The 71,529-nt window shown below is 40.5% G+C and overlaps 1 protein-coding gene across 2 annotated transcripts; it reads right to left on the reverse strand.

The window, feature by feature from the left end:
• Nucleotides 1-55,741: 55,741 nt before the first annotated feature.
• Nucleotides 55,742-60,622, reverse strand: LOC133657399 (uncharacterized protein K02A2.6-like). 2 transcript variants are annotated; one of them, XM_062058687.1, is made up of 2 exons: nt 56,579-60,622; nt 56,327-56,540 (listed from the first exon to the last, which is right to left on the reverse strand). In XM_062058687.1, the coding sequence occupies exons 1-2, from the start codon at nt 60,136-60,138 to the stop codon at nt 56,486-56,488; spliced, it is 3,615 nt and encodes a 1,204-aa protein (XP_061914671.1). In that variant the 5' UTR covers nt 60,139-60,622; the 3' UTR covers nt 56,327-56,485. The 2 variants fall into 2 exon arrangements, with proteins under 2 accessions (XP_061914670.1, XP_061914671.1); XM_062058686.1 differs by having other exon boundaries at nt 55,742-60,622.
• Between the last annotated feature and the right edge of the window lie 10,907 nt (nt 60,623-71,529).

Below are 71,529 nucleotides of genomic sequence, written 5' to 3' on the forward strand. Positions count from 1 at the left end.
CACTTTTTTAAACATTAACATCGTGTGCTCTTATCAATGTTATTACAGGTTGCTCATTAAAACAATAACAAGAAAAACAAGGAAATAATTCACTATAGGTGAAAATGTTGTTTTCTCGTTTGTATTAAAAAGATAAATAATAAAAAAATAAAACTACAACAATTTGTCGTCTTACCTTTATTTATATAAGTCTTTAGTGCTGCCATTTTTAAAAAAGGATTGAAAATGGAAAAAGATGGGGAAAAAATATTTTTTTTTGTTTTAGTGTTTTTTGTTTGAGGACAAACATGACACAAACCTTCCTAATTGTTAGAAAGCCCACTGTTCAATATGTTCACCAAATACTCTGATGAGAGTATTTGGTGAACATCGTTTTGTCCTACTAATTTTGGCGGTTCTCGAACTCACCATAGTGTAGACCAGGGGTGGGCAAGGAATTTTTACCGGGGGCCGCATGAGCAACCCAAGCACTGCTGGAGGGCCACATCGACAATATTTCAATTAAATTTTGCTCAGTATTATTTTTGATATACCGTAAGATAAATAATAATAATAATAATAATAATAATTAATAATAATAATAATAATACTTTAATTTAACCTAACTTAACTTTATACAAAAGCATATTGCTTTTGATGGTTTTATTTTTAACACTGTCTTACAATACACTTCCTGATGTATAATACAATGCAAAAATGTCAATTTCTGCAAAGGGTTAATTTAAAGTTTATCCTGCATCCTCTTTAAAAGTCCAACATTTTTCCCCGTCAGATTTGGACAACCATCTGTTGTCACACCTGCCAGCTTGTCACATTTCAGTCTTAACATGTCCAAACACGCATTTACCTATGTGAACAAGTCATTACCTTTGGTTGTCCCTTTTAATTGACTGCATGGCTGCCAGTTACTCCGTGATTTGAAAGTCAGCAGTTTTCCCCACATAAGAAGATGAGCAGATGGGCGGTGTCACGTACATCACAGCTCTCATCCAAAGCCAGCCAAAGTCGGCCGTTCTGTTCTTCAGCTGAAGCTCCAAGTTTCCGGGCATATCAGCGCAACAGAGTCCAATAAGCACTCCTTAATAAACTTTCCGTCAGAAAATGCCGTACTTTTTCTGGCGATTTTGTGAGAAATTACGAAACTTGTCCTGACGGCTGCATTCTGGGGGTGTGAAATATGGCAAAAAGTCCTTGTTGGGTTTGCAGTTTTACCATCAACGCATCAGCCTCCCTTGCGTGCTCTTCATCGGACAGATTCCGGTATTTTTCCTCGTGCTTCGTCGTGTAGTGGCGATTCAAATTATATTTTTTAAACACAGCAAGCTGTGTACCACAAATTAAGCACACGGCTTTACCTTGGGGAGGCGGGGCCGGCGGACCGACGGCGCCCGCTCCAAGATGGCGGCGAGGAGGCGTGGACGAGGGAGCGGCAAGGCGGGGCGCGCTGGGAGCGACGCCGCAATGAGCATAAGGTGCGTGGAGCGCGCAGCTGTGGACAGTGCAATCACCCTCTCGGACCGCATAAGAGGGCAAGAGATGTGAACATCAAGAGAGAGACACGGAGAAAGACGGCGGACGGGAGGAAACCATCCTCTGCTACCACGCGAACGACGGCGACGTGCTGCTGAATAGCAGACGGCGGACGGAAGGAAACCATTCGTGTGCTCACGTAAGAAAAGGCAGCTGCTGAAAAGCACGCAAAAGACTCTGTTATTGAAATAATAAAGAAGTTTAAACCGTCGCACGACAATTTCTTCCCTGGATGGTCCTGAGAACCCGCACGGCAGTTAGGACTGTCACACCGGGCATCACTTGTCGCTGTGCACCTTCACTCACAGGTTACACACGGACATACGCCCATAAATAACACTTTTCAAAATAAAAGCAGCACAGTTGTATTGTACGCACGACATAGATGTTTTATAAACTTTATTTTGTAATTTGTGATTGCCGCTGTTCACATTCACTCACGCGCATACGTCCACACGGAAGTAATACAAATAACGCTTTTCAAAACAAAAGCAGCACCGTTGTATTGCACACTCGAAATAGATACTTTTTAAAATTTATTTTGTAATTTATGATTGGCCTCACGCGGGCCGGACAGGGACGCACAAAGTGCCGGATGTGGCCCGCGGGCCGCAGAATGCCCTGGTCTGGTGTAGACTGTGATGCAATAGTTTGTTTTACATGTAAAATCTTCCACTCCTTCTTTGTCTTGTTTTGTCCACCAAACGTTTCATGCTGTGCATGAATGCACAAAGGTGCGCTTTGTTAATATTATTGACTTGTTATGGAGTGCTAATCAGGCATATTTGGTCAGTGCATGACTGCAAGCTAATCAATGCTAACATGCGATTTAGCCTAGCTGTATGTACATATTGCATCATTATGCCTCATTTGTAGTTATATTTGAGCTAATTTAATTTCCTTTACTTTTATCCTCTTTGTATATGATTTAGTTTTGCATGTCTCATGACACATTATCTGTATGTAATATTAATAAATGATAAATGGGTTATACTTGTATAGCGCTTTTCTACCTTCAAGGTAATCAAAGCGCTTTGACAGTATTTCCACATTCACCCATTCACACAAACATTCACACACTGATGGCGGAAGCAGCCATGCAAGGCGCTAACCAGCAGCCATCAGGAGCAAGGGTGAAGTGTCTTGCCCAAGGACACAACGGACGTGACTAGGATGGTAGAAGGTGGGGATTGAACCCCAGTAACCAGCAACTCTCCGATTGCTGGCACGGCCACTCTATCAACTTCGCCACGCCGTTATTGGTTGCATTTCAAACAGGAAACATTACACGGCTTGCCAAAGATTGTAATAAATCTATTAAAAGAAGACAGCCTGCCGTTAAAAGCCAGTAATTTCCAGGAGTTATCTCACCTTCTGAGTAGCTTCTGATTTACTAATGGTTTCTAATGTTGTAAAAATGTGCAGAATAAATATTGAACGTCAACATTTCTGGCAACGAAGATTTGCTTCAGCCTGTGACACACAGTCATTTTTATAGTAGGCTATTATAACTAATATAGACACTTACATCACATGGTGCCTTCATCACCAATCAATCAATCAATCAATCAATGTTTATTTATATAGCCCTAAATCATAAGTGTCTCAAAGGGCTGTACAAGCCACAACGACATCCTCGGTACAGAGCCCACATACGGGCAAGGAAAACTCACCCCAGTGGGACGTCAATGTGAATGACTATGAGAAACCTTGGAGAGGACCACATATGTGGGTAACCCCCCCCCTCTAGGGGAGACCGAAAGCAATGGATGTCGAGTGGGTCTGACATAATATTGTGAAAGTCCAACACATCAGCGAAAGTCCAGTCCATAATGGGGCCAGCAGGAACCATCCCGAGCGGAGACGGGTCAGCAGCGTAGAGATGTCCCCATCTGATGGACAGGCTAGCGGTCCACCCTGGGTTGGGAGCAGAGTAGAAAAGAAAAGAAAAGAAACGGCAGATCAACTGGTCTAAAAAGGGAGTCTATTTAAAGGCTAGAGTATACAAATGAGTTTTAAGATGAGACTTAAATGCTTCTACTGAGGTAGCATCTCTAACTTTTACCGGGAGGGCATTCCATAGTATTGGAGCCCGAATAGAAAACGCTCTATAGCCCGCAGACTTTTTTTGGGCTCTGGGAATCACTAATAAGCCGGAGTTCTTTGAACGCAGATTTCTTGCCGGGACATATGGTACAATACAATCGGCAAGATAGGCAGGAGCTTGACCCTGTAGTATTTTATACGTAAGTAGTAAAACCTTAAAGTCGCATCTTAGGTGCACAGGAAGCCAGTGCAAGTGAGCCAGTATAGGCGTAATATGATCAAACTTTCTTGTTTTTGTCAAAAGTCTAGCAGCCGCATTTTGTACCATCTGTAATCTAGACATAGGGAGGCCCGAAAATAAAACGTTACAGTAATCGAGACGAGATGTAACGAACGCATGGATAATGATCTCAGCATCGCTTGTGGACAAAATGGAACGAATTTTAGCGATATTACGGAGATGAAAGAAGGCCGTTTTAGTAACACTCTTAATGTGTGACTCAAACGAGAGAGTTGGGTCGAAGATAATACCCAGATTCTTTACCTAGTCGCCTTGTTTAATTGTTTGGTTGTCAAATGTTAAGGTGGTATTATTAAATAGATGTTGGTGTCTAGCAGGACCGATAATCAGCATTTCCGTTTTCTTAGCGTTGAGTTGCAAAAAGTTAGCGGACATCCATTGTTTAATTTTATTAAGACACGCCTCCAGCTGACTACAATCCGGCGTGTTGGTCAGCTTTAGGGGCATGTAGAGTTGGGTGTCATCAGCATAACAGTGAAAGCTAACACCGTATTTGCGTATGATGTCACCTAGCGGCAGCATGTAAATACTAAAGAGTGCAGGGCCAAGAACCGAACCCTGGGGAACTCCGCACGTTACCTTAACATAGTCCGAGGTCACATTGTTATGGGAGACACACTGCATCCTGTCAGTAAGATAAGAGTTAAACCAAGACAAGGCTAAGTCTGTCATCCCAATACGCGTTTTGATACGCTCTAATAAAATATTATGATCAACAGTATCGAAAGCGGCGCTAAGATCAAGAAGCAGCAACATAGATGAAGCATCAGAATCCATCGTTAGCAATAGATCATTAGTCATTTTTGCGAGGACTGTCTCCGTAGAGTGATTTGCCCTGAAACCGGATTGAAAAGGTTCACAGAGATTGTTAGACGCTAAGTGTTCATTTAGCTGCTGTGCGACAATTTTTTCGAGGATTTTCGAGATAAACGGAAGGTGGGACACCGGCCGGTAGTTTACCAAGAGATCAGGATCGAGGTTAGGTCTTTTGAGTAGAGGATGAATAACCGCTTTTTTGAATGCTAGGGGAACAGTGCCAGAGGAAAGTGATACGTTTATAATATTTAACACTGATGGACCTAATAATACAAAAAGCTCCTTGATAAGTTTCCCAGGAATTGGGTCAAGTAAACATGTTGTTTGTTTTGTCCCATTTACACATTTTGACACTTCCTCCAATGTTATTTCATCAAAGAGAGAGAAACTATTTTGGAGGGCGGTATCCGTCGTATATACAGTCGTATTTGTGTTAATAGAACCCAGTTGTAGCTGAGATGCATTGTCTTTAATCTCTTTTCTAATGACTTCAATTTTCTTATTAAAGAAATTCATAAAGTCATCCGCTGAGTGGGTGGAGCTACTGGGAGGAGTCCCTTGTTGGGTCAGCGATGCTACTGTACTAAACAAAAATTTAGGATAATTTTTGTTGAGGTGGATGAGATTTGAGTAATATTTAGCTTTAGCTGAGGTAAGCATGCGTTTATAAGTTATTAAACTATTACACCATGCTTGATGGAAAACCTCAAGTTTAGTCGCACGCCATTTGCGTTCCAGCTTTCTACATGATAATTTCTGGGCTTTAGTTTCTTCTGTAAACCATTGGGTACGCCTTTTAGGGGCCCTTTTTAGCTTTAGCGGTGCTACACTATCAATGGTGTCGCGCAGGGCGTCGTTAAAGTTGTTAGTGAGGTTATCAACAGAGCCCACATAATTTGGGAATGGTGCCATTACCGAAGGCAGTAGGTCGGTAAGAGTCATCGTTGTGGCAGCATTAATGTTGCGGCTGCTATAGTAGTTATTATTATTATTATTAGTTTGTTGACAATGAGTCAGAACTTCGAATTTTATAAGGTAATGATCGGACATTACTTTAGTGTACGGGAGTATCGTAACTTTAGAGGTGGTGACACCCCTGACAAGCACTAGATCTATCGTATTACCGTTGCGATGCGTGGGTTCATTTATTATTTGTGTAAGACCACAGCTATCAATTATAGTCTGGAGCGCCACACATGGAGGGTCCGATGGGGTATTCATATGGATATTAAAGTCCCCCATTATGATTATATTGTCGGCGTGCGTCACTAGATCAGCAACAAACTCTGAGAATTCACTGATGAAGTCCGAATAGGGCCCAGGGGGGCGGTAGATAACAGCCAGGTGGAGAGGCAGCGGTGTGACAAACCTCAAAGTGAGCACCTCAAACGAGTTATATTTATTATTTAGATTAGGTGTAAAATTATAGTTTTCATTGTATATTAGTGCGACACCCCCTCCCCTTTTAAGAGGTCGGGCAACATGTGTATTGGTATAGTTAGGAGGAGATGCCTCATTTAGCGCAAAAAAATCGTCTGGTTTGAGCCAGGTCTCGGCGAGACCAACGACGTCAAGTTTGTTGTCTCTAATGACTTCATTAACTAATAACGTTTTGGAAGATAATGATCTTATGTTTAAAAAGCCCATATTATAGGCAGTGGGCTGTTTTGAGGATTGTTTGTTGAAATTATCCGAAGTAGCAATATTAATAATGTTGCGTTTATTATGCGTAGTGCACTTTAAATAGTTTCGACCATATCTAGGAATTGATACGACGGGAATATTCAGATTGTTTGCTTGATGTTGCGATAAACTGAACGCATCATAGTTAGCTACCTCAGTACAATGTATGTCTGCCTCTGACACGGTCACAAAAGAAAAAACATTATGTGAGTTGTGTTTTATTCTAAGAGAATTGCTATGTGTGCAGGGATTATCCAGCCTGGCGCCGGCTAGTTCTAGTTTAAATGGCTTCTTACCCGGAGACTCCACGCTTCTTTGGTTAGCTTTTCCCTTTGTTAGCCCCGCTCGGCATCCCCGCTTCTGCTTCCGCTCACACCGCTTACGTCGTCTCCATTGGCGGTCACCGCTAGCACTTGACTCCGCTGCTACAAAGGCCGCTCGATGTAGCCCGCGAAGTATTCCCATGCTAGCGAGGAGGTCCACCGTACATGCATCTTTCAGTCTACAACGACCCGATCCATCCACATCCAGAATTGTCTGTCGGTCGTATGTGATCACAGAGTGTTCACGCTTTGAGCCAGCCATGAAATTGACAGAAATGACGGGTGTTTTTTGCCAAATCGCTCTACACTCCCAAGAGCGTTAGCAAGCCGCTGCATAGCAATGCGCCGCCATCTTGTTAAAAACAATAAGACTTATATACGGCTTTTAATTTTTTGCGGCTCTAGACAGATTTTTTTTTTGTATTTTTGGTCCAATATGGCTCTTTCAACGTTTTAGGGTTGCAGACCCCTGATATAAGAGGTCAATGTGCCTATCAGGAAAATATTTGTATTTTGTTTGTAAAAGTCCTCCTTACTGTTTTAAAAAAAAAACAGTCCATCCATCCATCCATTTTCTACCGCTTGTCCCTCTTGAAGTTGCGGGGGACTGGAGCCTATCTCAGCTGCATTCGGGCGAAAGGCGGGGTACACCCTGGACAAGTCGCCACCTCATCACAGGGCCAACACAGATAGACACACAACATTCACACACTAGGGCCCATTTAGTGTTGCCAATCAACCTATCCCCAGGTGCATGTCTTTAAACGTGTCTGAGATATTGTTTTGCACTTCCCAGCCACCATAGGTGAGCCTCACTGCAGAAAGATGGCAGCGGCAAGCACCTGCTTGCTCACGTGCACCCCCCTTCACAGTGAGCCAGAATACATTTATCTGCAGTTTATGGTTCGACCTGCAAGAATAATGATGTCTATGGGTGGGCTTATCGATCTAAATATCTATATTTTTAGGGTGATTGGATCGATACTTTTGTTGCAGTTTCTCGTATGTACGTCTTGGAAATTACTCGCTTTTTATTTATGCAACTGCAGCGTCTCTTCTAATCTGTCAGTGAAAATGGCATCTCTCTGTCTGTCTGTCTGTCTGTCTTTCTTTACTGCTCACTCAGGCACGCTTTTCCCCTCCCCTTCCTGCTCCACTGACAACTGACTCTAGTTATCATTAATATCTGAATGCAATAGAAGTTATTTATAATGTTTTGTTGACATTTTTGCATCAAAACTTTTGTTGCATGGTTAAATTTTTGGTATTTTGCAGTAGTGAGTTTTTTCTAACATAATTGTGTGTAATTGAATGTAACGAGGAAGTGATTTTTACAACATTTTATATTATATTTAAAGGATTCAACAAACTTTGTCATAACAGCACAAATGGGACACATGAGATGCACAGAATTTAGTACCTGAGGTCCCAGATTCAGCCCACTAAGTACCACAAGAACAAAAGCAGGTACATAATAATTTCAATACAATAGGTTATAAATAGAGTAGGTTAATAGAATCGTATAAATATATATATATTGTGATCCTGTAGTGCAAACCGAATGCAACATGGTTCTGTTTAGTTGCATTTGTTATATAAAAAAAAATATTTGAATAAAATATTTTTTCTGTCTTGTCATAGTCATAATCAACTAACAATCAACTAATGATTATGCGATTTCAACCCTAGTGTGTGAATGTGAGTGTGAATGTTGTCTGTCTGCGATGAGTTGGCGACTTGTCCAGGGTGTACTTCCGCCTTCAGCTGAGTTAGGCTCCAGCACCCCCCGCGACCCAGAAAGGGACAAGCGGTAGAAAATGGATGGATGGAAGTCAAAGTGTCCTTGTCAGTATCGGCCATACCAGCCCTGCATTTACTTGGTAGAAGATCAATACCAAAAATCCCAGTCGCCCACCCCAAAAGATGTTACACTTACTTTAAAGATCTTACAGAAGCTGTAGAAAGACATGTTTTTTAATAAATGTGCGCTTCACGTCCTCACTTTCGCAAGCTGCGGCGGTGTTCCACCCGCCACCGACACCTGGCTCTTCCCTGCTGGCTGCGGGGGGACATGGCCTGGACTGTTGGCCGGCCCTTTGAGGCGGGGGTGCAGTTTAGGGAATCTCTGCCATTCCTCCCTCCACCCTCCCTTGGTTTTGGACTTTCTGTTGAACTTCAAACGTCTGGTATCCGTTGTAGGAAGGGGAGCTACTAGGCCTGATACTGACAGTTTCATCATGTTTGTGTTTTCCTGTGTTTTGAGCTTTTTCCTGTCCGGCGCTGTTTTTTTGGTTTCTGTTTACTGTCACTGCACCTCTGTCCTGAGAGGTGCCTGCCTCACATGTCTCTGATTGGCACTCTAAACATACCTGTTACCTGTTGCCAATCAGACTTCTTTATAAGCCAACCTGCCCAGCACACATGGCTGGATCATTCTAATTCCTGTGCACCTCCGTGTTGCCAATAAATATACTTTTCCCTGCACGCCATCTGCTATTTCCGCATTCTTGGGGTCACCTGACAATAAGAGAAAAAAATACAGTCTTATGCGGTTGCTGTGCAGAGTTCGTCACATACTGTACTGCATGCATCGAAGGGGAACGACGCATGATCACAGGTTTTTCGGAATTCAGATGATATCGAAAAGCGAGGTCTTATCAGCACCTTATCTATTGCTGCTAAACATGATTCACTTCAGTGCTTGGTGACAGGGAGAAGCTCAAAGATTTCTAGAAAATGTCACAGGAGGAGGCGGTGGAGCAGGTTGGTGAATGAAAAGCCAAGTTGTATTTATCTGATAGCAGGTCAACACGCACAGTGTAAAGTGCTTTCTCTCAGGATACGTTTACATAACTACTTCTAACAAAATGATTCTTCTTTGTGTTTTTGAAAGTTTGAAAAAGCAGAACACACGCTCACATAGAAAACACTGTAATAGTAATATCAGGCCATTAGTTGTTAAACTCTTTATTGAAACACTATGCACATGCGCACTTACGGCTCTTCTTCGGCATATACGGACTATGTTATGTGAATAAATGTTACTGTTCCACCATTACTGTATGACAGTGACAAGCTTGCTTATGGCCATACTGACCACTGGAGTCAGAGATTACATGGAAACACTGATAGTGTCATAGTCAAAAACATTTTGAAATGTTTGCATTTTCAGGTCCCAGAACTACGATGGCCATAAATAGCAAACAAGGAAATTGCCCAATAACAAAGAAACACAAACACAAACAGTATCCATCCATCCATCCGTTTTCTTCTGCTTATCCGAGGTCGGGTCGCGGGGGCAGCAGCCTAAGCAGAGAAGCCCAGACTTCCCTCTCCCCAGCCACTTCGTCCAGCTCCTCCCGGGGGATCCCGAGGCATTCCCAGGCCAGCCAAAAGTTTGGACACACCTTCTCATTCAATGTGTTTTCTTTATTTTCATGACTATTTACATTGTATATTGTCACTGAAGGCATCAAAACTATGAATGAACACATGTGGAGTTATGTACTTAACAAAAAAAGGTAAAATAACTGAAAACATGTTTTATATTCTAGTTTCTTAAAATTAGCCACCCTTTGCTCTGATTACTTTTTCGCACACTCTTGGCATTCTCTCGATGAGCTTCAAGAGGTAGTCACCTGAAATGGTTTTCACTTCACAGGTGTGCTTGAAGCTCATCGACAGAATGCCAAGAGTGTGCAAAGCAGTAATCAGAGCAAAGGGTGGCTATTTTGAAGAAACTAGATTAAAAAACATGTTTTCAGTTATTTCACCTTTTTTGTCAAGTACATAACTCCACATGTGTTCATTCATAGTTTTGATGCCTTCAGTGACAATCTGCAATGTAAATAGTCATTAAAATAAAGAAAACACATTGAATGAGGAGAAGGTGTGTCCAAACTTTTGGCCTGTACTGTACGTATGTATGTACGCATGTACGTTTGTACAGTGAATGTGCTTGTTAATGTATGTATAGTGTGTATGTGTGTGCGTGCGTATGTAAATATGCGTGTATGTGTGTATGTGCGTATATATGTATGTGTGTATGTTGTCAGTTTAGCAAATTCCAAACAGATCGTTTGGAGGAAGTATGAAGGAAGGCAAGATTAGGTTATAAATATCTTCGCCATGCCTCCATGGTTTGATTTCACATTTTCAGGACAGATGCAGATCCCAAATACACAAAATCAGCTACCAATAAGTGAGAAAACTTGGTGTTGCATAATAGGGCCTCTTTAAGTTGACAATGATGTATCTACATGATAATAAAGCATTAAATTATTTTTTTTTTTTACAGTGTAATGGTATAACGTCAGTGCAAGATGGTGTATGTGTTGCTTAGGCAGCACTAGCTTCTACGATCAACCTTCCTAAAATCCAGGCTCAAAACTTGCAGTGAAATAAACGCAAGTTAATATATGATTGGGTCATTACTGGAATCACAACAGGCAAGCAGTGTGGATAATGAGGGTTTAGAGGGGGAGGAGCGAGCCGGATGTCAAAAATTACTTCCAATTACTTACGTTTTTGTCGCCATTTGCAGGTGGTGTTTGAACATAAACCCCACTAATAACGGATCTACTGTATCGTGACCATCCACTTTGCTGTGCAGACACAACACTGTTGTTGTGCTGCGACACACATGCTAAAACCAGACACCTTAAGTTCCTTTACATTTTAACACATAAACAATATTAGTGTCAAAAGATTTGCATGTTCATGCTCCAAAACTGTCGCGTAAAAGAACATCCAAAACAAAATTTTTCATGTTCAGTTAAATCAGTGAACAGCAGTTTCCTGTGAGAGCACACTGACTGTTTCTCTGCACTCCTCTGAGATTGCTTTGGCTGCTGCACACTGGTCACCGCGCACCTTGTTAGAGAAAAACACTGCAATCAGCAGCCATTTACTCCTCCATGAGGTGACTCAACCCCGATTCCCTGCAAAACGTTAACCTCATTAAGCCCGTCCGCAACTGAGATACATAATTATCCCTGAGAGAATACCCACGGTTAATACAAATTAGAAAGCTAATTAAGCTGCTGAGACTGGCCATTGCAACTCCCACAGCAATGGACCCACGCAACCATTATGATGAATTAGAGCCCATGTTTACCATCACAAGGCATGCCTTTTACCAGTGCAGAAGCCAGTAGTGAAGCACCACGCTTCACTTACAGTTTTTTCCAATTGCTTACTAAATTTATTTTAAATGTTCACAGAGTTAACAAAGTCTACACACAGTAAACAAAACCACTGTGCAGATTTGCCTAATATTAGGCATAGACTCTGCTTCACAGTTTTTGCGAAATATTACACACAATGTTTTACACACACCTGTGATGTGGATGAGATATTATGGCCTGATCCAGCTAGACGGGCAGTACAGTAACTGAGGTTTTTGAGTACGTTCTTTCATAGAGTTTCTGTTGCCTAAGTCTGCACATGTAGCCTACACTCTATGCTGTCATTTTTATTTATCTCCAGATTTTTTTTCAAAACTTTTTATTTGTCTTAGATTTGAATTTGAACTGCATGCCATTGTCGACTACTGTGATATCTTACTTTACTGTGGTAAAAATACATATTTTCAGTTTGCAGCATCATTCTTGAGCAGTTCTTGAAAAGATTACAGGATATTTTTACTTTCTCTATAGGGCTTTACGTATAGGCCCACTTCAAAGTAAACAATGACGACTGCTATGGATTTGCCAATATATTTTGTCAAGTTACAGTAATCATTCATCACATATGCTAAAAAGGTCGGACAAAATGCCCGAAACATGTGATTTCTTATAGTAAAAAAGGTTTTTTTTGCAAATGTGTTTTGTATTTATCACTGTTCTGGGTAACTCACTCCATTAGTGTCTTATCGTTTGAAGTCTGTGTGAGTGAGATGAAAATAAAACTGTATTTTTACAAATGCTTGCTTTATTTTATTGCCATATATCAGCTACTGTGTGGAAGTGTGGGGGAACACAGTAACATAAAGGCATTGTATCAACTACAGAAAATAGCTATAAAGATTATTCATAAAGCAGATGATCTAGAACACACTAACATATTATTTATTAATTCTGGTTTATTGAAACTACAGGAGCTAGTAAAGTTACAGACATTATGTATTATGTTTAAGGCTAAAAGTAAAACATTACCAGCAAATTTAAAAAAAATGTTTGTCATCACTTCTGGGAATGAAGAGCATAGAAGAAAAGGTCATTTCAAACATCAGTGTTCAAGGACAACTTTAAAACAAATGTGCATATCAGTGGTGGGGGTTAAACTATGGACTTGTTTTTACAATGAGATAAAAGATTGTAGGAATATATTCCAATTGAAAAAAATATATAAAGACAGAACATGTGGACAGCTGTAAGTGTCTACATTTTGCTTTATATTTATTATTTTACTTCTAATTTTGTCTGTTTTTGTATTTGTTTTGTATCATCCAGTGAGGTGTATTTACGTTTTTTTGTTCGGTTTGTACTTCATGAAGTTTTGCACTTGTTTTTTTGTTGTTTTTTTGTGTTTTTTGTTTGTTTTTTGTTTGTTTTCATTATATTTGGATGTATTTGTTCGGTTTGTATGCTTGTGAATCTGGGCTATCCTTTAAGTAAGACTACTTATTATGTTGAAGGGGCAGGAAATATACAACTTTCTTCATCCTGTTTCTTCTCAAGCATAGGTGTGTAAATATGTGTTTAGTTGCTAAAGTTGAATTCTCTATTGATCAAAAATGCACATCAATGAAGGAGATAAATTAAAAATGAATGAATGAAAAAAATGAATATTTTGATGAATGGGCATATGTTTTGACCGAAGTGTGTCATTTTGCAATACCATCCATTCATTTTGTACCCCTTGTCCCTTTCGGGGTCGCAGGGGGTGCTGGAGCCTATCTCAGCTACATTCAGGCGGAAGGCGGGGTACACCCTGGACAAGTCGCCACCTCATCGCAGGGCATTTTGAAAATAATCTGGGAGTTAAAGGCCTACTGAAATTAATTTTTTTTTATTTAAACAGGAATAGCAGATCCATTCTATGTGTCATACTTGATCATTTCGCGATATTGACATATTTTTGCTGAAAGGATTTAGTATAGAACAACGACGATAAAGTTCGCAACTTTTGGTCGCTGATAAAAAAAAGCCTTACCTGTACCGGAAGTAGCGTGACGTCACAGGAGAAAGGATTCCTCACAATTCCCCGTTGTTTACAATGGAGCGAGAGAGATTCGGAGCGAGAGAGATTCGGAACGAGAAAGCGACGATTACCCCATTAATTTGAGCGAGGATGAAAGATTCGTGGATGAGGAACGTTAGAGTGAAGGACTGGAGTGCAGTGCAGGACGTATCTTTTTTCACTCTGACCGTAACTTAGGTACAAGGGTTCATTGGATTCCACACTTTCTCCTTTTTCTATTGTGGATCACGGATTTGTTTTTTAAACCACCTCGGATACTATATCCTCTAGAAAATGAGAGTCGAGAACGCGAAATGGACATTCACAGTGACTTTTATCTCCACGAAAATACATCGGTGAAGCTCTTTAGCTACAGAGCTAACGTGATAGCATCAGGCTCAAATGCAGATAGAAACAAAATTTAAAAAAACCCTGACTAGAAGGATAGACAGAAGATCAACAATACTATTAAACCATGAACATGTAAATACGCGGTTAATAATTTCCAGCTTGGCGAAGCTTAACAATTGAAGCTAACTTAGCTACGGAGCGGAGGCGGGCGTTGTAGCTTTCGATGACACCCCGGCCGCCATCAGAGTCGGCAAGAAACATATGTATCCCCAAAGTTACGTACGTGACATGCACATAGCGACACGCACGTACGGGCAAGCGATTAAATGTTTGGAAGCCAAAGTTGTACTCATGGTAGTGCGTCTGCTATCCAGCTCAAACACAACACAACCTCCTGGTTGTGTTACTGTAGTCCGCCGCTAATACACCGATCGCACCTACAACTTTCTTCTTTGCAGTCTCCATTGCCCATTAAACAAATTGCAAAAGATTCACCAACACAGATGTCCAGAATACTGTGGAATTTTTCGATGAAAACAGAGCAGTTTGTATGGTGACACATTGGGTCCGAATACTTCCGTTTCCGTCGTGACGTCACGCGCTTACGTCATCATACATAGACGTTTTCAAGCGGAAATTTCCTGGGAAATTTAAAATTGCACTTTATAAGTTAACCCGGCCGTATTGGCATGTGTTGCAATGTTAAGATTTCATCATTGATATATAAACTATCAGACTGCGTGGTCGGTAGTAGTGGGTTTCAGTAGGCCTTTAAGAACATTTAATGTGGTGTTTGGAAAAGTGTGTATATCTTTTGAAAAAAGACACACAGTTAGTAAAAAACGGGCGGTATAGCTCGGTTGGTAGCGTGGCCGTGCCAGCAACTTAAGGGTTCCAGGTTCGATCCCCGCTTCTGCCATCCTAGTCACTGCCGTTGTGTCCTTGGGCACGACACTTTACCCACCTTCTCCCAGTGCCACCCACACTGGTTTAAAAATGTAACTTAGGTATCGGGTTTCACATTGTATAGCGCTTTGAGTCACTAGAGAAAAGCGCTATATAAATATAATTCACGTTCACAATTCACAAAATTGTGTGTAAGCAAATGGAAAAAACTGTAAGTTAAAGTGAGTATACCTCACACAGGTGTTTGCGTTACAACCACTAAAGACACTCCAGATAACGTGAATTCCTTTCAGTGTGTGAATGTGTGTGTGTGAATGGGTGAATGTGGAAATAGTGTCAAAGCGCTTTGAGTTCCTTAAAAAAAAAGGTAGAAAAAGCGCTATACAAGTACAACCCATTTACCATTTACCTTTCTTTAGCAGGCTCCATGACTTCCTAGCGCCCAACTTGCTTTTGGCCGCTCATAAACCCTCAAACTGAATGACAATTCAATGCATCTGCTCGCCTGTGCAACAAGGCAGTTAAGTGGCTCAAAGTGGCTCAAAGCCTTTAAAGATGCCTTAAATGCCTCCTCAAGCTGGGGGGAAGCTTATTTTCTCTTTTCCTCTGCTCGCGCCGAGCCAAACAGGAACAATAAATCTGGCCGATTTCTGCATTCCTCTTTAGATCGTATGATACCTGAGCAGCACGAGTCGAGTGCTCCGGCAACGACTCCTCCAGCCCGTGTGCAAGGAGCATGCATGTGTGTCTCTGCAGCGTCACGTTTAGACCAGCACTGTCTCTTTGGAGCGGAGGGGGGGGATATGTCAAGAGAAGAAAAAAGATAAGTGCACACAGCTGGAAACATTTTAGAATGTAATTCCCCTTTGTCATAAGAAGAGTGCACTGGATGGAAATGCTGTTGCATCTGAGTGCTCTATAGCAATTGTAGTTAAATTGCAGCAAAGGCTTTAGAGATACGAGCATGCAGGCTGCAGGGTTGAACACGTTTCTGGCTTTCTTTCTTCTTTGCCTTCATGTCGAGGGGAGTACGCGGGAGAGCGGCACGCCGCTGGTTGTGTGCCAGCTCTGCCTCCCGCGGTTTCACGCATAACAACCTTGCATGTGCACAGCTCCGAGTAAAGCGCTGATTTAAGAGTGCACTTCTTCCTTCCACGGCTTTAGCAAAACAAGCCCCCATGTTTGGATAGACCTGGTAAGCAGCTCACTGACCTGAGCAACGGGTCAGATTAAGTTAGCCCACCACACCCCCGCGACCCGCCCCCCCCATCGTTCGCTCCCCTCATCCCGTGTGCAGAAACGAGGAAAGGGAAAGTGCTCTTCAGGGCAGGCGGGCCTGACAGCAAGGTCAGAGGACTCGCTCTGCAAAACAGGAAACTGACAAGAGAGACAAATGATAGGTCTCACCTAAGCAGCAGCTTTGAAGCTTTCTGCCACGAAGGTTGTTCAAACATAATTGCCGCAAAAGTTATACTGCTTCTAAATTGTCTTGTTTTTGTATTTGTTAGCAGGATTAAGTCGAAACTACTTTTTTTTCTTTTCAATTTCTTCATAAAATAAAGTTAAAGACACACATTTTTAATCAGGCTTTTCCCTAGTCATCTGTTTTTATTATTTTATTGTGTCATTCATGTTTAAATGTGTTTTGTCGGATGTTTTGTGCTGTATATATGTATATGTATATGTGTGTGTGCATATAGTATAAAACGTACACATTTTTAATCAGGCTTTTCACTAATAATCTCTTTTTATAATTGTATTGTGTTTTTCATATTTAAATGTTTACATGTGTTTTGTTGTATGTTTAGTGCTGTATATATGTATATATATATACTGTATATATATATTGGTGTGTATATATGTAGTATAAAACGTGATAAAAATATATGTACATGTACAACATTAATTTGAAGTATTCTACAGTGTGGATGCCTCAAAGGTATAGCCTTTTACCTCAAATCCTCATGTTTTGTTTTTGCCTTGTTATTGTCAATAGTGCTGTAGGTGTGTGTGTTTGTATGTGCGTGTGTATGTTTTCTTCTCTTCTTCTATTTTTGTCTTTTTGTTTTTGTTTTGTTTTGTACAGCACTTGGTGCTTGCCACTTACCTGTGTATGAAACGTGACATATAAATACAGTTTGAAGTGATTTGATTTAATTATGACTCAATATCAAAACATTAACAATTTTAACAGCTGTGTCAGCCAAACTTTTTTTCTCTCTTTGACTGGAAATCAGGTCGACCTGAAATCAGTGATGTGCACTGACTTATTTTGGAAACTTGAAATTGTTGTGCTCTATTAAATGTTAATACATTTAATTATTTCCAGGCAGATTCACACAGTGGAATAAACATAGTTAAATAAACACAGTTGGACTCACACAGTGTGTTCATAACACGGCAGTATCTTTCTCTAGGAAAAGCTTTGTTACTTTCTTTGTAAAAGTTGTTCTTATTTTCAATTGCGCTTCTCCTCTCTATAGAAAGATGGCTGCATGTGACAAGCCTCTTCCAGCTCACTTGTGTCCCTTTACAGCACAGTACACCTCATCCTATTCATTAATCTGCAGTTTACTGCCTGGTCAGCAGGAATATTGATATCATACTTACGTTACAGTTATTATACAGGCTTTGGAAAGTCATGGTGTATAATTAATATATATGCAAATATTATATTAATAAAATTAAGGAAGGTGTTTTCCAACCGAGTTTATAAAAGGTTATGCATCGCTACAGCCATATTTCAGGTTTATGTATTCTATTAGAAAATGTGCAAAAAACTGTAATAATGGTAAAAATGATTAGCAATTGTAAAAATGATCATGCAGAATATACCTATACAACGTGGTTTAATATACAAATATTTATTTTATGCTACCGTGAGTCTTTAAAAAAAAATATTAATGGCAAGTGCCATTATTATCCTGCCTCTTGTGTATCCCCTGACCACATCTTAGTTGAATAAATACAGTTAAATAAACAACATACAAAGATGAATCTGGTAAGCTCAAAAAAGTGCCATGAGCGCACATTAAATTTATTATTGGTTTTAGTTTCTTTCCAGCGCTCTTATTTTTGTTTTCGCTTCCTGTTTGTTTACATTTACCAAAACGTCTTTAATCTGAGCGATGGCTCCCTTACCAGTCCATGATTGGCAATCAGGACACACCCGTCCCTGGCTGCCAATCAGAAAGCTTATTATGCCAGCCTTGTCCTCTGGATGGGGCTGGATCATTTTTGCTTTGTTTCTTGATGTGCAATATAGCTTACCCTTTGTTTCCTGTGTCTGATTGTGTTTGGTGCCCTTCCCCGTTGCACTATTGTTGTTGTGTTTTCCCTAATAAAAGGGCTTTTACCTGCACTTTGCCTGCTGTCTCTGCATCCTGAGGTCCAGACCAACAAGACGTAACTAATGAATAGTCATTTTTGAATGTAAATATTTGAAAGCACAACTACCCTAGGTTGTATGAACACAACAACAAGCCTTGCTGCTAAATGAGCTGAAAGTAAACCTATTATGATACGGAGGCCATCATAGTTTGGTCAAAACAATTATAATACCCCCAACACATGAAAATCAACCTGATGTGATCAAGATGTGTAAAGACCAGTTATAGGATGAATTAACTAACACTCTGGAGGCCCTGAGTAGCTCCTTAAGTATTAGACTGTTACATCCACAGGGCAAGATGGAGCGCAGGTCCTTTCTATCCACAGCCATAAGATTTTACAATGCACTGATGTGATGTTTTCTTTTTATGGTGTGCAATACGAATTTTTGTGTTTTTTGTTGTATTTTATCTTCTATCTACATACATATTCTAGTGAGCAATATGCAGTATTTATTGACATTTTTTTGTTTTTCCATTACACTTAACTGCAACAACGTCATTTCCCCATTGTGGGATAAATAAAAGTCAATCTTATCCTAATTAACTGTGTTGTAAAAGTATTTTCTCTATGATTCTTGTCGCTAAATTTTCTTAAGTAAAAATTGCTGAATTTGCACATTTCCATCCATCCATTTACTACCACTAGTCCCTCTCGGGGTCACTGCAACCTATCCAGAGGTGGGTAGAGTAGCCAGAAATTGTACTCAAGTAAGAGTACTGTTACTTTAGAGATTTATTACTCAAGTAAAAGTAAGGAGTAGTCACCCAAATATTTACTTGAGTAAAAGTAAAAAGTATGTTGTGAAAAAACTACTCAAGTACTGAGTAACTGATGAGTAACATACTCACACATATCATATATATATATATATATATATATATATATATATATATATATATATATATATATATATATATATATATATATATATATATATATATATATATATATATATATATATATATATATATATATATATATATATATATATATATATATATATATATATATATATATATATATATATATATATATATATATTATATATATATATATATATATATATATATATATATATATATATATATATATATTTATGGCAGTCTCAACAAAGAGAATAAACAGCGCTCTGACTCTAACCAAGGACACTCGAATCCAAGCACTTTCTACCACACGAGACATTAGCTGATGTAAATATGACTATAGGAGTTTTTAGAAATATGGATATGATTCTGATCTGCTTCCAACAGTATATATATATATATATATATATATATATATATATATATATATATATATATATATATATATATATATATATATATATATATATATATATATATATATATATATATATATATATATATATATATATATATATATATATAAATATATATATATAGGAGTTTTTAGAAATATGGATATGATTCTGATCTGCTTCCAACAGTATATATATATATATATATATATATATATATATATATATATATATATATATATATATATATATATATATATATACTGTTGGAAGCAGATCAGAATCATATCTATATTTCTAAAAACTCCTATATATATATATTTATATATATATATATATATAAATATATATATATATATATATATATATATATATATATATATATATATATATATATATATATATATATATATATATATATATATATATATATATATATATATATATATATATATATATATATATATATATATATATATATACTGTTGGAAGCAGATCAGAATCATATCCATATTTCTAAAAACTCCTATAGTCATATTTACATCAGCTAATGTCTCGTGTGGTAGAAAGTGCTTGGATTCGAGTGTCCTTGGTTAGAGTCAGAGCGCTGTTTATTCTCTTTGTTGAGACTGCCATTACATTCCTAAGATAAGGAGCACAGCTAGACTGGGGAAACAGCAGGCGGGGGACAGAGGGAAGATCACAGGACTTCCGAGGGTTTGGGGGGAGACCGAGCTAGACCGATCTGGACCGGGCTGGGGAACGCTGGTGTGCTGGATTGGTCTCAGTTTGTCCTCTAAGCTTGGAGAATAAACCACAAAATACCATCTGCTGCCTGTTGATTGAATATAAACATCAGCTTATGTGCCATAAAAAGAATCTGGGAGAGACTAGCAATTTGAATTCCCCATTGGAGGAATGCTGGTTGACGCAACAATTTGGGTGCTTCGTCCGAGATGGCACGCTGTTGATTGATGACTTCTTGCAATCTTCTGGACAGACTCAAATGGCAAATACAAGGTGAACAGAGCCTTTTTATATAAAATCTGCTTTAGGAGTCTGTCCTGAAGTCTGTAAGTCAAACACTGTTTTGTAATCCCAGGCACAGATTGGTGATTTTGATAGATTGATTGCATTTTTGCCGAGCCTGCCATTGCATTAAAATTGTAAATAAGGGGTCTACTCAGGCCACTGTGTCTCGATTACCGTGACGGGCAGTTTCATTGACGAGTGAACTAATAGTTGGGTGTAGCTTACCCTGGGAATTTGGTCGTCCCTTAATGAGTTCGGGTTGCAAGATCCCAGTGAGATAAGACACTAAAACGTAAGGAAGCGGGTTCAAAGATCCCAGTGAGATAAGACACTGACACGTAAGGAAGCGGGTTCAAAGATCCCAGTGAGATAAGACACTGAAACGTAAGGAAGCGGGTTGAAAGATCCCAGTGAGATAAGACACTAAAACGTAAAGAAATAGACACATGGCCTTGGAGTGTGACAGACAGGAATGTGATGGCGGTCGGGGAAAATGTGATTAATCATTACTGTGTATTGATCAATTGAATGGACGGTTGTCGACAATGGAACTAGCAGGTAGAGAAAAAAGAAAAGAAAAGGAGAACGTTCCTTGAAAGGGTTAAGAGGGAGTTTACAATACTCGAAAAGTCGTGAACTCAAACGTCTGGTAAAAAAAATAAAATAAAAAAATAAATAAAAAAGTAACTGGAAGTTTTATGGTAAAGTGAAACGCAGAGAGTGTGCTGCTGAGTGTGAGTGTGTGTGAGCGGGAGTGCTTACGCGTGCTCGTGTGTGTGTGTGCTGCTGAGTGTGTGTGTGTGTGTGCGGGAGTGCTTACGCGTGCTCGTGTGTGTGTGTGTGTGCGGGAGTGCTTACGCATGCTCGTGTGTGTGTGTGCTGCTGAGTGTGTGTGTGTGTGTGCGGGAGTGCTTACGCGTGCTCGTGTGTGTGTGTGTGTGTGCGGGAGTGCTTACGCGTGCTCGTGTGTGTGTGCTGCTGAGTGTGTGTGTGTGTGTGTGTGTGTGTGTGTGTGTGCGCTGGTGAAAATGGAACACTCAGGGAGAGAATTTAAGAGTTTGGCGTACTATAAAAGTAAACGGGGATTACGTGGAAAAACGAAATGCAGCAAAAGAAATGATGATTAATGACAGAATGAACTGATTGGTTTTTTGTCTGCCGCGCATGCGCAAGACAATTCAAACGACCCGCCCAGACTTTGACTAGGACACCGCCCCCTACTCCAGTGACAAGAGAAGGAGGTATTAACACGCCCCCTCTAAGATTAATCCTGCCTCCGAAAATTAACCCCTTGTACACGTCTGACCATTTTCTCCGGCAGACATTTTTGACACATGACATTAACACTTTGGACATACTACAATATAAGTCTCTTGCCGATGCATACATGCAAGCCATTGTTGACCTTGCTTTCCCACCTGTACCTCCGGGAGGGAACCTTTGGCCAAACACTTTGGACAAAGTTAACCCTGATATACAAGGTGCATGGGATTTATTCATCCCATGCAAAATAGGGCTAATGACAGAGCAACAAGGAAACGACTACTTAAATTACAGATCGCTGAAGATAAAAGGTTAAAAGAACCAAAAGGTCAAAGATCAGCTAGGGTATATTCAGCAGTGGGTGACCTTGCTTTTGAGTTCCAACAGGTGGAGGAAAGAATCCTCAACAGACGTGCGGTTGGACTCGGGTGGTGGACAACACGATGCTTCAAAGCCGGTCTGGGGTAGACACTGTTTCGGCTGTGACCAGCCTGGTCACTGGAGTCGTGACTGTCTGAACATTTCCGAACAGGAAAGGTTCCGTCGTGCCAACAACGAACACGAAGGCGTGTAAGAGGACGCCCACATCAGGAGCCGCAGCAGGAAGTACCGACAGGACCCCTGCTGGACATGAGTGTCAACGGACAATTTTATCAGCCACCCATTCGATTCTGAATGCAGAGGTACCAAAAAAACGGTGTGCTTCCTCTTTAAAGGTCGAAGGCTTCGCTGGGTCACAAGAAGGTTACCTGTCACCAAACCACTTCCGGTTCAGATTGCTGGACCTCCTTTACAGACTGTACCCTGACATTCAAATCGCAAAGAAGGAACATTCCTGGTGTTACCTGACGGCTGAACCACCAGCTGCGACACCACTACCAAGACTACTCCATGAGCTCATACCACAGCCTGAAACAACAGGAATGGCTGACATCCAACTGCTCTAACGGTGAAAACCCTGACTGACTGAGATGCTTCGTGTGTTCTGCCACCCGACTCGCCATATGTTATGATTATTTATATATGTTGGAACTCAAGGTGTGGCTGCTCATGTTGACCTATCTTTGCAACAGCTAGCATGGTATAAGATGGACACAATAGTGTCCACATTGTTCCCTTGCTCTCTGTCTCGCCTACAAAACCAAAGAACTTAGGTCCAATGATAAGACACGGCGTAGCTGCCAAACATTACACCGACACCCAAATACCACATTTTCAATTGTTTAGGTTTAGCCCATGGTTATGTTAAACACATAACTATGGGCTGCACTTTAGACACCTGTAGGCTACGGGAGCTAGCAGCTACACAAAAGCTGAGCTAAAACAACACATTACACATTTAAGCATATCAAATAATTATAGTTGCTCATTACATACACAAAGTTGCCATGGCAGAAGTCTGATAGAAAGTATTCAGTAACAAACGTGTCCGCATCATTCAACTTTCTACAACATGAGCTTGACTTAATGAATTATTGGGGCCACCAGGTGTGGTAAAAATTCAAAATACTATTGCTAAAGCATCCGCCATAAGGGTAGTATTTTTCTAGTATTGGTGACAATATAAATATAAGCATATTTTGTTACTTTCACCATATTGAATAAATTACATAAAAGATAGGGTTTAGTTGAGTTTGAGTTATTTGTGATATTGCTAAGGGGTCCCCTACCCTAACAACACCCCCCAGTGGACTATAGAGGCTAAAGAGACAATCATTGACCTCAACATGACCTGCCCTCCGCTACTTGACTATTAGCTGACCTTTTTCTTAGTTGTTTCTGAAAGTGATAGTATGACTAACACAGTCCTTTTTTCAGAAACAGAAGGGGGTGAGTGAGGTGGATACAGACTCCTTGGAACAAAATCGACAATCATCCGACTGACACATTCCATAGTTTTAACGTTTTTACCGTGGGTAAGAAGTTATAACTAATTTTAATTTGAAAATAACGATTTTACACATCGATAGTAGTTTAGTAGATCAAATTTAGAATATGGAGGAGGCGAGGGTGAACCATGTATAGTCTTTGATTTCACTGATATGATCAATACGGTACAAGGGAAAAGGTACGTACTGACTTGTGTTGACAATCACAGTGGTTGGCCAGAAGCAACAACAACCTCAAAAGAGGATGCAATATCAGTAATTAAATGACTTGTGAATGACCTAGTACCCCGACATGGTTTCCCCAAAAAGATTAGGTCAGACAACGGCAACATTAAAAAAAAAAAAACTCACTTAGCCTTGGTCTGAAAAGCTTCGGACTAGAACACAGGTTTGGGGTACCATCCTGAGTCCCAAGGTAAGGTTGAAAGGATGGACCAGAACATTAAAAACTAATTGGCTAAAATCTGTGCACAGACCAAATTTAATTGGATTGACATGTTGCAATTAGCGTTAATGATCATTCGAAGGTCCGTGTTGTGTTTACTAAGGGGAGGTGACGGCAAACATACACCAGGGGGAAGTATATACAAATATTTATTATATATATATGGACAATATATATTTATATATATATATAATAATACTAAACAATACAACTAAACTAAGGAATTGGAGTGTGAACTAGAATACAAGAGTGTGTATGGTGTAAGACTATGTGTAGTATTTAACTGGAATGTGTGTTACCAAGTGTTGAACGAGATACGAGGAAGTCCAGGGGGCAGACAGGTGATCCGGGATACAAGCGGGGGTCCGTGGGGCTGAGAGGGGCGTCAAGAAGTCCGAGTCCAAAGTGGGGGGTCGAGGATCAAGGGATGCAGTCAGAATCCAGAGGGGTCCAGAGAAGTGAGGCGCACAGCTCACTTCCAAGGCGACGGAGGGAATTCTGCGGGGGACACGGGAGAAACAAGGGACAAGTAAGCCACGGAGAGGGAAACAAGACGAGAGAGCATAAAGCTTGACGCTTACGGTACACCATGAGAAAACTAAGTTCCCGCGCCGATCCTTGGGTCCACCCTGCCTTTATCCGGCACACCCTCATCAGTAACAGGTGCGCAGATAACCGGTGAGTGTTTGCAGCTGGCGGCTGCTGCAGGGCGGGGACGCGCGCGGCGCGTCCCTGGGTTTGCGCGGCCGTGGGCAAGGTGTGCATGGCAGGCAGGGGTCTGAGCCGTAACAGTATCCCCCCCCCTATGGACAGATTCCAGATGTCCCAAGACAGACAAACGAACAACATACTCACGACACAAGGGAGGGTGGAGGGGAGAACTGGTGGTGGGTCGCCGGCCCAAGTGTCCCCGAATCCACCGGGGACGGTTCTGGTGGCGGCGGCGAATAGAACGGCGCTGAGGCCGGCGAGGCGGGCGACCTAGGAACGGCCACCATCTTGGCCGTCGGTAAGGCGGACGCGAGTGTCGCCATGGTGAGTCTCGCCGGAAATGAGGATGAGACGTCGGCGAAGAGGATGACGTCATCGGCGGCGTGGAAGCGGCAGACGTCATCTGCGGCGTGGCAGCGGCAGACGTCATCATAGCCGGAGACGAGGAGGGCAGCTGAGGAACTGGCTGAGGTGCTGAAGCCGGCGCTGCCGGCCGAGGTGCAGAGGTCGGCGCTGCTGGACGAGGTGCAGAGGTCGGCGCTGCTGGACGAGGGGCGAAGGTCGGGGCCAGCCTGGGAGCTGGTGGAGACACGGGGGATATCCTGGGGTTTGGTGCTAGCTTGGAGGCTAGTGCTAGCTCGGAGGCTAGCCGAGGGGCTGGTGCTAGCTCGGAGGCTAGCCGAGGGACTGGTGCTAGCTCGGAGGCTAGCCGAGGGACTGGTTCTAGCTCGGACGCTAGCCGAGGGACGGGTGCTAGCTCGGACGCTAGCCTGGGGACTGCTGCTAGCTCGGGGGCTAGCCGAGGAACGGGTGCTAGCTCAGGGGCTAGCCGAGGGACGGGTGCTAGCTCGGGGGCTAGCCGAGGAACGGGTGCTAGCTCGGGGGCTAGCCGAGGAACGGGTGCTAGCTCGGACGCTAGCCGAGGGACGGGTGCTAGCTCGGGGGCTAGCCTGGGGACTGCTGCTAGCTCGGGGGCGAAACAAGGGACAAGTAAGCCACGGAGAGGGAAACAAGACGAGAGAGCATAAAGCTTGACGTTTACGGTACACCATGAGAAAACTAAGTTCCCGCGCCGATCCTTGGGTCCACCCTGCCTTTATCCGGCACACCCTCATCAGTAACAGGTGCGCAGATAACCGGTGAGTGTTTGCAGCTGGCGGCTGCTGCAGGGCGGAGACGCGCACGGCGCGTCCCTGGGTTTGCGCGGCCGTGGGCGTGTCCCAAGGTGCGCATGGCAGGCAGGGGTCTGAGCCGTAACAGTCCGTGAATAAAACTGTTTTACCGCCCTTTGAGTTTTTCACCCTATGAGCTGCATACAGGTCAGCCATTCACAGGACCAGCAGCCCCCCATGGAAGGAGGACTCAGTGTAAAACCAAAATGGTATTTTACACAAAAAATTGCAGAATTTGTGTGCCAGTTCTTCTGTACAGATTCCCTTCCGCCCGCTGAGAGGGTCAAGATCAAGGTCATCAAACGCAAGTAGACGGAGCCCAGGTGGACTGGTCCCTTCTAGGTCGTAGAACGGACGTCCCACGCCCTTCGACTGGCTGGTGGAGGGGACACCTGGTACCACCTCTCCCTCTGCACTACAGCTGAAGAACCTGACAGATTACCAGCGGATGTCATTGCTGACATCGCCACATCATCTGCCCCACAGCCCAGGAGACGAGAGAGATTTTCTACCTACATTACTCTTTTCAACTTCTATATTGTATATCCTTGTGTGAGACCAATCCAGTATGCTAAATGTTTCTTAGTTTTTCTTGCTTGTTTTCAGCATAACTGTATGTGTCGTTACATTAAGTGAAAAGTTTGATGTTTATCCCCGTTTTGTTACCTAAATTACTCTGATATTGATAGACGAAAGGCAGGATGTTACACCCGGTAGTGTTCCCTGACGGACTGGTGTTTGGGCGTGTTCTACTGTCTTTGTGTTCAGTTCATTCTTCCTGACGACAGTGACTGACAAGTGTCTAAGAACATACAGCGGACTTTAAATAGACTGGGTCAAAGGGGATAGCAAGACTTATTTTTGACCTGTGCAGTGTGATTAATTACGGGGGACACAATAGCTATTACCGTGGCAAAAACCTCTATATTTGTTACGACTCATCCCTGAACCATTGGTGTCGGATGCAGACAACATACTCTGGTAAGTTGTGCCCATCGTCCCTTTTATGTTGTTTTGGGGCTTGACCTGACTGATACAGACGCTAAAGGAATTATTAAAATTAATGTCCTTGAGAGGGCGTTAACTACCTCTACACCCTCTGTAGCACCTAAAGTACCAGCCCACCTCGGTGGTGTTTCAAAGGCTCACATTTGTGCGTGCTAATGACATCACCACCGAAGGCCTGGTAACTTTGAACTTTGCCCTTAGGAGCGGGTGCAGACAACCTGTGGCTCAGGTGGATGCCAAAACCTGGGTGACTGTGTTGCTTCTTCCGCTGGACGTCCCTTTTCCCACACCCCTTTTAAGTTGACTGACATGTGTACCCTTCTGTTGACAATGCCACCCGACTTCTTCCCTTTGTGGCCCAAAAGCTGAATTACACGCGTTTTCAAATTACAGGACCCTCTTCGTCCCGCAACAAATTGGGTGACATCAACCGTTACTAGTACTGAGTAACTGATGAGTAACATACACACACATATCATGTATATATATATATATATACCTGTATATATATATATATATATATATATATATATATATATATATATATATATATATATATATATATATATATATATATATATATATATATATATATATATATATATATATATATATATATATATATATATATACATACACACATATATGTATATATATATATATTTATATATATATATATATACACACATATATGTATATATATATATATATATATATATATATATATATATATATGTATATATATATATACATACATTGATATATACAGTATATAATTTATATTTATTTATTTTGCCGTTTTTGTTCACATGTTAAAGGTGTTTTAATGAATATACATGCATGTTTAACATATAGATTCCTTTCTTTCATGAAGACAAGAATATAAGTTGGTGTATTACCTGATTCTGATGACTTGCATTAATTGGAATCAGACAGCAGTGCTGATAACGTCCACGTTTTCAAATGGAGGAGAAGAAAAGTTCCTCCTTTCTGTCTAATACCACATGAAATTGGTTGGTTTTTGGCATCTTATTTGTCCAGCTTCCATATTCGTTTTTATACACTTTACAAGAAATACATTGGAGGCAAACTCCGTAGCTTGCTAGCTTGTTTGCGCTGGCTTTCGGAGACTCTTATTTTGTAAGCGCAGGTGCGATGGAGCGGCACTTTTATTGTGAAGACAGGAACTGTGCGGTCAGTCTTTAAGCTTTTGACGGGATGTACGGTTGAAATAAAAAAGTGTCTTTTTTTCCTTCACACTTTTGATTGATTGATTGACACTTTTATTAGTGGATTGCACAGTACAGTACATATTCCGTACAATTGACCACTAAATGGTATCACCCCAATAAGTTTTTCAACTTGTTTAAGTCAGGTCATGTGACCGCCTGGCTCTGTTTGATTGGTCCAACGTCACCAGTGACTGCGTTTGATTGGTGGAACGGAGTGAAACGTCACCAGTGACTGTATTTGGTGAAACGCAGGCACTTTGAAGGTCTGTCTGACAGACCAAAACAAACAAAGCGTGCATTAACAGATCGATAAAAATTAGTAGCGAGTAGCGAGCTGAATGTAGATAAATGTAGCGGAGTAAAAGTAGCATTTCTTCTCTATAAATATACTCAAGTAAAAGTAAAAGTATGTTGCATTAAAACTACTCTTAGAAGTACAATTTATCCCAAAAGTTACTCAAGTAGATGTAACGGAGTAAATATAGCATGTTACTACCCACCTCTGAACCTATCCCAGCTGCATTTGGGAGGTACATCCTGGACAAGTCGTCACCTCATCGCAGGGCCAACACAGATAGACAGACAACATTCACACTCACATTCACACACTAGGGCCAATTTAGTGTTGCCAATCAACCTATCCCCAGGTGCATGTCTTTGGAGGTGGGATGAAGCCAGAGTACCCGTTTGCTAATCAAATACAGGGCAGAGACCTAAGATGAGGCTGCAACTCTTTGATATGAACTGGTTTATATGGCGCGTGCTCATCTCTGTTTGTCATCATCATGTCGTCAATTCACCGCTAATGTTTCCAGAAACATTTATTATAGAGCCGTCCCTCGTTTATCGTGGCTAATTTGTCGCAGACCTACTGTGGTGAACACAATTTTGGCAATGTAGGATTATTTTAAAAAATTCTAATATTTTCATTGTCAAAGCAAAAACAACAGTTTACAACCTTCTAAACATGTATTTTTTAAAAAACATTATCAAAGCCCTCTAAACATGAAATAGTCACCTTTACGCTTGTTTTACCCATTAGTAACCTTGTGTGAATACCTGCCGGTACCGTCATTGCTGAGCCTCGGGCAGCATTACTATGTTAGGAGTGTAAAGGTGACTAAAGGCTGTTACTTCATGTATAGATCGCTCTCCTATTGTTAAAAACATTTTTAAAAGGTAGTAAACAGGTCTTTTGTGCTCTACCTATGAAAATATTTGATTTATAATTAGTAATTTCTACATTGTGGAAATTAATTTATCGCAGTTTTGTCTGGAATCAATTAACAGCAATAAACAAAGCATCAGGAATAAAAATGAACTGAGTTGATATCCTTGAATGCTTTAAAAAAGCACAACAGTTTACCTTGTTTCCTTAAGTTAAAGTTAAAGTTAAAGTACCAATGATTGTCACACACACACTAGGTGTGGTGAAATTTGTCCTCTGCATTTGACCCATCCCCTTGGTCACCCCCTGGGAGGTGAGGGGAGCAGTGAGCAGCAGCGGTGGCAGCGCCCGGGAATCATTTTTGGTGATTCAACCCCCAATTCCAACCCTTGATGCTGAGTGCCAAGCAGGGAGGTAATGGGTCCAATTTTTATAGTCTTTGGTATGACTTGGCCGGGGATTGAACTCACGACCTACCGATCTCAGGGCGGACACTCTAACCACAAGGACACTGAGACTTGCTCTTGTTTTTAATTGTTTCAATTTAAGTGTGTATTGATCTGTGTTTGTTATTGTGTATGATGTAACTTTGTGTTGTATCTGCTCATACCTCTTGGCCAGGACTCCCTTCAATCAATCAATCAAAGTGTATTTATATAGCCCTTAATCACAAGTGTCTCAAAGGGCTGCACAAGCCACAACGACATCCTCGGCTCAGATCCCACATCAGGGCAAGAAAAAACTCAACCCAATGGGATACAAAGAGAAACCTTGGAGGGGACCGCAGATGTGGGGGACGGGGAACCCCCCCTGCCCCCCGGGCAGTCCAGTGCATAGTGGGGCCAGCAGGAGATCATCTTTGAGTGGAGACAAGTCAGCAGCGCAGAGACGTCCCCAACTGTTGCACAGATGAGTGGTCCACCTAATAACCTCTCCACGCAGGAGAGGGGGGCAGAGCAAAAAAGAGAGACGGCAGATCAACTGGTCTAAAAGGGAGGTCTGGCGTATACAAATGAGTTTTAAGATGGGACTTAAATGCTTTTACAGAGGTAGCATCTCTAACTGTTACCGGGAGTGCATTCCAGAGTACTGGAGCCTGAATAAAAAACGCTCTATAGCCCGCAGACTTTTTTTGGGCTCTGAGAATCACTAATAAATCTGAGTTCTTTGAACGCAGATTTATTGCCGGGACATATGGTACAATACAATCAGCAAGATAGGATGGAGCTAGACCCTTTAGTATTTTATACATAGGTAGTAAAACCTTAAAGTCGCATCTTAAGTGCACAGTAAGCCAGTGCAGGTGAGCCAGTATAGGTGTAATATGATCAAACTTTCTTGTTCTTGTCTAAAGTCTAGCAGCCGCAATTTGTACCAACTGTAACCTTTTAATGCTAGACATAGGGAGGCCCGAAAATAACATGTTACAGTAATCGAGACGAGACGTAAAGAACCTTGTAAAAAAGGTTCTTAGTCTCAATGTTTTTTTTTTCTGTTAAATAGAGGTTAAATATAAAATCTTTATAAAAGGGAAAATATGACTTTTTACACCCCGTGTAATATATTTGATGTGAGTGTGATATCCTTAATATTGCTGCAGATAAATGTTGTATGTTGAGGAGCAGAGCTCAGCATGAAGGTACATATGCAAAGACATCACAAATTGACATCCTATGCCATTGTGACTCAGGGAATGAATATGCAATATGTTTAGATTAGGGGTGTCCTAAATCCACCCTGGGGTCTCTTTGGCCCGAGGCTCGTTTTTTTAAAATCTATTGGACCGCAAAATATTTTAAAATTGAAATGAAACACAGACTGCATCAGAAAATTACATCGGAAGCTTAGCGTGACAGTAAAAAGTAAAAACAACACAGTAGATTAGTAGTTTGTATGAAAACAGTTACAACAAAATAAAATGTATACATATATATTTATTTTGTCAACTATAACGCAAACCTAAGATGTAGTAGAGGTTTTCTTACAATATATATAGTTCACATCTTGTTTGTGTATAAGTGTTCATGCAGGCTGCTCATCAGGAGGATTTATTGTATTTATATAAATTACACTTGATGAGAGGGTTTTACTATTGTGAGTATATGTGGATGTAATTATATATGCTGTATCTGTAATATATCAGTTAAAGGCCTACTGAAATTATTTTTTTTTATTTAAACGGGAATAGCAGATCCATTCTATGTGTCATACTTGATCATTTCGCGATATTGCCATATTTTTGCTGAAAGGATTTAGTAGAGAAAATCGACGATAAAGTTCGCAACTTTTGCTCGCTGATAAAAAAAGCCTTGCCGGTACCGGAAGTAGCGTGACGTCACAGGAGCTAGTATTCCTCACAATTCCCCATTGTTTACAATGGAGCGAGAGAGATTCGGACCGAGAAAGTGACGATTACCCCATTAATTTGAGCGAGGATGAATGATTCGTAGATGAGGAACGTTACAGTGAAGGACTTGAGAGGCAGTGATGGACGTATCTTTTTTCGCTCTGACCGTAACTTACGTACAAGCTGGCTCATTGGATTCCACACTCTCTCCTTTTTCTATTGTAGATCACAGATTTGTATTTTAAACCACCTCAGATACTATATCCTCTTGAAAATGAGAGTCGAGCATGTGAAATGGACATTTAAAGTGACTTTTATCTCCAAGACAATACATCGGTGACACACTTAGCTACTGAGCTAACGTGATAGCATCGTTCTCAAATGAAGATAGAAACAAAATAAATAAACCCCTGACTGGAAGGATAGACAGAAGAGCAAAAATACAATTAAACCATGTACATGTAACTACACGGTTAAAATTCTCAGCCTGGTAAGGCTTAACAATGCTGTTGCTAACGACACTAAGGCTAATTTAGCAACTTAGCAATCGGAACTCACAGAACTATGTACTCTCTCCTTTTTCTATTGTGTATCACGGATTTGTATTTTAAACCACCTCGGATACTATATCCTCTTGAAAATGAGAGTCGAGCACGCGAAATGGACATTTAAAGTGACTTTTATCTCCAAGACAATACATCGGTGACACACTTAGCTACTGAGCTAACGTGCTAGCATCGTTCTCAAATGAAGATAGAAACAAAATAAATAAACCCCTGACTGGAAGGATAGACAGAAGAGCAAAAATACTATTAAACCATGTACATGTAACTACACGGTTAAAAATTCTCAGCCTGGTAAGGCTTAACAATGCTGTTGCTCACGACGCTAAGGCTAATTTCGCGTTCCAGCGATCAACGGCGCGACGAAGGACTTCATCCGTGGGTTTGGCGGCAAGCATCAGCTAGGCGTCTTCTATCAGGGTAAGTAGTCCTTGTTGTGTTGCTGTAAGTATTGTACTTAACCGCTAAGACACCGATCGATCCCACCTACAACGTTCTTCTTTGCAGCCTCCATTGTTCATTAAAAAAATTGCAAAAGATTCACCAAAACAGATGTCCAGAATACTGTGGAATTTTGTCGAAGAAAACAGAGCTTTGTGTATTGTGTCCAATAGGGCCCAAACACTTCCGTGCATTTTATGACGTCATGCGCATAAATCATATCCAAAGGAGATTTTCAACCGGAAGTGTGGCGGGAATTTTAAAATTGCACTTTATAAGTTAACCCGGCCGTATTGGCATGTGTTTCAATGTTAAGATTTCATCATTGATATATAAACTATCAGACTGCGTGGTCGGTAGTAGTGGGTTTCAGTAGGCCTTTAATTATGTATTGTATGAAGCCTTAGCTTGACGCTCCTCTATCCTGCTCACGCTTGTTGCGGCAACAACAAACAACAACTCCAGACTCTCCTCTTCGTTTTGTGTATCGTTTACTTGTGAATTTAATCATTCCAAAACGTGAAACATTAACGATTTGGGAAAAAATGTATAGCAAAATGAAGTGAGTGTGTTACAGTAAGAAAGAGTAAGAAAATGTAAGAGTAAGGTCAAAAGACTGTGTTGCTTGATTCCACCATACCTGACAGCCATAAGCCATAATACACTGTGTCCAAACCTTATTACCACACGCATCCTTCCGCCATAAATGCAATTAAACAGTTACATATTTTTCACTGTATTAAAGCAGTATAAAATCAGTAGTGAAGAACATGCGCAGTAGCCCCGTTTGGGTTGTTGAATGTAGACATGGGATGTTTTTGATGAGCACGCTGTGGAGTAAACTTTAAGAAGTCAGCCAACACGTCTCGTCTGTATGTTTTATGATTAGAAAAGACAACACATATATTTGCAAGGCCATTTTCAAGAAGGATATTTAAAGAGAAACTACATCTTGTGAGACCATCTCGGCCAACCCCGGAAGTTAGCTGTGAGTTCAGATATTTTATTTCTTTATTTTTTGAAGTTTGCATTTTTTTTTTGCAATTTAAATTTTGAAAGTACCACATAAGATATGTATAATTGCTGATTCGGGTTTATTGATTTTTAAATGCGACAGGAAATAACCTGTTTTGTACACTGTTGAGGTGATTCAATGTCCAGTAGTGCGTGAATGTGTTCCTGTATAGTATTTCTCCAGCAATGGTCATGTGGTGACATAAATGATGGTATCTTGAGAGGTAATCATTGAAGTCGGACATCACTGAAGGCCTAGGTGGAAAACGCACGGCGCGCCACTGTATAAAATAGTATGTTATCAAATTATTCACACAAATGTAATGATTACAAATAAAGTGTGACTTATAATTACTCTAAGCATGCAATATATAAATTTTCGTATTATTCAAATAAAGTAAATAGTCCCCTTTTGGCTGAATAAACATAAAGCACCTTCCATAAAATGTAAATTAACTTAAATAGCATTTAGGCTCTGAATACAGTTTGTAGTCTTATATTTATTTGTATACAGAGTCCATGCTCCTATCTTTCTTCAGGAAAACTTATGTTACTCTGTTGCAAAAGTTCCCCTTATTAAGTCTCTCAGCTGTTTTACCTGTTTGTGGAAAGACGGCAGCGACAAGCACCTGTCAGCTGACGTACAAGAAGTAGTGCATTCTGTGGGCCTTTATTGGGCAAGAAACCAGTGTGTTTTTTGCGTGCACACTTCCAATATCAAGGTAATGTACAGGACAGGTATAATTGTCTTGTCTTGAGTGATCTATAACGTGGTGAACAAGTTTGTCCTGCTAGCAACAAAGCGTTGGTTTCGATAAACAACAAATAGGATAAATATTAACTGTGTGCAACTTTGGTAACACTTTAGTATGGGGAATATATTCACCATTAATTAGTTGCTTATTAACATCCAAATTAGTAACATATTGGCTCTTAATTAGTCATTATTAAATACTTATTAATGCCTTATTCTGCATGGCCTTATTATACAACCAGTAAGCCATTAACTAAGAGTCTTCCCTCAATAACCTCAGAATTATTGCTTATTAGTAACCCTAACCCTAACCCTAACCCTTATATGTTCCCCTAGTGTCCAAATAACTTTAAATTAAGTCTTTGTTACTTTAATGAGCAACTAATTAATGGTGAATATGTTCCCCATACTACCGTAAGTTTTTATGGGGAAGCACAAAACAAACATGGCGACAAAGCAAACGTCCGAATGAACTACTGAACCTGCTTTTTGCAGCCGGCTAGTTATATATTATATATTTTCTCTAGGCACGCTGCAGGGAGGATTGTGTGTGTGATGGTTTCAGATAAGCACAGGGTGTATGAGAACGGAGGGGGTAGAGGGGACACAATGCAGAGAGCCGGGCAATCAGCGAGCAATCTGGTCCGGTGTTTAGTTGTGCTGTAAGAACTGCTAAACGAGTCCTAATTTCCCCCCGTCGGAGCAGATGTGTAAGGGGAGGTGCAAAGGGGGCAGGACGAGGGGAGTGCTCTGTCAAGAGTGGAGTTAATCTGAACCTGGGGCGGCACGTTGGTTTTTGATGGAGGCCAGAGATAGGACATGGAGGCTCAGGAGAAGGGCGGGGAGGATGAAAGATCACCCACACCTGCGAGGGGCTGCCAAAAGTTACAGCTCACTCAAAGAGGCCTTTCTACCGCGCTTCCATTTATCAAGGATGATGAGGGCAGTGGCAGCCTGAGCCGCACTCCACTTCTCTTTTCATTGGTGGCTCATCATATGCACTCACCGCCACGGGATAAAGATTAGACTGATTTGTCTTTGTCAAGTTTTTCCAGATGCCAATAAATGGCAAGAAAAAGTCATATTTTATCGATAAAGCCACCACACATTTAATTTCATCCCTTTGTCTTTTGCACTGTAATGACAAATATGTATGTCCTCACCATTTTATATTTGAATCACCCGAGTCTTTTTTTAGTGTAGAGAGGTGTCTGTGTGCAAAATCCCCCATAATCCCTTTGGAGAGGAATATGAAGCACTACCCCTTGAGGTTTGCCCTCTTTGGCTCTGTGTCTTACTTGCACACACCAGACTCGTTTGTGCCATGGAGAACATTTGCTTACAGCAAGAACAATTAAAGCTTCTCTATTTTTTCTTTCACCATAAAACACAAAACAGGAGCAAAGTGATAAAAAAAAAAGAGCTGTCTTTTCAGGTCCTAATTCCGATTGTTTTCCTGTTTTTATCGGGTTGTAGTTTGCAGTGGTGTCTCTGATAAAGTGGAAGTTGAACTTACGAATGAAATCGGTTCTTGAACAGCGTTTGTAAATAGAAAGGTTTGTATAGTCTCCATAAGAAACAATGTAAATATGAATAATTGGTTGCAGCTTTGACAAAAGTCCATATTTTAGTAAAGTTTTGCACACTTTGAACTAGAGTTGTACGGTATGCCGGTATTAGTATAGTACCGCAATACTAATGAATCATTTTCGGCACTATACCGCCTCTAAAATGTATATTATGTTTATAAACTCAGGAGCTGAACATTTATTAGGCTATTAGCGTTAGCCAAGCGAGCTGCGGGCTTCGAACAACGTACAGTATTTTGGGAAAATACATGTTGTCTGTTTACTTTTAGTCATGGGTAAGCACGGAAGTGAATGAATACTATTTTCGGAGCAGTAGCACAGAGATCAAAGTATTTAAAAGTAATAATGGGCTTATTTTTTGGGGATAACATGCTTATGAAATGATGCTGGGCAACCTCACTCCATCTCAAACACATATGTGATGCAATTTAAACGGAGGACAATGAGCCTTAACAGACTTAGTATTCTAAAATTCTTCACACCATCACAACATCGGTTTTGGGAGCACTGTTCCGGTGATAAAAGTACGTCTTTTTCCGGCTAAATTGTCGGTGCATCATTAGTCAATAGTGCGCAAATAATATAATATATATAGACATTCTTACTGTAACTACCTGCCGGTGTGAATGTGTATATTAGTGTGTTATGTTTGTTAGGAACTCGCATGGCTGCCGTTTTAGTGACCCCAAGATGCAGGAACCAGCAGACGGAGAGCAGGTAAGATGAGTTTTATTACTCAAAACAGAGAGTGAAACAGTCTTGCATGTAATAGTCCCAAACATAAATCTATCTTCGAGCACTGAGGAGTGTTCGAGACAAGCATAAATAGAACATATGCTGATTGGCAGCACGTGTGGACCCGCTGCCAATCAACAGCAGGTGAGTGAACGAACACAGTGCTCAGCGGAAAAAGCAGGAAGTGGAAACCAAAATAAGAGCACTGATGGGAAGTAAATACAAAAACAAGGAAACAAACAGAAATGAAGTGACAGATCGTTACAATGTTGGTCATTTGTCCAATGGTCTTTGAACACACCGTGTCGGTGGAGAATGAACAAGTGTTGTGTGTCTAGGAGTGTAGCACGAAGGCAGACGTGTGTGCACGGAGGAAATACTTGTTGGAATTGGGCCCGTTGTTATCATAAAATTGGCCATAAAAGCTGAAAAGAAAGTCAGCCTTTCTTTGTTTTCCCCTGGACGCTACAATGCATTATATTACTTTTTTTTGTTAGGTGTGGCGGCAAATATGAAGCCCGTACATTAAGGAGAAACCCTCAATGTAGTTAAACCAGATGTATAGCGTATAACTTTTATTTTGAAGTCGGAAAAGTGTGGTATTGTTTTGAGAAAGTGTCTTGACATGTTTTAATGTTGGATCGACTGTTTGCAATAAAAAAGTCTCCTCTCGACATCCTGCCGACCGTCTTTCAAAATGCAATACAAATCCAAATGAAACAGAAATATTAAATTCCATAGTCAAACTATCAGCCATCCATCTATTTTGTGTTTTACTTGTTGTAATTAGGGGGTGTCTACTTACGTATGCCAAATAGTCACTTAATTAAATAATCAAACACAGTGTTACTGTTCAAATTGTGTGTAATATTACAATGGCCAACCATATTTAATAATTCTACCTGTTAAATAACTTAGACCTAGTCTTAGACACGCTTTATTGATCAACAAAGGGAAATTGTTCCACACAGTAGCTCAGTTACAAAGGATGGAAAGGGTAAGGATGGAAATGATAATGCACACAAGGGCAAAAAAAGAGGGCGAAAACAAAAGGTATAAAGTAGACTAAAATGTATCATAGTATAGATATAAAATATAACATATATGTAATATTTACATATTATATATACAGTATATAAAATATACTGATGTATTATATTATTATATTATATTATATTTTCATATAATATATACAATATATAACAAACGTAAATAAAACTGCCTTATTTAATGCATACTTAGGCCTACAACTCTATTGAATTTTAATGTTGGTCATTATGGTGGTACTTGGAGAGCCAAGTGTTTTCTGAGGTAGAACTTGCTGAAAAAAGTTTAATAACCACTGCTCCATCCCCTATAACACAAAGCTATGATGGTTTGTTCAAATATATTAGCATATACATTGGATTGGTTTTAGCATATTCATTGTAGAAAATGTATCAAAGTGTCCCCCCACATTCTTCAATTTTTTCTGTACACTTTAGAATGTACTGTATTAAATATTGAGAACTAAGCATACTATTACATCAGGGCAAGCTACATTCATAATAACAACTCAGCCTTATTTTCCTTTAAACGGCAGCATTTTAGCTGTTGTATTGTGTAATAGTACTGTATCTAATGTTGTGACTGGTCAGTGCGTGTTACAAAATAACGATAAACCATCTATGGTATTAATTTTGAAATTCCTTGAGTTTCAGAAAGGGCTGTACTTGTCAATAACTGTGATAAATGTATTTTCCAGCAGGTGCAAGATCAACAAAGAATGTTCCCCATCACTCCTGAACGAGGTCAGCAGCAAATGCATTGCGGGTAATTAATTGTACAGAATGGAACTAGGTAATATAAATAAAAACATTAAAAGCGGTAGAATATGGATGGATGAATGGATGGAAAAGAGTCGGCTTTGTATTTTTTATTTTTTTTTACTGCAGAGTAATGTGCTCCAGTCAGCTGGCAGCTCCGACTTTGCCGGGAGCAGCGCACATCTGGATGTGAGGCTGAGGGGGGGAGTTTGTGTAGTGTTTGTATGCAGGGATTGTGCATGTGTGCGTGTGTGCATGTGTGTGTTGGGCAGCACTACATGTATGGGCGCATCCTGCAAGAACAGCGACTGTCACAAAAGGACAAGGTGAGCTCCCCAGTGGAAGCTCATAAAAAAGAACATAGAGAGAGGAACCAAATCATAAATATTTGGTTTCCGCTGCCCTGGAGTCCCACGTCTCAATTCAGGCCAAAGAATGAGTGTGTTCTGTGAGACAGCAAATCTGTGAATTATTATCCAGACTGGAGGAATAAGTATGTTCTCCTGGAAGCCAAAAGACAAGCTCCCAGCTGGGATGCAAAGTGATTGTTTTCAACATGCATACATTTGAAATAAGTCACGTTAGTAATGTACCAACATATTGAGATGTTTTACAAAATAAATATGCTGACTTTGACATCCCTGCCAGACATGACCTTGCAGGACTTGTGACGAGGCGAGCCCTTGCTCACCCCGACACCACCACACTCACATGTGGAATGTTTTTATAGAATGTGGTTTGGCTTTTCAGGCTTCTAAATCTCACAAATCAATTTCCATATGGTCATCTGGACTTGTAACTCAAAAGGCCATGCATTTGGATCTGTGTGTGTGTGTGTGGCTCTAGAAAAGTGTTCAAAACCAATACACATACTGTAAAGAAATCCAGTTGAAGAGATTTTACAAGGATATTAATGCTCAGGTTTGATTGGCAGTGTCAGAGAGGTATAGTAATTGTATGAGTGCCGAGAGGGTTGACGCTGATGTTATTTTACAACCGAGAAATGCTGAATGTTAACATTTTAACCACATGTAATGGCACAGCCATTTCTCAACAAATTGGAACAAAATGTGCAGCTTGATTGGGGATGGGTGAGCTAGGAGTTTCTCAGCGCAAACACTTTTTGGATTCCAAATATTAGACTTGAACGCTCATGCTACAGGGATTTCATGGCCTCACTGGAAAATTTCAGGAAAATTAAGGGGAAATTCTGGTCTGTCCTGCAGAAATTCCAGCAGCACACCCCACTTTCAACAGACGACAGAGGATTTATAATTTTTTACATGAAAGCTGAAATACGACAAACTATTTAAATGTGAGGGTTCTGGGGAAAGAAGGGTAAATATTAAAGTTTTGCAGGGAAAACTGGAAGGATGGCAGTTGTAGAAGTAGAAATTAAATGATGAATCTATATGTACAATGTTTGATTTAAATCTGAATGTTAAATCTAAATGCTTGCTCTAAATGTTTAATATTATATATAAATGTGACATTCAAATCAAAATGTTTAATAATGAATACAAATGTTATATTTAAATATTAAAATGTTAAATCTAAATCTAATTGTTGACTCTAATTAATAAATCTAAATGTTAAATATAAACATAAAATCTAAATGTTTAATTTAAAGTATAAATGTAAATTTTAAATGTTTGATATAAATTCTAAATGTTTATTGTTAAATATAAATGTTAAAGCTAAATCCTTAATGTTAAATATAAACCTACATTTTAAATGTTGAATCTAAATGTTGAATCTATAAATGTAAAATCGAAATTTTAAATTTTAAACATAAATGTACAATCTAAATGTTTAAAGTTAAACATAAATTGTAAAATCTAAATATTTAATGTTAAACATAAATGTTGAATTGACATCCTTAATGTTAAATATAAATGTAAATGTAAACTCTTAATATACATTTTAAATATAAATGTTAAATAATACATCTAAATCCAAATGTTAAAGGGGAACTGCACTTTTTTGGGGGCATTTTGCCTATTATTCACAATCATTATAAGAGTCAAGAAGAAAGATATTTTTTTTTGTTTTTTTGCACTTTCTAACATACATATCAAATTGGTGGCTAGCAATGCAGTAATGCATGGTTGTCAAACGTATGGCCCTCGGGCCGTATCAGGCCCGCGAACAGGTTTAATCTGGCTCGTGACCCACAACATCAGTTTGCTAAATATAAAATGAGCTGCCTTTTTTTAATGAAAGAAACCGCTGTTCTAAATGTATCCACTGGATGTCGCAACAGCAATTCAAGTGTAACCCACGTCACACATGACAGTGTTTAAAGATGACGTGTCAGCTGACTTTAAGCGCCCTCTGGATTGACTGTCACTTCTCCAATTAGCGTAGGTGCAAGCAATCAGCTGCTTCTGTTTTTGCTCGCAGCAGATGGCGGCAGTATCAATGCACAATACCTTCTTTCATTGTAAATTATCCACTCAATGGATAAAATAATGAAGATGAAGATGCAAAGACTTAAGTCAACCTGACCATCATCTTCTTAAGTAGAGTTCCATGCAGTGCTCGCAATTGGTTAAATGCACGATGTGTGTTTGTTCTATTTTATGTAATGCTTAAATCTACCATGTTGACATTGGTTAAGTTTGTAGTTATGTTACCTTGATTTCGGCTATGGTGTCATATTGATAATTTTTTTGTTTATATTATAATTGTAATATTTGAATGATGATAAATGGATGGGTTGTTACTTGTGGCAGTTGCGGATTTCACCAATGTGGCAGTTTGAAGAAACACTCGATTGCTTTTCCCAATTGTTTTAATGGCGTACTGCCAACATGAGAATCCTAATCATTAAGTGATTAAAGTTTAATGGCTTTGTAAAAACACTGAGACAAAGTCTAAGTTCTTTGTGTTCTTCATGGTGTTTTTGAAATGGCACCATTTTTTTCTCAAAATGTTCAACTAACTTGAAGTGTTTTGCCAAAAGGATCACATGTAATATTTACATTTTCAGAAGAAAACAATCTGAAGTTGTCTTTATTTTTTAGTTTTAATGCCATAATTTTACCAGTTTGGGCAACGTGGGAATACGTTTTCTTCCATGTGGCCCCTGAGCTAAAATTTGTTTGACACTCCTGAGCTAATGCAATCAATTCTACCACTAGATCACTTTAAAAATGTATTCAAAAATCTTCAACAATACTTCATTACCCGTATAATAACCAAAGCTGTAGCAACATTGTTATTGTAAGAGCGAACACTGAGGAACTCTTTTTCTAGCGTAGTAACACATCAACGTGCTTCGGTATTAGCCGTAAAAGCTAACTACGGCAAGAGATAAGCTTGCTTCTACAACAACACGAAGGCGTTCGGGTTTGTACAACACTGCGATACGACACTAATTTGTACGGACTGAAAAACATGAACAATCCTATTACAGTGACTGTAAAGTATTCGCCCACATTTCATGTTTTGTTCGTAAGCAGCTAGCTTGACAGTGTACTGTATGTAGTTGTACTAACAATCGTGTATCATGATCAATATTATAGCAATTTACTTGATGGACATTTGTCCGTTTGGTCCAGCTGGCCGGGGACGTTCCCAGTTAATTTTGTGTAGGTGGAAAAAGGTTTCTACCACTGCAGGGTTTGTTAGCGCAAACAGTTCATCTTTCGTTTCCATTGATAATAACATTGCGTGCCACTCAGTACAGCAGACACTCCATTTCTATCGGCATAACTTGGCAAGTTCCACATTTACAACTCCAAGTCATGCTGGTCCTGACTCTCTCGGCCCCCGTCTGCTGCAACGTTTCACCCTCTCTCTCTAGTTGTTCATCTTCTATAGTCAGCAGTTCATCCTCTGTATATTCAGGTTAAAAAAGATAAGGTGAATCCTCATTTGTCCAAAAATAGTTGTTTTTGTTGTCTATTATGAAGTCTGTCATGTGTATTGTCATGTCCTGGTCATGTCTAGTTTTGTATTTTGGTTATTATTTCTCTCTATGTTGTGTTAGTTTATATTCTTGCGCTCCAATTTTGGTTTCTCCTTCCTTTGGGTTTGTGTCATCCATTCTGTGACGTAATCACTTCCCGAGCACTGTTCCCCACACCTGTCTCCAGTTGGTGATTAGTGTTCCCACCTATTTCAAGCTTAATCATCCGTATTTACACCCGTCTCGCCTCTTAGACGGCGCGGGTCCATGGCTCGCTTCATGCGAAAGCTTGCAGTTGTACATCCCCTTCTGCGGCAAGTAAGACTTTAGTTTTTCTCGTGCACTTTTCATAGCGGCATGATCTCCTTTTGCTTGCTACTGTTTAACCTTGCTTGAGATTAAAAAGACTGTTCTTACCTGCACACTGCTTCCTCCTTGTTTTTTGCATCCTGAGAAACACGACCCTCGCTGCGACCCGACGCAAACTCAACACCATGATTAGTATTATTGGTAGCAAACACGCAAGTTTGTTGACGAAAGCAGAAAGTACGTTGCTGTGAGCAATGAAATAAATGCGCCCATGAAAAAAGTTCTGATACTGCTTAAAATGACCAAAATACAGTAAATATTGTACATTGTTATAAATGTGTGTGTTACCACATTATATATATATATATATATATATATATATATATATATATATATATATATATATATATATATATATATATATATATATATAATGTGGTAACACACACATATGTATATATATATATATATATATATATATATATATATATATATATATATATATATATATATATATATATATATATATATATATATATATATATATATATATCTTAATTAGATTATCCAAAAAAATAGTGCTCGATACCGTGGTAGAGCGTGATAGGTATGTGTGGGAAAAATCACAAGACTATTTCATCTCTACAGGCCTGTTTCATGAGGGGTTTCCCTCAATCAATCAAATCTCCTGATGATTGAGGGACAGCCCTCATGAAATATATATATATATTAAACGTTAATTGTGTCATGCCAGGTCATATCATGTTTTGTGTCTGATAATATTATCCTTAGTTTATTGTCTATTTCTGTTTCGATGCCCTCTTTAGTTTCCATAGTTGCCACTCATTGTTTGCACCTGCCTCTGATCAGTGGTTGGGGCAGTCACCTGCTCCTGATCACTAATTAGAGATGTTATACCTGCCTTGCGCTCCACTCAGCCTGGTAGTCTTGTTCGTTCTACGCGACTGTTATGTTTAGTTATGAACTACGCTGTAGGATTATTCCTGTTCCTTTTGTTGCTATGTGATGTTGCTAAGCTAAGTAAGCCTCGAGTTTTCCCACCACAACACCACAACGCTGGATCTGAGCCAAGAATGTTGTTGTGGCTTGTGCAGCCCTTTGAGACACTTTTGATTAAGGGCTATATAAATAAACTTTGATTGATTGATTTATTGAAATTTAATTTTGCAATTGGAGATTAAATCATAATTTTATCTGCATGCTGCTTTGTGCTATTCTTTCGGCATCCTGGCGACACGACCACCACAATCATGCCACGTAATCGTTACAGAAAAATGCCAGCAACAAGTTTCCCCGCAGAAGGCAGCGCCCTGCACTTGACCGTTGATGCAATGGAGGTATTTAACGATGGGACTTAGCGAGTGTTAGAGGCGATGGAAGCGGAAACCCTCCGTTATTCACCCGAGGAGAACGAGAAGTCAAAGTGGGGCCAAGATGGCAAGCTTGTTCCGAGCAACTGCGTTTTGCCCCGGGGACATCGCCACGCTGCCTTCCCGTGCTTGTCGACGTAGGTGAAAGCCGACCTCAGTGGCTTCTACGCTCCATTCGTGCGGACACTGTTGGTTCCTCCACAGTGTCGAAGCAAAGTGCAGGCAACCGCCCCTTCCTCGCCTTCGCAGTTTGGTAAAGCTATTCCTCATACTGGCAAACATTCCATGTCTTGGGCCGCCGTTGTTCAATGCACGAAGTAGCTGATGCTTGATGACGTCACACCACAGGCACGTAATAAAGACTCTTTCGCTCTCTCACCTGAACACAGCCATAAATGTTTTTCTAATCCTATGAGCCAGCCTTCACCAACTGACACTAAATCATCCATTGCTGACTACCAGGACATTTTTTTTTAAGGGTAAAGCAATTAGCCAGCCAAGATTAAGCAACAGCAAACTAACTGTGGTAGATTACAATTAAATTTTTTCAGAGGCAAATGCTACGCCACAATGCTATGTCCAGCCAGGCCACCGCTGCCAACGCTACATCCAGCCAGGCTGCCGCCGCCAACACTACATCCAGCCAGGCTTCTACCGCCAACGCTATGTCCAGTGAGCCCGCCGCTGCCAATGCTACGTCTACCAGCTCTAAGTCCAGCGAAGCCGCCGGCTCTACGTCTAGCGAGGTCGCTGCCTCCAGCTCTATGTCCGCCACCAGAGGGTCTTCCAACATTGCCAACTTCACCTCCAGTAGGTCTTGTGACAACGTCAACTTTGCCTCCAGCGGGTCTTCCAATGACGCCACAAGCTTTTCCAGTGGGTCCGATGCCACAAGCTTCTCCAGTGGGTCCGATGCCACCAGCTCCTGATGTGGGTCTGATGCCACCAGCTCCTGACGTGGGTCCGATGCCACCAGCTCCTGCAGTGGGTCCGATCTCACCAGCTCCTCCAGTGGGTCCGACGCCCCTTCCAGTTTGTCTCCAGCTCTGCAGCAAGCTTCGCCTCCAGCTTTGCAGCCAGCTCGCATGCTGCAGAGGTGCCAACCTGGCGCCCTCGGTCCTCCTCCTTGTCGGCCGCGTGGATGGCCATTCCCCTTTAATGGCAATCATAACAAGGCTATTGTTTTGAAGTGTTGGCTACAAAGGCACATTCAACTTAATGGCAAAGACTACTTCTTGACTATGGCAACACTGAAATTAATGCATACTTGCATATGAGAATCATAACTGTAAAAAACATACCGAACAAACCGTTATCATGATCAATTTAAAGGCCTACTGAAATGAATTTGTTTTATTTAAACAGGGATAGCAGATCCATTCTGTGTCATACTTGATCATTTCGCGATATTGCCATATTTTTGCTGAAAGGATTTAGTAGAGAACATCGACGATAAAGTTCGCAACTTTTGGTCGCTGATAAAAAAAGCCTTGACTGTACCGGAAGTAGCGTGACGTCACAGGTTGAAAGGCTCCTCACATTTCCCCATTGTTTACACCAGCAGCGAGAGCGATTCGGACCGAGAAAGCGACGATTACCCCATTAATTTGAGCCAGGATGAAAGATTCGTGGATGAGGAACGTGAGAGTGAAGGACTAGAGTACAGTGCAGGACGCATCTTTTTTTGCTCTGACCGTAACTTAGGTACAAGCTGGCTCATAGGATTCCACACTCTCTCCTTTTTCTATTGTGGATCACGGATTTGTATTTTAAACCACCTCGGATACTATATCCTCTTGAAAATGAGAGTCGAGAACGCGAAATGGACATTCACAGTGACTTTTATCTCCACGACAATACATCGGCAAAGCACTTTAGCTACGGAGCTAACGTGATAGCATCGGGCTTAACTGCAGATAGAAACAAAAGAAATAAACCCCTGACTGGAAGGATAGACAGAAAATCAACAATACTATTAAACCGTGGACCTGTAAATACACGGTTAATGCTTTCCAGCCTGGCGAAGCTTAACAATGCTGTTGCTAACGACGCCATTGAAGCTAACTTAGCAACGGGACCTCACAGAGCTATGCTAAAAACATTAGCTATCCACCTACGCCAGCCAGCCCTCATCTGCTCATCAACACCCGTGCTCACCTGCGTTCCAGCGATCGACGGAGCGACGAAGGACTTCACCCTATCATCCGTGCGGTCGGCGGCTAGCGTCGGATAGCGCGTCTGCTATCCAAGTCAAAGTCCTCCTGGTTGTGTTGCTGCAGCCAGCCGCTAATACACCGATCCCACCTACAACTTTCTTCTTTGCAGTCTTCATTGTTCATTAAACAAATTGCAAAAGATTCACCAACACAGATGTCCAGAATACTGTGGAATTTGCGATGAAAACCGAGCTTTTTGTATTGAATACAATGTGTCCGAATACTTCCGTTTCAACGATTGACGTTACGCGCATACGTCATCATACATAGACGTTTTCAACCGGAAGTTTAGCGGTAAATTTAAAATTGCACTTTATAAGTTAACCCGGCCGTATTGGCATGTTTTGCAATGTTAAGATTTCATCATTGCTATATAAACTATCAGACTGCGTGGTCGGTAGTAGTGGGTTTCAGTAGGCCTTTAAAGTGTTGAATTTGAATACTTTTTTATTTATTGAAAAAAATTTTTTTTAAAACTAATTAATATTTATTACCACATGAGCACACATAAAAGTATCAACAATTGGTATCGTTGATTACCCGTTTCGCGGTACCCATCCCTAGTAGAATTGCAGAGCTGCTTTCCCTTTTCATGTAATCATGATATTAGTAACACCTCAGAAAGTAATCTACATCCAGAAAAACAAACTTCACTCCGCCCTATGTCAAACTAGTGCATTATTGTATTTGTAAGGACATAATTGTTGATATATCTCTTACAAGTTTACCTATTAACAGTACATTAGTTTGGGTTTAGGCTTCTGCATGTATATAAGGATCTAGAATGGACTAAATAATACACGGGAAAATACAGGACACAATACTTAGTGACTTAGAGGTGTCAAGGGTCATCTCAATTATAATTGGAAGAGTGCTAGGAAACCTGCTGCTCACGGCGGACACCTCACACTTGTGTCCAATTAGCAGCGCTTTCAAACACACCACCAGTTTTGAGGTAACTGATATATTGGCCTTAAAAAAATTGGGAATATGAGCAGTTGAAGTGTAGCACAAAATAAAACATAATGGGTTCATCTTTCCACCCTGCGGACCTTAGTGCCTCAGGGTGAAAGGTGGTGTTTTTTTTTCAGAAAAAAACACTCAAAGAAAGTTCCGCACTGAATGACAAATAATGAGGTGGCTCGTCCTTTCTTCTTGTCCGTATCTCTCAATTGTGAGGCGCTGTTGTTGGCTGTGAGAACCAGTCACTAGGATCTATCGCCACATGGAGGGCGAAGCAATTGTGTGTACAGCCACCGCCTCTGCAGGGATTAGTGGGACCATTAAGTGGCAACAAGTAGCGGCGGGGGGCCACATGCCCTCCTTGCTCATTAACTCACCAGCTCTCGCTTACAGCTCTGCACCGCCGCCATACTGTACTGCAAGCACCCGCCCAGGACACCGGGTGCCAGTCTGTGACCTTTGACCCTCTCAACATTTTGCTTGTTTAATTGCGATCAAAATAGGTCACTCCTGTTCTTTTCTTTACACTTTATATAAATGGAACACATGAAAGGAGCCAGTAGATTGAGTAAGTTGAATTAAAAAAAACATTATTTACTAGTGTAGACTGTCAGTGAATGGCGGCTAGCAACGTTGGATGAATGTATTTAGTGATGATAATCATATAAAAAATAAGCAGCTGTTTTTCCTCATAGACTCGCATAGAGCCCCTTTAATCCACGTATATGCGTCGGGGTGTGTATGCAAAGATACCAAAGAGGGATCCAACAGTAAGCTTTAAACAGCTTTTGAACCGAGGAGAAAGGGGGTGTGTTCAAACGTTACTCAGAATGCTGTGCCTGAGGCTGCAGCCACAGGGCACAGATGAGCTGCCGCGTACACAGAAAAGGGGGGAAATAGTAGGTGGAACAGGCGGTAATGACAAGCTGGAAATATATGCCTGAAAACGCCCACTTTGGTTGAGGTTGTTTTCTGAAGGGATCATTCATTTCCGAAGGCATCGTTTAAATGGGAAAGTCCATATCACCATTTACACCATGCACTACATAAAGTACCCCACAAGTGAGTACACTGCTCACATGTCTTTAAATATTCTACTACTGTATATCGTTTCAGTGAAGCAATCACCAATTCACCACACTGCCATTAATGAAGGGAAAATGTCCAAATTGGGCACAATTAGTCCAATTCCCGCCGTGGTGTCATGTGACTTGTTAGTGTTACAAGATTTCAGGGTTGAATGTTGAGCAGGTGTATAACATTTTATCATTCTCATTTTCTTTCATACTCATCGCTGGCTGTTTATTGTGGAACGTCACGCCAAATAAAATGTTCGAGAGGGAGACCTCTTAACCTTTTTGACCTCGGCCCCAACTTTTAACAGTAAAGTAAACAATATTGGAAGCTCCTGTAATGTCTGTTATTATTCGGAGTAATTTTTGCCACACTAAATCATCTGTATACATGGAAACACCGCATATTTGTCCAGAAGTTTTTTTTACATTCAGACAAGCCAATTGCAAACATAGCTTTCGTAGATGTGGCCATCTTCACATATCAACTTGATAACTGGAACTCCCATAACTCGCCAGTGACTTCATTCTTAGCTCTGACTTACACTTTCCAAGGTAAATGGAAGAATAACACAGTTACACCACAAGTCTTTTTGCTATTTTTTTTATTGAGTACGGCTGTAAAATAATCCACCATTGGACCATAGAAAGTTGTGAGTGCCAGCACTTTGTTAAAGAATGTGATAAAACATAATTGAATTCAAGAAAAAGCAAAGTAGCAAAGTACAAATGCGCATCGCCTTCGCTAAAAAGAGTCTCTTCAGTAAGTGATGTTAAATGTTCATTTGATAATTTCCTTTCTCATTTATATATATTTTGCATTGGTTTCTGCATGTAAAACTATAAATATCAGAGGAAAATGTTTGATGAAACTTTTAAAAAGTGTCAGAAATCGGTAAGAAAACAAGTACTATATTTTCGGGCTATAGAGCGCACTGGTATTTAAGCCACTCAAATTGTAGAATAAATAACAATGTTTACTCAGGTTATCCTTATACCAATAATTTAGTAATGGTACCAAAATGTACATTGATACTTTTCAATACTTTTCAATACTTTTCAATACTTTTTAAAATAAAGGGAACTACAAAACATTTTATTATTGGCTTTATTTTAACAGAAAATCTTACAATACATTAAACATATGTTCCTATTGCACTTCAATCAATCAATCAATCAATGTTTATTTATATAGCCCTAAATCACAAGTGTCTCAAAGGGCTGTCACTTGAAGAACAATTTTAGAAAGTTAAAATTAGAGATGTCCGATAATATCGGGCTGCCAATATTATCGGCCGATAAATGGTTTAAATTGTAATATCGGAAATTATCGGTATCGGTTTCAAAAAGTAAAATGTATGACTTTTTAAAACGCCGCTGTACGGAGTGGTACACGGACATAGGGAGAAGTACAGAGCAGTTGCGTCTCCCAGTCATACTTGCCAACCCTCCCGATTTTCCCGGGAAACTCCCGAATTTCAGTGCCAATCCCGAAAATCTCCCAGGGCAACCATTCTCCCGAATTTCTCCCGATTTCCACCCAGACAAAAATATTGGAGGCGTGCCTTAAAGGCACTGCCTTTGCGTGCCGGCCCAATTACATAATATCAACGGCTTTTCACACACACAAGTGAATGCCAGTCATACTTGGTCAACAGCCATACAGGTCACACTGAGGGTGCCTGTATAAACAACTTTAACACTGTTACAAATATGCGCCACACTGTGAACCCACACCAAACATGAATAACAAACACATTTCGGGAGAACATCTGCACCGTAACAGAACATAAACACAACAGAACAAATACCCAGAACCCATTGCAGCACTAACTCTTCCGGGATGCTACAATATACAACCCCGCTAACCCCCCCTCCCCCCCGAAACTCAACCCCGCCCCCCTAACCCCGCCCACCTCAACCTCCTCATGCTCTCTCAGGGAGAGCATGTCCCAAATTCTAAGCTGCTGTTTTGAGGCATGTTAAAAAAAATAATGCACTTTGTGACTTCAATAATAAATATGGCAGTGCCATGTTGGCATTTTTTTCCATAACTTGAGTTGATTTATTTTGGAAAACCTTGTTACATTGTTTAATGCATCCAGCGGGGCATCACAACAAAATTAGGCATAATAATGTGTTAATTCCACGACTGTATATATCGGTATCGGTTGATATCGGAATCGGTAATTAAGAGTTGGACAATTCCGGAATACCGGATATCGGCAAAAAAGCCATTATCAGACATCTCTAGTTAAAATAGAAATTAAAAGGCATTAAACACATTGGGCTTTTCTTGTTTTCACTCAAAGAATCATTTACAATTGTCCATATTACATTTAGTCTGCCATAATCAAAGATTATGAATCGATTAAAAAGCTTTATTGACATAATTTTAATTTATTCATGATTTGTAGTTGCCACTTCTGGTCTGTGCTATAAGAAAAGTACAATTATTAGTAAATACTCAAAACAGAACTATGGATAAATGTACACAGATAGGACATGTAGCAGGCAAAACACACATTTGTTAAAGATAAAACACAAATCGTAGGAATTTATTACACAATTCAGTAATTTTACTTGCATTAGTTGATGCTAATTGGGCGGTCTTAACTCCGCTAATATTTGGCATCAAGCCAAGCAGCTGTGTGCGCGTCAACATATCTACATGTGCACAGCAGGGGAGCTGTTAGCTGATGAGAGTAGTGTACATTATCTATAAAATATAAAAAGTATAACATCCGCTACACCTCCCTGATACCGAAGTACATGTCAAACTACTTCCTTAACGTAAATGACCGCCATAACCACAACACCAGGGGGAGTTCCACAAACCACGTTAAACCCAGATTCCGATCTAACAAAGGTCTTAACTCATTCTCTTTCTATGAATATCAATATGGAATGCACTCCCAACAGGTGTAAAAGAAAGGGCATCTCCATCCTCCTTCAAAACCGCACTAAAGGAACACCTCCAGGCAACTTCAACCCTAAACTAACACCCTCCCTTCCACATCCTACCTCCCCGGATTGTAAATAATCAAATGTAAATAATCAAATGTAGATACTTATTCTTATGCTTTGTGATCTCTCTCTCTACGTCCACTACTTGCTGTACATATCCTACCAAGTCAGACCTACACTGTTCCAATGTCCATTTCTCTGATGATGCAATTGTTGATGACTGAAGTGTTGATATCAACTAAACCTAACCCAACCCACCCCCCTCCCCCCCCACATCCCACACCCTGGATTGTACATAATGTAAATAATTCAATGTGTATACTCTCGTGTGATGACTGTATTATGATGATAGTATATATCTGTATCATGAATCAATTTAAGTGGACCCCGACTTAAACAAGTTGAAAAACGTATTCGGGTGTTACCATTTAGTGGTCAATTGTACGGAATATGTACTGCACTGTGCAATCTACTAATAAAAGTTTCAATCAATCAATCAAATTAAAAAAAAAATCTGTTTCTGCGAGAATGACAGTGTGTTGGCTGAGTGAAGTCAGTGAGTGAGTGGGCGAGTAAAGAGACAGAGAGTGTGCACTGCGCAGTAGAGTGATGAACGTTTCTTGTTGTGTCCTGCAAAACTAATAATAATGTGACGACCTGGGCGCATAGTGATGCGAAATGTTGTTCTCTCAGGGATGCAGATCGGGCTTCGGACACAGCTTGCAGGTAAAGAATGATTTATTTAAGAAATAAATAATACTGGAACAAACAAAAACGTGCTCATCGCACTTAAGGTAGAAACAAAAGGAGCTAGCATGGGAGCTAGAAGGTAAACACTAAACATACAGAGCCTTTAGCGTGGGAGCAAGAAGGTTACCAGAGCAGGAACAAAAGTCGTCAACTGTTGTGTGAAAACAAACTACAAAGCAAGACCGATCGAATGGAAAGGCAGGCTTATATAATAATGACAGTGATGATAAACAGGTGCGTGTCGGGAACCCCAGCGGCAGGTGAAAGTAATAAGTTGCTATGGTAACCAAACTCAGAGGTGCATAAACAGGAACTGGAAAGAGACCAAGACTAACAGAAAAACACAAGTGACTTGAAAACGTAAACAGAAATATGATCCTGGCAGCGAATCATAACAAATAAAGTGATTGTCACTAATTGGTGGCCCTGTCATTCTGACCGGAAAGCGGAGCTTAGCACACCCATTGCCAGGTAAAGTAAAGGGTGTTACCCCCGACAAAAACATCGGCCCTGGAAAGAATATCTGCCCTGTGCTCCTCGACTTCGGTCTTTATGGGAGCCGAACATCAGAAGGCTGTAACAACTACATTGTTACCTGTCACTCTTCATAACTCCTTGTGCAAATCTAAATGCTTATTATTTAAGTGTTTACCTAAAGTAGGAAGCAAAGATGGTCATATTAATCGCCATGTTTGGCGAGGCGTGTTCTAAAGCAAAACTTGCAGCATGGCACCTGCCTCTTTACAGCGTCACCTTTATCGTTAGTTTTGAAGCCCAAATACCTCCATATTGCGCTTCACGCACCCTCTTTATTAACCAGTAGAATTGCTGTTGTTTGCCATTCTTCCCCACCACGATTTTATTGCTTGTATGCCCTTTGTGTGTCCGTTTTGACACACCCAACTTCATGTGCCTCGGCTCTGTAGTCACCGCTGCGCTGGATGAAAAAACGGTAGCTGTATTTTTCAAAGACAATATAGTACCGTGTCCTATTAGTTACTACCGTTGTACTTTATTAGTATCAGTATACCGTACAACCCTAATGTTTACACATATTAACTGTACTGGACTATAAACCTCAAATATATACAAGTATGAAAGATTTTGTAAATGTTTTTTTACATACCATAATTGTTTCCAAGCGGTGCCTGTCACTCAGCCGTTAAATGGATGATCAAACAAAACAGAAGTCATAGTCATAGACCCACTAGCACTCGAGGCTAGCTCTCCAACCAGATGAATAGACTCAATAAGTCCACGGTGACGCCTCTGTAAATTTACGAAACTGAAACAATACAAAAAAAATGCTATTGTAAGTTAATTATACTAACACATATATTTGCTAATGCTGACAACGATAGCTTGATTACATTATGATAGCACCTAAACATATGCATGAAAACACTCCTACAGACATCACACATGGGACGGTTTAGTAAGTATGATTTGTTTTAGTTATATTGTAAAACTTACAAACATTGTTTGTAGTGATGAATGAAGAATTATTTCGAGCAGAACGCTATGGACAAATACTTCCGGTTCAGAGGACGAAACAGGAAATATATTTTTAACCTGCAGCACCTCCAGTGGGCGAACTCGTCCAAAAGAGGATGCCCTAGCACAAACAATATCACACCTTTTCAGTGTCTCTGTGGGTGTTCAATGAAAACTATTTGTTGAATATGAAACATTATCGTTGTTAGCGAAAACAAATCCATAAATTAGCCGCACCGTTTTGTAAAGCACAGGGTTCGGTCACAAGTTGGAAACATGAAAGGTAGCTTCAACAATGTTTTCCCAAAATGCAGCGGACGACAGGGAGGTGGTGAGTGAAAATAATATTATTTAATAAACAAAAGAAAATGCACTCACAAGGAAGTGGAAAAATACAGGACTAGGAGTAGTTAAAAAATAAACAAAAGAAGGCAAGTGCAACAAATAAGGGCACATACACTGGACTTCTTTCGTTAAATATTAGGCAGACGACAAGCAAAGCTATCAAAAATGAACTGACGCTGTCAGGGAGACAGCGCCGGACTTAACCAGGAGGTTGATTGGCAACTGGTTGCAGGTCTGCCCCGGTTCCCAAAAAGGCAGCAGGTGTGGCCGCCTGTGCACGGTACTAGAAAGCAAATAAACCAAAAAAAGAGCACAGGACAGGATCTAAAAAACACACACACAAAGAAAAAAGCCATAATAAGTCCAAAGCAATCACCTTGGCGTAACAGGTTCAAAGTGCGGCACAAAAGTAGCGGTTTATAGTTCATTTTCAGATCCCAGTCTGGATTCAGATTTTTTTTTTTTACAATTGAGAGGTAGGGCCTGGCGGAAGTCTTTGCTTTCGGAGTGGTTTTCTAGCCATTTATAAAATGTGTTTTTGTTTGTATTTTTGGGTGTCTGTACTCTGGAGTGGATTGTTTTGATTTATGTGATTTATTATGGGAAAAATTGCTTGGGTTTTCGTTCAATTCGGTCTTAGTTGGAGAAGATTACTAACGAAAACCAAGACACCTATTCTATGTATAGTAATATTACAATAACTTGTTGGCCTTGGACAGATGGAACAAAATGCTATTTAGGTTATTCAAGGCACTGATTTTACACACTCTTGATGTCAGAATTATGCTTTAGTATTCAATTAGAATTAGTTGTTTTTTTCACACCTTTCTGTATGTAAAATCATCCTATTGTGTCTTATTAAATCTCCGGCAATCAAGACACAACTGCTGGATAAACAAGTGCAATTTCTAACCTATGTCAATTTGTGAAAACTGTGCCAGCGTAATTTCAAGCTGATTATGACAATCTTTTCCCCATTTATGTTTTTCAATTTGCGTGCCTTTTCAGTAATATCCTTTTCCACAACATTTAAAATCTAAATTCTACCCCTTGATCGATTGCGTCATGAGCCCGATTAAATCTGCCAATCCACCTCACCTCAGTCACGCCTCGTGCATTTAGATGGTGGAGGAGATAATTCCATCATTGTAGGACACATGCCTTAAGTTTCTTTCATTTTCAGTGCAACAGAGATTGTCAAGATTGTGTCCCTCCAATTGTCCAGTGAACGTGTTGCTACTACCTGGAGAGCGGCTCCAGTTAAAAGGGACTAACGGTCACAATGTAGATCTCTATCCAGGGTTACGTATCTGATGGAGATTTGATCTCTAAAGATCAAACAGTGAGGCAAACGTTTGGAATTCCTTGCAGAGTTCCAGTGATGTTCATCTCCCTTCAAAGGTGTTGTCCTCATCCCACCTTAAAGATGTCAACATTATTGTGTTGTCTGTCTTTTTGTAAATAATCCAGACGAGGCGTGTTGGCTGAGTTCTAAACGTTTACTCATAAAGCGTGCTCATCACAACATTCTAGCTCCCGGCATGGCCACATACACCACCACATCTCTGGCTACCGCGCATGCTCATAACTCCCGTTGCATGCTGGGTAGTGTAGTTCTTATATTACCTGGAACATAACATCACATCTTCCCCCCTATAAAGAAATAGTGTTTAACTCAACAAAGTGTTATTTTTTTTTGTTTAGCATTGTAACCACATTTGCAATCATATAATTTTCTCTTTATAGACATCTCTTTCAACAAAGACACATAAACAGTTATGTCAACACTTTTTTTTTTTTTTTTTTTTTTTTTTTTTTTTTTTTTTTTTAACTCTCAAGACCTCAGAATCCTTAACAAGTCTCAATCAGCCTCTTTGGTGGCTGAACATGTCTCTTCGGTCTAGAGTTAGACAGTCTCTCAACAGCAGGTGACGCGGACGCTGCTGTCAGTCCTTGGTCAGCAAGGTCAGGCTCCGTGTCAGCAAGTTCTGCAGGTCCAGCTGAGTCCTGTTGAGCCTTCTCCTGAGCTGCAATGTTGCCTTCAGTCAGCTGTAGTTGAAGATCCGTGCGGTTCCTTCTCAGAGTCGGTCCATTTTCCATCTGGATCCTATACGAACGTGGAGCAACTTCCTCTTCCACCTGTCCTTTTTGTCTCCAGGTGCCTGTAGAAATGTCTCTGAGACGCACGACGTCTCCTGGCCTCAGCATAGGCAGGTGTTTTGCCGTTCTATCATGCAGCTGTTTTTGCTTCGCTTTTTGTACTTCCTTAGTGTGTCTGATTTTGTGTGCGCCTTTGGGTGTCAGCAAATCCTCGTTGACTGGTAGGTTGGAGCGAATGCGCCTACCCATCAGCATTTGGGCGGGTGACAGTCCATTTTGTAGAGGTGCACTACGGTAGATCAGTAAGCTTTTCTGAAAGTCATCTTTGTCCTGTGATTTTTTTAACAGGTTTTTTACTGTTTTTACAGAGCATTCTGCCAAGCCGTTGGACTTTGGATAAGTTGGACTTGATGTGGAGTGTTGAAACCCCCATTCCTTGGCAAAGGCAGCAAACTCACAGCTAGAAAACTGGGGACCATTGTCGGAAAACAGTTCGCATGGAACACCATGTCTGGCAAAAACAGTCTTTAAATAACTGACAACTGCTTTGCTCGTTGTTGACTGCAACTCTCCAATTTCCGGATAGTTTGAAAAGTAGTCTGTGACTACCACGTAGCTCCTTCCATCAAAGTCAAATAGATCCGTTCCTACTTTGTAGTAAGGTCTGTGGGGCACTGGATGAGTCATCAGTGGCTCCGCTTGCTGTTTTGGCCTGTAAGTTCGGCAAACTCCACATGACGCTGTTGTTTGGCTAATATCCTGATTGATCCTTGGCCAGAACATTACTTCTCTAGCCCTCCTTTTACACTTGACTTCACCGAGGTGGCCTTCGTGTATCTTTTCGAGCATCTGTTTGCGCAGTGAGTACGGAATAACAAATTTGCTCCCTTTTAGCACTATGTCATCCACCACTGTAAGCTCAGCTCTACAATTCCAGTAGTCTTGTATTTTCAAGGGGCAATCCTTTTTGTTGTCAGGCCATCCATTCTGTACTGTGCTCTTGAGTTCTTTCATAGTTTCATCAGCAATAGTCTCTTTCCGTATTTGTTCTGTTCTGTCTGCAGTCACCGGCAAAGATGTCACTACCATATCTACATATGCCTGTATCTCTGTGCTATTATCACTGTCTGCAAGTTCTCTCTTGTCCACTGCTCTAGACAATGTGTCGGCTGTGTACATATATTTTCCTTGTGTATATATCATGTGCACGTCATATTTTTGCAGTCGAATTAGCATGCGCTGTATTCGTACTGGACAATCATTCAACGGTTTGTTCATGATAGACACCAACGGTTTATGATCGGTTTCCACTTGAAACATCTGTCCATATACATATTGATGGAAACGCTCACATGCATACAAACTTGCTAACAGTTCTTTTTCAATTTGAGCATACCTGGTCTCTGCACTTGTCAGTGCTCTGGAAGCATAGGCGACAGGTAGCCACTGCTCTTCATGTTGCTGCAGTAGCACTGCTCCCAGGCCGTACTGCGATGCATCTGCCGAGATCCTGGTGCTCTTCTCGGGGTCATAAAACTTTAACACGGGCTCCTGTGTAAGAGTCTCTTTCAGTTTCAGAAAACATTGTTCTTGCTCGTGGGACCATATCCATTCATTCTTTTGTTCAAGAAGACTCCTGAGAGGTGCTGACTGTGTTGACAGTTGTGGGACAAACTTGGCAAGATAGGTGACCATCCCCAGGAAACGTCTGACCTCATCTTTGTTGGTTGGCCTTTCCATGTTGTTGATTGCTGAAGTTTTTCTCGGGTCTGGCTTCACGCCCTCTTCACTCACAACATCTCCCACAAAGGTAAGTGACTTCACTCCAAACTCACATTTTTCTTTGTTAAGTTTCAGGTTCACCTCCCTTGTCTTGTCTAGCACTTGTCTCAGTCTTTCGTCGTGTTCTTTTCGGGTTGAGCCCCACACTATGATATCATCCATCATTGTCTCAACTCCGGGTATGTGCTCAAAAATCATGTGAATGGTCTTATGATATACTTCAGGCGCTGACAAGATGCCGTATGGTAGACGAAGAAACCTGTACCTGCCCTCCGGGGTGTTAAATGTGCACAGTCTTGAACTCTCCTCGCCAAGCTTCATCTGCCAGAAACCTGATGAAGCATCTAATTTGCTGAACCATTTTGCTCCAGCAAATTGTGCCATGATCTCTTCCCTGGTTGGTAACTTGAAATGCTCTCTTCTGATTGCTTTATTTAGGTCTCTTGGATCCAAGCATATTCTTAGGGCACCTGTTTTCTTTTGCACAACAACCAGCGAGCTGACCCATTCAGTTGGCTCATCTATTCTTTTAATGACTCCCAACTTTTCCATTCGCGCTAGTTCATCTTTCAGTTTTTCACGCAGAGCAAATGGGACTTTCCTGCATGGGTGCACAACAGGAAACACATTTTTATCTACACATATTTTATGTAGTCCAGGTAGACATCCAAGTCCTTGAAAGCAGTCCTTATACTCTTCCATGAGTGTGTCCTGAGCATTTGTAGTTTCTTGAGATGTCACCACAAACACTCTTTTGACAAGATTGAGCTTGGTGCATGCACTGAGTCCCAGGATTGGTTGTACACTCATATCCACGATCAGTAGCTGTGCTCTCATTTGTCGACCCTTGTGTTTAAAAGTTGCAATACATCCGCCTTTAACAGGAACTCGTTCTCCAGTGTATCCACTTACTTTGGTTTTTACTGGATGGATTTTGCTCTTTACAGTCAGTGTTTTGTAATCTTCCAAAGATAGCAGGTTTACGTGAGCACCTGTATCTAACTTGAATGGTATTGTTGTCTGATTCACTGTAATTGGAACAATCCATTCTTCTTTTTCAATTGTGCATGCTTGCACCACATTGACAATAAACTCTTCCTTATCATCATCTTCTTCAACTGTGTGAACTTTCTTTCTTGAAGCTGCTTTGCAACACTTTGCATAGTGATTGCTCCTTCCACAGTTGTTACATGTTTTTCCATATGCAGGACAATATTTCGGCTTGTGGCTGCCTCCACATTTACCACATTTAAATTCCATGGATTTGTCTTTTTGATCCTTTTGTTTGGTACACATTTTATTTTTCCATTGTTCTTTATGTATGGCATGCACTGTTGTTTCACCTCTCCGTAGCTCTTTTGCTTGAGCTCTGGTGGTCTCAGCTGCTCTACACATACTGACACACTTATCTAACGTAAGCCCAGTTTCTCGAAGCAGTCTTTCTCTCAGTGCATTATCCATTGTACCACAAACAATTCTATCTCTCACTAATGAGTCTCTCAGAGTGTCAAATTCACATGTTTTGCTTAGCGTGTGAAGCTCTGCCATGTACTGATCAAAAGGTACTCCTTGCTTTTGGTCATGTGTGAAAAACTTATACCTCTCAAATGTCACGTTTTGACGAGGCACAAAGTATTCTTCAAACTTTGTCATTAGCTGTTCCAGAGTCAAATTAGCTTCATCCAGCTGAAAGCTATTATATATGTCCAAAGCATCTTCTCCAATAACATGCAAAAGAATGTGAGCTTTCAGCTTTTCATTATCAGCTCCTGCTCCGCTTGCTGCTAAATATATATTAAATCTTTGCTTAAAACGCTTCCAGTTATCGGCAAGATTAGCATTTAGTAGCATTGGGCTAGGTGGACTTAGCTTTTCCATGGCTGTACTTTGGGGTAGTTACCGGGACTCCACAGCTCTTTGTGTTGTTGGCTTTCCTCCAACTCGGGCACAAGATCCTCTTCTATTCGTTCAATCTGTCCCTTGTCCTCTGTGTCACTTTACCGCCACTCAAAGTCTTCACACACGCAGCAAACTCCTCAGGAATGTGGCGTCCTTCGCACGTTTTCACTCACGCGACCGGAGACATCTTCCTTCCGCTCGTCTTTCGTGGCTCCCTCGTGGCAAACATTCCGTCCGACGCTGCTCACGGCCACTTCTGACACCATGTGTTGTCTGTCTTTTTGTAAATAATCCAGACGAGGCGTGTTGGCTGAGTTCTAAACGTTTACTCATAAAGCGTGCTCATCACAACATTCTAGCTCCCGGCATGGCCACATACACCACCACATCTCTGGCTACCGCGCATGCTCATAACTCCCGTTGCATGCTGGGTAGTGTAGTTCTTATATTACCTGGAACATAACATCACAATTATTACTGCTACTGTTTCACTTGGTCTTGTTTTTGGTGTCCAATGAGAGCAGAGAGAACTCACTTTTGATGACAGCTGTTAAGGATACTACATGTTTATGTACGTTATGCTGAGACTTTCCTTTTGAAGTATTTTGTATTTGTATTTGTATCTGCAGCTTTCAATCGGTGCACTGGTCATTGATGATGTGAGTATTCTGACACATTTGAAATATTAATGGCCATTCCTAAGTTTGTATAATTTTTTAGTGGTGTTCAAAGAACATTATAGTTAGAATTACAGCTTTATTGTTCAGTAGCTACGAACTAGCATCTCACAGCTAAGGAAATGAGCTATTGTGGCTAGTTTTTAGACAACAGTATATATAGACTTAGACCATACTTGCCAACCCTCCCAAATTTTCCGGGAGACTCCCGAATTTCATTGCCTCTCCCGAAAATCTCCCGGGACAACCATTCTCCCGAAAATCTCCCGATTTCCAGCCGGACAACTATATTGGTGGCGTGCCTTAAAGGCACTGCCTTTAGCGTCGTCTCTCACCTGAAAAGGAGACTATTATATATGTCTCCGTTATCCATAGGTTTATCTATAACCCATAAAGTAGGCGGGCACGGAGCTATTTCTCAGCGTGTGTTTATTCCAGCCGGCACGTTAGTTTAGTTTAGTTTATTAAGGATCCCCATTTGTCTACACCGCAGTGGAAACTATTCTTCCTGGGGTGCAGGCAAAAAACATCACACAATCACAAAACAAAAGATTACAATGCAGTACAACATGATCAAATAATAAAATGTTGTAATACAAAAATAGCAACAACAAAGAACCAAAAAAAGTAATACTAACTTCGAGTTTACATAATAATGTTCATACCAAAGATAAAAAGAGCAATAACGTTAATACTGTAGCGGCTGGCTACGGGGTGTTAGCCAATGACTTTGGCTGGGGGGCGGGACTTCCGGGAGAGATAGGGAAGTGACGTTGTTAATAGGAAGTGGGTGTTCGAGTTTTGCCGGGAAAAGGCATAGACACACATTGGAGCTGTTGTGTGGTTGAATTACATCTTGTTCAATAAAGACAAGACAAACAAAGAAGTAGTATGAGCCTACATTCCTGGGATTATGCCAGTACTCAAATGGCAGAACAAAAAAAAAAAAAAAAATATATATATATATATATATATATATATATATATATATATATATATATATATATATATATATATATATATATATATATATATATATATATATATATATAGTGACGTGTGGTGAGGTTCAGGGCTGGTGAGGCACTGACTTCATCACAGTCAGATTTACAAACATATGAACCCTAAAGAGTATCTTATTCACCATTTGATTGGCAGCAGTTAACGGGTTATGTTTAAAAGCTCATACCAGCATTCTTCCCTGCTTGGCACTCAGCATCAAGGGTTGGAATTGGGGGTTAAATCACCAAAAATTATTCCCTGGCGCGGCGCCGCTGCTGCCCACTGCTCCCCTCACCTCCCAGGGGGGTATCAAGGGGATGGGTCAAATGCAGAGGACAAATTTCATTACACCTAGTGTGTGTGTGTGACAATCATTGGTACTTTAACTTAACTTTAAACATACAAACTGTAGCACACACAAAAGCACATTTAATTAAAAAAAAAACGTTATTATTGTCTTACCTTTACTTATAAATTAAGTCCATGCGCCGCTGTTGTGCTGGATTAATGCACCCCCGCCGTAGAATGCACCCCCTGACGGGAGTTTTATATCAACTAAAGCCCACACTTAAACTTTCCACGTGCAAGATTGAATCTATTTAAAAAAGTTATTTAATAAGAAGCCAAAAAGTGCAAAAACAATAATGTTCGTGTTGGAGGAGTTGTGAATGAATGAAATCTGAAATCCGTGCTGCAGTCTGCAGGTGTACCTAATGTTGTGGCCCTGCAGTCATTCGCAACTCCTCCAACACGAACATTATTGTTTTTGCACTTTTTGGCTTCTTATTAAATAACTTTTTTAATTAGATTCAATCTTGCACGTGGAAAGTTTAAGTGTGGGCTTTAGTTGATATAACACTCCCGTCAGGGGGTGCATTCTACGGCGGGGGTGCATTCTCTACCACCAGGAGGCGGGATTACTGCGAGCCTCAGCCAGTGCGTCTTGGCAGCAGTTTTATGATTGCTCAGCACAAGAAATACTTACACACATACAGTTGTTGACAAAATACACTGTACATTATATACCTCAGCTAACTAAACTATGGAAATGTATAATATAGTTCATATAGCAATACGGTCTCACTGCACAGCAGGCCAGCAGTTAGCTGAGTCCGCAATCCATGTTGAGGCACAACGCAGTGACGTGCCTCAACTGGCTGCTGATCACCGCACCGTCTCTTCTCAGTATTTGAACGGCAAATTTGAAAATTCAGCGATTTTGAAAAAAAAAAATCGAAAACTGGTGAAGTTATATGGAAAATAACTTTATAGTATAATCACTGGATACATATAACAATTTAATTATTTTTTTCTGTTTACATTTTTTTTCTTTCCATGATGGCACGTGAGGCCCGGCCTCACCTGCCTCCACTGACTGCACGTCACTGATATATATATATATATATATATATATATATATATGAGAAATACTTTAATTTCAGTGAATTCTAACAATAAATATACTCCTCCCCCTTAACCCGCCCCCCGGCACCGCCCACCCCCCACCCCCCAATCTCCCGAATTCGGAGGTCTCAAGGTTGGCAAGTATGACTTAGACTTAGACTTAGACAAACTTTAATGATCCACAAGGGAAATTGTTCAACACAGTAGCTCAGTTACAATGATGGAAAGTGTAAGGATGAAAAGGACAATGCAGGTATAAATAGACTAATATAGCGATAAAAACTCAAACATATATACGAATATATACATAATATGTGTACAGTATATTATATATACAGATATATTAATGTCTAATCATGTTGGAGCTGCAGTTTAGTTTTTAACATGAAGATATTATCACTACTGTAAACGAGGGTTTATATATGTCGCCTATACTGTATAAAACTACAAAATAACAAACACAGAGGCTCCAGTTTTACTCGAGGACCACTTTATTTCCTTTCTTTTGAAAACCTCCGCTCCACTACAACGTGTCACCACTTCCGCTCTTAGCGCCTTCAAAATAAGAGCTCAAGGCATATACTGTATAACAGCTTATAACAGGAATTTAACATCACAAAGAGGCCAGCCCATAAAAATAGGTTACACTACTTTTCTTTTGTTGAGCACAAAGAAAAAGAACATTTTAGTTAAATATAAGTTGTGTCTTGGATCAAAGATCCCATCTACTGCCCAAAACAGCAATTCAAATCTGATGAAACAGCTACAAAAGCAAAATGCTTCGGCGAAGCTCTTAAAGACACACTTCACCTCCGAAGCAACAGCGGCTGGATTTTAATGAGGCACTGCTAGCCAGGACAACATTGATAGAGCCATTGCAGCGTATGTGCTGGAAGACATGCAGGCTATTTCTACAGTGGAGTCACCCGCTTTCAGACAGCTAATTAGCTTGATATCGGCGTTCAAACAGCAAATGGCACGAAAACATTTTCCAAGCTCCTGGACACAGTGGACAGTGAGCACATAAAACATGAAAAGCGAGCTAAAGAAGACACTACAAACTCTGCCTCTGCTCATCATTCAGCACTGAAGGTACACACTCTGTCAATTCTCTTATATACTCTTTCATTCTAGACTTCTAGAGTGTTTGATTATCACGTCACTCTAAATGTATAGACTATAAAGTTCACAAACATAAAGAGGGATCCTAGTGGGCCAGGCCAATATTTCCTTATCTCTAAACTAAAACTGGGGAAATGCGTAGAGTGTTCTGGGCTACGGACATGATTTTATTTATACCGCTCTACCAACCGAGCGGTATAGCTCGGTTGGTAGAGCGGCCGTGCCAGCAACTTGAGGGTTGCAGGTTCGATCCCCGCTTCCGCCATCCTAGTCACTGCCGTTGTGTCCTTGGGCAAGACACTTTACCCACCTGCTCCCAGTGCCACCCACACTGGTTTGAATGTAACTTAGATATTGGGTTTCACTATGTAAAGCGCTTTGAGTCACTTGAGAAAAAGCGCTATATAAATGTAATTCACTTCACTAATTCACTTATTTCAGAAATCCTTGAGAGAAAAAAACGCCTGGTTAGGCTTTGTGTATGTAAAATTAAAGTTAAAGTACTTCCTTGGTTTACAGCTATGTTGTTATTATGCTGTTTGTTACTTATGTATGTTATGTTGCAGCTATTTAAAATTGTTTTGCAATTTGTTCTGGCCTGAAATAAATTGGCCCTTTGAAACATATCTTTGTCTTTGTGTGTTGTATGTAGACCACATTGCTTAGCAGAGTTCAGTGATGCAAATGCATGTCAAGTTGATCAATAGATTGTATTATTCTCCAGTGCAATAACAGTACTGAAATGCAGGCTAAAAAGGCATTAATGGGAGCTTTAAAAAAAAAAAGAAGAAAAAAATAAGTAACTTAATAGTTACTTTTCACAGTAACACATTACTTTTTGGTGTAAGTAGTTGAGTTAGTAACTGAGTTACTTTTTAAATAAAGTAACTAGTAACTGTAACTACTTACTGGTTTTCAATAACTAACCCAACACTGCTGTTGATAATTGTATTAATTCACCCATGTGTGTTTACATTTAAGAGCTCTAGCTTGCCGTTAGCATTTTCTCCTAAGGTATTTAGTGCAACATGTTTAGCTATTTTTCATCCTGCGTTAATAATGATTCTTGTCAGAAAAGTAGTTTGTTTGCGGCCATGGGAGCGATGATTGCTGACTAAGCGAAAACCTTGCAGTGTGGAGGGACATTAGCCGCCAGCAAGAATGCTACAGCGCGTCGGGGACGCGTTTATTGGCTTGTCACAGTCAAATTTGCGGGACACAGAAAGAATGTGTAAATGGTAAATGGGTTATACTTGTATAGCGCTTTTCTACCTTCAAGGTATGCAAAGCGCTTTGACACTATTTCCACACTCACCCATTCGCACACACATTCACACACTGATGGCAGGAGCTGCCATGCAAGGCCCTAACCATGACCCATCAGACGCAACGGTGAAGTGTCTTGCTGAAGGACACAACGGACATGACAAAGTTGGTAGAAGGTGGGGATTGAAACAGGAACCCTCAGGTTGCTAGCACGGCCACTCTCCCAACCGCGCCACGCCGGTCCCAATATAAAGATTAAAAGCTCTATAGTCTGCCACATATCATACATATCGTATCTCGTTTATATTGGGCAACCCTAATTTATAATATAGCTGGATGCTATACACCTCACCTCAGTGCTCCCAAGTAAACTGAGATGTTTTTTTATTTAATCACTAAAAGTGAGTATATGTTAGTAAAATAACATATACCCCTGTGCAAAATAGGACTGTGCTTGCAATACCTTTGTAGAGATAGAAGCTGTTTTGATCTGGCAAATGATGTCTAATATGTAGTGTATATTAATAATGACCGTAACGGGGCTCAATCACTTTCCCGGAAAAAATTAAGAGAGGATTATTCCTGAAAGGGGAAAAACATGCCGCTTATTAAATCACCCCCCTTCATGCTTTTCATGGGTGGTCAACAGTAATCAGTTTACTGTCTGCCTCTTTGAGGGTGTTAAGACATCCACTCTTCATTTGCACAAACAGTGTGATGGTTTCAAGCACCCCGTATAAATTAATCCCCTTTAAAGTTTTGTTGAAAAAAAAACAAACAAACAAACCACCCACTTTAAAAATGAAACCTGGGTTTCCCTTTTTTAATGCATAATTCTCAAAACCTGCATCCCATACTTGCAGAAAAGATATCTGCACACATACACAAAGACATGCACGCACACGCGCACACACACACACACACACACACACACACACACACACACACACACACACACACACACACACACACACACACACACACACACACACACACACACACACACACACACACACACACACACACACACACACACACACACACACACACACACACACACACGCACACACGCTGTATAATTTATAAAGCTTAAGCTCTTTCAATACTCCAAAATGCCAGATAAACTTTTCTCATTTGCTCCTAATTTGGTCACGCAAGATAATGCCAACATCTGAAGGCTTTTTAAACTGCTATTTAAAATGCATTCCTGAAAGGAGCTGGCGCTGGCACCTCTGCACCTTGTCAGCCCCAATAATTATTTCCAATCCGGAGCTAGCCCTTAATGTGCTGATTAATCCAGCCCTCTCCTTGCTGCGAGATGCATTCAACTCCATTAATTTTTCAAAAAGGCCTCGCTCCCTTTGCCGGGAGCCCCGCAGATGTCAGGGCTGTGGCGGAAAAAGCCATTAGAAGTTAACACCTCCCACTCCCCAGAGATTGGCATCCCTCATTCTAATGCCAAGCACCCGCATTAGGGACATCAGCTGCCAGGCTTGGCATCCGCTGAACTTGGACATCACCATCTCAGCTCCTCCTAAATAGAGGGAAGAGCTTTAATAAGAGTGTTTTAAAGAAACCGGCATAATGAGGCGGAGAGGGTGGTGGAGCTGCACGCCATCTTTGCGGTCTCAGATATATTCACAGTCGAATCCCATATCCTGTCTGGAGCAGACTTGAGATCAGCGCCTTAAGAACAATTTGCAGTAGTTTTGAATTCAAAGCAATGAGAAATCTGTGCTGCAAACAACCTCTCACTCCAGAGCTTTGTGTCGCTGCCCCCCTCATCCTGACTGGTTACAAGCTGTCTGAATTGAGGAAATACGCCCGCCGCCCCCTCCTGTTCAACCAGCTTTTATCTGCCGATAGGTAGGTGAATGGTGGAAATTAGGATTCCTGGGGAGACTTGGGATGGAGAGAATAGAAACAAAGACTTCCCCATGTCGGGAACCGATGTCTCTTTTTCCACAGCTTTTCCCTTTCATCCCAAGGGCTCCTGTCAGACAGAGGGAAGGCGAACGAGAGCATGTATAATACCTTTTAAGAGCCTGCCAGTTCTCTCCCATGCGATAAGCTCTGCTCGAATCACAATGGACTTTCAGGACCCCACTGCAGTCACCCCGCTGTCAGCCTGAGAACACACTCCAACAAACACACCGAGATGGGGCGCCCACTGAAATATAGCGCCTCTGCTTACTGGACATCCACTCATATTATTTGTGTCATTCAGCCTTTCTATTCCATTTTCATTCCATCAGATGTTTTGATTGGTACCGTTTATCATTACCAGTTTGGGCATCCTTTCGTTGGGGTAACAGTGGTGTGACATGTATAGAGGGGGCCGCAAAATATTGTGTGGCGCAATGTTTCAAAAGATGACAGAATATACAGGACTATGCAGAAGTTTTACGCTATCACCAGTTTTATAGTTTTAATGAACTTTTCATAGCAATCATTATGACACAATACAACAGGAAATAGAAGGGCACAATTACCAGGATTATACTCAGGCGGGGATACAAGAATTTACAGTATTATTAAATTTGACTACTACTACTTTGCAGTGAACTGGAAGTCATTGTGGGCATGTTTTAATGCTGTGTAACTGGACAGGAGTTATGTTGCTTTGCAATAAAGAGGAAGTTGACAAACATGTTGGCACATCCTCTTGAAAATCACTTGTAACGAGATGTACCACTGTTATTCACACAGTTATTCTAAATTATAAATCATGCCTCTCATCTGGATATAAGTCGGATTTAGCCATAAATCTTGAAGTTGCTCATCTGTGACATTCAATGTATACCTGGAGATGGAGACAAACACACACAACCAAAGACAGTGTCTGCAGGGAGACTTCTCCTTGTTAACCCTTCGTGTGCATCATGATTAATTCTTAATCTAAACAAAAATGATATGAACATCCTATCAGTCGTCATCAAAGTAAGAGCAGACATCCCAAAATTGGCTTTCACAAAATCTGCAAGATTTGCACTGTTGTTGGTGAAGAAGGGACCTGGGGTTCCTACCTCTATGTCACGCGATCACGTGTCTGGCTACCTTATTGTTTAAATGTGCTATATAAATAAAGTGGATTGGATTATTATCTCTCAAAATGGCTCGGGAATCTCTGTGAGATTGATACTATTTTGATCATATCTACTTACTCACAAACTTTGCAAGTCTTTCGGTTTCTTATGTCAGATATAAATGATAATAGCTTCAATATAGAGACAACTTGTTTTTCCACTCTACTGGTTCTTTTAGGGGAACTGCAGTTTTTGTTGGAAATTTGCCTATCGTTCACAATTATTGTGAAGAACAAGAAAATGGATGTATTTTTATTTGAATGTATTGTAAATATTAAATAAATGCAATCAAAAGTCTGCTTACAATGGAGCCTAAGCTCTTTTGATCTGTTCTGCCTGTAAAGCCTTAAAAAAACATCCAAACACCTCCATTAGGGTTTTATATGTAAGTATATATGTAATGTAGTAACAGGCATATTTGTAACATTTAATATTTACGTATTTTGATCATTTTAAGCATACACGACGCATTAATAAAAAAAAAAATCGCATCACAACGTTCGCTTTTTTTAAACAACATCTCTGATTACAACTCACTGCAGACTTCATTATAGCAAACAAAAATAATAAAACATCACTTACTGTACAATGTCTGCTATCATTAGGATGCCGACTGCTAGGGTGTTCAAATATTCTCATTTAGATGAAAAATAACTCATAATCCTCACGAAGAAAAGGGGGGTGTAACCGAGTGTCTTTTAGTGTTGTTCTCGCCATTAACAGGTCTAAATTGGCTGTCAAAGTGTACCACCTTGTCGGAATACGTCTTCATCCTTTTACTTTCCAGGTTAGATGCGTGATTCATGATCTACAATAAAGTTTGACGAGCAAGGAAACGAGGAAGCAGCCGATCAGTCGATCATGTCAACATGATCATGATCATGGCGCCGCTATATATACTTTGTCTGCGTTAGCGCTTGTAATAACAATATAATTAATACTTGGTTAACATTCAAGTCACAAAATGTAAATGGAGTATTGTTGGTGGTTTTTGGATGTTTTTTCTATTGGGTTTAAACAGCGGAATAATGGACATCCCATTAGCTACATTGTAAGCAGACTTTTATTTACGTTTATGACATGAAAACATCCATCGCCATGTCTTTCATAATGAATGTGAACAATAGACAAAATTCCCAAAAAAGTGTGGTTCCCCTTTATTAAGTCTAGATGGACTTAAAATAAGAGTCAAGAGAGAGGATAATATACCAACAAATGTTGGTACATCAGCATTTGTCAGTCAGTACACAAAACATCAGGAAAAGGCTGATCCATAAATAAACTGGTGATGTTGATACTATAGGATAGTGATCGATACTGGAGTGATTGGGGAAATATTTTTATTTTCTATACATAATTTTTTATTGTTTTTGCTAATGTTTACAAATTCAGGGAACAATTCCATGGGCACAGGAGGACTTTGAGGGCAAACACCAAAGGATTACATTGTGGCTTTTGTTATTAGTTATTGTGTACTACTGACTTTGTTTTAATCCAAAAATTGTATGTAATAAAATAAAAGAGATGGAGGAACTACTTTAAATATTGAGTTGATTTTGTTAAAACTGTCAATAGCACTCACCATGAATACAGTAAACAATACGGTTAATACTAAATATTGATATTGGCTCATGGATGCATAAAACCCTCATCGGAACATTCCTAGTCCAAATTACTTTTAGAACAAAATGTTATAGAACGATCAATATTTGTACACGCACCATTACTGAGTCAGCCATCTTGCTCTCATGCCGAGGTTGCCAACAACTCACTCAACGGTGGAGACAATATGTATACAGTATTTTGTATACAATCCCTACTGCAAAGTATTCCAAATCTGTATAAACAGAGGCCGTGTCAAAATCCCAGCCTTTTTGAATGCTAATGAAACGGAGGTGTGAGGGTGTCGTAAATCTGTCCAATAATGATAACAGTACAACTCCTGTTTACACTGAGCACGCTTCAGCTCCCCAAACCCCAAAGTGCAGCCTCATTTACGTGCTAATGTGGGGAGGCAGATAAAGGACGGAGGAGCGATCACATGCACTGTCAGCGAGTCACCCTTTGAACCATCCCTCATGCCAGTGAAGAGGGGGGAAATTAAAGAGCCTCAGCCGCTTTGCCACCTTTCAAATACAACTCACACTGCACACTTTTGACAGAGAGAAAAATATTCGCACAGAGATGCACAAACGCACACAAACACACACAAGCTCACCACTGTGTGCGTATGGAGATTTTCACTGACAATTCCTGCATGTGATTGTTGTTGGAGGCAGCAGAATTAAAGGTTGATGTAATGCACCCGGCAGGGCGAAACACGGCTTGGAAAAGGCATTAAATAGACGCTGCTAGAATAGCTGCTTTTTTGGTGTCACACAGCCAAAGTGCTCTCAGAGTGACTAACACTGCGTATTTAGCACTGTCTGAAATGAAGCAAGGCGAGGATCGTGTCATTTTAAAAAACTTTTTTTATTTTCATTTAAGTCTCGCCGCTCTCGTCAAATTGTTTTCTGCAAAGAGAGTTTCATGAGCCGACTGTATGGTACCTGGCACACGCCATGAGGGAACTAGCTGCTGGAAAAGCTTCACTCGAGTGTGTGGAGACCAAAAACAGCAGAACTGAGAGTGAGTTCTACACATCAATTTGACTGCAGAAATGGTGACGCTGCTGGATGTCTCACACACAAACTTGGTAACACACTCCTGCATGGAAAATATGAGGTTTAAAGTGAATTTGGACGGGCAGAACGATCAGTCATGAAGTTATTTTACGATGACACCTCTTGAGGGACTTTACAAGCAGCAACAGC

Source organism: Entelurus aequoreus, linkage group LG09 (assembly GCF_033978785.1).
Source record: "Entelurus aequoreus isolate RoL-2023_Sb linkage group LG09, RoL_Eaeq_v1.1, whole genome shotgun sequence".
NCBI classification, from domain to species: Eukaryota; Metazoa; Chordata; class Actinopteri; order Syngnathiformes; family Syngnathidae; genus Entelurus; species Entelurus aequoreus.

Bases quoted from the DNA above. Each gene is read 5' to 3' on its own strand.
- LOC133657399 (XM_062058686.1), bottom strand. From the start codon at position 60,138: ATGGAAAAGCTAAGTCCACCTAGCCCAATGCTACTAAATGCTAATCTT.